The following is a 72,089-nucleotide window of genomic DNA, read 5'->3' on the forward strand; positions in this document are numbered from 1 at the left end:
ACACTTGGGGTTTGCTCATAACAAACCTTGCACTCGTGTTCTAAAAATATCATATGGGTGAGTGATCAGGGCCACAAATAAGGTAGATCTCATGGTTTTCATACTATAAGATAAAAATGATGATGTTCATCTCATTAGACAAGTATGCATTAAACATAGACCATTAATTAATTTCTTACCGTTCGTTTTCTGTGTATAAGTATAGTGCACGTGTTAACTGAACAGGCATGATCTTTTCTACCAAGATATGACAACAATGTATTCTAACTTTTGAACGGACTAGATCTTGTACTCGTATGCCATGGTTAGAAATTAACTGCAATGTTCTAATATCAAACTACATAGTATGCTTTGATTCTCTCTTACAAATAAAAGAGAGGAAGAGAAGGTGTTTGTGGGCAACTTAACTGACTGTCGGCGCAACATTAAAAATGGTCATGGTCAGATACTCATGGTAGTTGAGAGAGACTAAAGGCAACGACTCATGTTGTAACATGTGTGACCAATGTTTGAATTTAGAATGTAAGTGTTGAGACTCAATTTTTGCATATTTATACCCTCAATTGCACTAGTTTCGATTGCATTTACATATTAAATTGATCCACTAGCATATGTTTTCTGCATGCAAGGTAATTATGGAACTAAGGATGAATATATGCTCAAGATAGTAGAATTAAGGATTAAAGGAGTTCAAGTTAAAGGCATAAAAATTTGAAGCTTGAAAATGAAGACCTGACGTGCCAAATATCAAATAAAACTAGGTACCAAAGATGGAGAGAAGTCCAAAAAATTAAACAGTTAAATAACAAAAATAACAGACTATTTGGTCCAACCAAAAGTGCAAAAAATAGTCTACCAACAAATAGTGTATTTTAAAAGTAATTCGGCTCGACCGAAGGGCTATTTAGTCCAACCAATTAGTGTTTGCTGCAACCGAAGGTGGTTTAGCCTAACCGAAAGGAGACATAGAGTTCGTAATTTTTTTAGAGAATTTCGGCTCCAATCAAAGGAACGTTTGGCTGGCATTGGTGCGACTTTTATCCAACTGAATGTGCTCGTTGGTATGACCAAAGTGTAACAAAAGTGGTAATTTTAAAGTTGGTATAGGATTTTCCTATTTAAGGAGGTGTTTTAAGCCATTCTGAGGACGAATTGGGGCTTGGGAGATAGAGTAATGGGTGTTTGAGCTTCCACAGAGTTGTTATTCATCTTCTTCAATCTTTCAGTTCTAAATTATTTTTCATGTTTTTCTTTTGGCATGTTAGTCATGCTAGGCTAATCTCTTCGCTAAGGCCAATTGATGAAGTTTGTAGTTAATTACAATAGTTAATTTATTTGATTTAACAATAATAGTTTGAATGATGATATTAGATTGAATTGGTTTGAATTTACTTTATAAAAGTCTTTGAGTTATTTATTTCTTTGATTCATTGTGAACTCCAGTCATATCGAATATTTTGATTAAGAAATTGCCTAGTTTGATTAGAGAATTAATCAATTTGTATAATTAATTGATCAATTATAAACCTTGGGCACAATAGATGGCTGAATTCCTTGCGATTAAGATCTAAGTACTTTATGAGAGGATCATTTAATTGAATTCATGATTTGTTGGAGTTTATGATTGGAATTAGTTTAATATAATTATATTTTGATTGGGTAAGATATAATTTCAATCGCAGTTGGAAGAAATCGGTCACCTCATATTAGCCTTTGGGGTTTGGTTGCGGTTGAACAAAAGAAGTTTTTTTTTCCCCTAATATTGAGACGAGATTCAATTCTTTCAACGGAAGTTTTGAGCTAATGCAAGGTTTGCATAGTGAACTGATTGATTTTGCATTTGTCAATGCATGAATGCTTATAATATATCTTCTAGGGTTTTCTTCGATGGGGGCATATCATGTGTATTGGTAAAGGGCCCTTAAGGATTATTACCCGCATTTGCATTAGGACCGTTTCTTTAATTAAATTTGGGATGATTCCACCATTCAAGAATGTACGTATTTGAATTTGGGGCACTAAATGGGTGTTGATAAGAATTCATGGCATTATCTTAAACTTGTACCACCACTTAGAATGTAGGGATTGTGGGACAATCTTTGGTTAGATGTGCATTATTACTCTCACATGTTTCACAAGCACTTTTAACAACCTCACTGGGTTTAGTCACGTCTACTTTTCGTAATTCCATGGCCTCAACTTTTCAAGTAAGACCAATTATCTTTGCATTAACATCATCCTTTTAATTTATATATATATATATATATATATATAAATTTTCCATTTCTCCTTAGGCACATGCTTTGTATTACTAGCTTTGTTAGATGTGCCCCATGATTGGATATTCTCAATTATAATATTAAAATAATTATAAGCCTTATTGGGATATTAACTCATAAACTTGTCATTGAACATCATCTCTACAAATTGACGCATATTGAAACTTAGTCCATCGTAGAATAAGCTAATGACTTCTCATGTTTCGTAGCCATGATGTGGGCAAGTAAGAACTTTTTCAATCTTTCTCAACATTGGAAAACGTTTCATATTCATCTTGAGAGAAGTTCATAATGTTACGAATCAGTGTATTGGTTTTATGAATTTAAAAAAAAAAAAAAAAACCTTCTTAAAAAATTCTCGGGTCATCTTAGCCTATGTCCAAATGAATTTCAACCTTAAAGAATGCAATCATGATTTAGTTATCTCATTTAAGGATAAAGGAAATAACTTCAGTCTAATTACATCTTCAAAAATGTTATAATTTAAGATTACGATAATCTTATTGAACTCTTTAAGTTATAGGTATGAACTTTTATAATCAAGTCCATGGAATTTTGTAAGCAATTGGATTACTTGCATTTACATGAAAAACCATAGAAGAGGGTGTGGTTGTTCTTGTGGGTCATAGATAATCACGCAATGTCCTAACCGTCAGCACGTTATGCACTTTATTCTCATCAAAGTCCGATCATTCTTAGCCATGTCTCTAGCTGATCCATAAGTATTCAAATATTTTTTAACTCTATGGTAAATGGGCAGTCCTTCAACTAATCATCCTTCACTTAGAAGACGAAGTGTGTGATCAAGTGTCCACTTGAGCATGAACACACACAAACTCTATAATTAAAAACTTAATATATAAATAGAATTCTACAACAAAAATAATAAATTGAAAAGTAAGATAATAAGGAAAAGATATTACTGGAAGGGAGACACTTGACTCAAACAAAATCCTACAAAATAAACAGAAACATTCATAAATAAAACCTTGACAAAAAATAAACTACTTTAAAAATAAAAATTCTAAAAACAATAACCTATGAATTAAACCAATCCTAAAGTGTTCTTAACCATTATAGTCATCAACAATGCACCAAAAACTTGTTATGACAACCCCGAGTATAGGGTTGCGAAGTAGTATGTACTTAGTAAGACCGAGGTTGATCCACAATGACTGAATTGATTATAAACATCAATTGAACTAAACTAATTTTAAAATTAAGATTTTTAGTGAATTTAAAAAGCGAAAAACAATAATAAATGAATCTTTAATTAATAAATCGTTCATATAAATTCATTAATTCAACTTGATTACTTTATTATAATTGAATAAGGATTTGTTTTAATTGGAATATAGAGCAATTAACACAATTTAAAATATCCAACAAAGATATATGAATCTTAATTGATTGATCTCTCGTAAAGATTTTAAGTAATTGATTGTGGGAAATCTGAAGCACCTATTATACTTGGAGTTAACAATAGACTAAGGGATTTTATAATCGAAACATTTGCCAATAATAAAAAGTTAAATTAAACCAATCTCAATTCAACATTCAAATACATAAGCATTAAATAAAAATGAATTAAAATATTAATAATCTCTTAAAAGGTTTACCCTTAGTATTGGATAGGACATTAACCATTCATAACTAACTAAAAAAAATATATATATATATATAACTAAAAGATTGAAGAAGAATAAAGACGTCAACGAGCTCTACCCTAGCTTTATTTCTCTCCCCAGCCCTAGATTATTGTTTATTTATATCCTAAAGGCATCCTTAAATAGTAAAATTTTCACCGACTTTGTGAAATTTGCAAACTTTTGTACCCACCACCTTTGTTGATATGACTCTTTGATAAAATCAAGTCCTATCAATGGCCGTTAATAGGATCGAAGATTGTTCGATGGAATCGGGGAAGTATAAAACAGTCCAACAAAGAAAACTTGAAAATTTAGAGTTTCTTGATACATCCTTCAATCGCATCGACTCCCATCGATCCCCATCAAAACCCATTGAGGGACTGTAAATGGAATCAAAAATTGTTGTAAATTGCATATTTAATCTTTAGATCTTTCTAGCTTCATAACATGATCAAAGCTCTAAGCGTTGGATCTTATTTTCCACTGCTTCATCGTGCTTGCTTTTAGTCTCATCCGTACTTTAAATCTCCATCCTTAGCTTGAAATTCTCTCAGATTTCCAAATTCCTTTGCACATTGAAAATTTATCTAATTAGGTCATTGTAGCTTTCAAATGTAAGGGAAAAGGATGCAAAGCAGGAGATAAATATGTAATATTTAAAAGAAGGAGAGTAAAATGACCTGGTCTTATTGTCATTATTCAATTGAGATCAAGAGAATGAGAGAATTATATCTGATCTTGTCCGATAACAAATCAGTATTTGATGTCAAATCCCTTCAGCACTCCAAATTATTAAAGATCAAGGTAAAATGAAGGAGGTGGTTTGATCTAGACCGTCTAACACCTTGATTAGAAGCGTAGGAGGTGGGACACCTGATAAGCGGCCGTGATCAAACTGAGGTTCGAGATCAATGATATCTTAATTAGTCCAATTAGTGAGCTATGAACATCTTCAATTAAAGGGATTGACTATGTGAAGAAGATATCTGAAGACAACAATTTCAGATATATCTAGAGACTTTCTTATTCAGGAAGTATTTCGGATAAACGAAAAATTCAGGATCAACAAGGAAATCCAGCGAGAATTTTGCCGTATTTACAAGCTATAAAAGGAGCAATTGAAAAAGAGCTTGATACCCTACATCAAATACATCTTTAAAAAAAAAATAAAAAATTGTATCTTTCATAATCTAGACTCTAGCCTAGTTATAACTTATATTACTAGTGTATCGCAACTTCCGCTATATAATTGTAGGAGTAAATTAAATATTTATAGCCTTAAGTTATTAGATAATGATCAACTGAGTTTCAATTTAATTGATTATACTAATTCAGTCACTTCCTACTAACCAATCACCTAGACGAATATGATGTTTATCTCTTATTTATTTTATTTTATTGATTATTTGTTACCTATTGATTAAAATAAGCTATACATTCAAATATTAATAAAATTAAGATTGTTAGTTTTTTTTCTTTTTTTTAAATATATTTATCTTTGTTCATTTGAGAAATATTAAACTAAAGTGTTCATGAAAAAATAAGTCTTTAAATCCATTAACATAGAGTAAAAAAAATTCATTCAAAAGACTAAGGCCCCGTTTGTTAAATTTGAAGTCTAAAGACCGAATATGAAATCTGAAGCTTGAATCTGAAATCTAAAGCTTGAATCTGAAATTTGAAGTAAAAAAACTTATTTGATAATTATGGTTGAAGTCTAAAAACTAAGTATTGAATCTGAAACAAATTGTTTGTTAACAAACCTGAAATATGTTAATTTGACACATTTACCCCTATCTCTCATTTGGAAATGTTTTATATTATAGAGAAATTATTTTTTATTAAATGAAAATAAAATCATTATATTTAATTCAAATAAACTAAAATACTTGATAAAAAACTAAAATATCATCAGGCCCTCAATTCCTCCTAGCGAGAAGATTGTCACCATGTGTTATATTGGATTGAACACCAGTAGCAACAAAACCTTCAAATAGAGCCCACCTCATATTTATATGTTGTATGTTTACAAGGTCATTCCCAATTGGATGAAGTGAAAACATATTGATACAAAACTTCCATGGCCTATGTAAGTTTATTTTCCATCCAATATGTTCGTTAGGTCACAAAGACCTACACGAAGAGGGAAAAAAAAATCATATTCATTCAAAACTTCTGTGACCCAAAAAGGGTTTCAATGGTAGATGTTCAATCCCCCGCTGCTTTTTGCAGCTTATTTTTCGTCTCAAACTTTAATACGAGCTTGTCAAAATGGATGGATGATTTGCATATAACACATACCTCGTGATGGGACCCACAGAACTTGATGACTTCAATACAGCAGCTATATAGCTTATGAGGTACACCAACCAATCCGCTTCCGACGCCGATTAGCTACTGACAGGTTGAATAGCGAGATTGGCTACTGAAGTGACATCATCAAGTTCCATGGCTCACTATGATGTATGTGCTTTATCTACACCGTCCACCTATTTGGAGATTTAATTTTAGAGCATGAGTTACAGAATGAGGCAGATCAAAATATGTAGTTGACCCCACCACAAAAAACAGTGGCGAGATTGATGCCTACCGTTGAAACCTTCCTAAGGCTCACCGTGATTTTTATTTGAAATCTAACCTGTTCACAAGTTAACACAAACATGAAAGAAGGGAAAAACAAATATCAGCTTGATCAAAAACTTTTGTGTCCTATTTAAGTTTTTAATGGTGGGCATCACTCTCCCCACTGTTTTCTTTGGTGAGGTCCACTGGAGCTTTGGATTTAACTCATTCTTTGAATCTTTATCTAAAATTATATTTTAGAATAGATAAACGGTGGATACAAAATATACATCATGACTCAACCTGTCAGTGTCCAATCCGTGTCCGCAGAAACGAACGTCGATTTCCAACAAAAGCCTTTCGCAAGAAGTTCCTGGGCAGGGAACCTAGGTGGGGCCCACAGTGATGTTTGTGAAAAATCCTCCTCGTCCATCCGTTTTTTGAGTTCATTTTAGGACATGTTGCTAAAAATTAATCATGACAATTAAACGTCCATAGTTGAAATATTCGTGGGGTCACAGAAGTTTTGATTCATGCTAATGTTTTTGTTTTTAGTTAATCCCAATAGAAATGATGTTATTAATGGTATGGATGGCATCTAAACATCATTGTTGAACCCAAAGAAGGTTTTAATGGTAGGAATTTCCCCAACCACATTTTCCTTTAGTACGACTCATTTGAGCTTTGGATATGGTTCTTTTTTCGTAACATGTCTTAAAATGAACTCAAAATATAGATGAACGGGGAGGATTTCTCACAAACATCACAGTGGCACCTAAGTTTCCAGCGTAGGATCTTCCGGAAGCGGATTGGCTGGTGTACCACACACTGACTATATAGCTGCTATAGGTACGTGTCGCTTATAGACGAGCACTGACGCTCCTAGAGCTCCGAGTTATACGAACGGATCACAGGAGGTCAAAGTTATGTGGCCCCATAGTGATGTATTTATTATATCCACATGTTCACATATTTTTATAGATCATTTTAACATTATGCAAAAAATGAATCATATCCAAAAGATCATCTGGACCACACCAAAAATAGCAGTGAGATAATGATTTTCATCGTTAAGCAATTTGTAGGCCCCACCATAACGTTTATTTTCCATCTAATCTGTTCATAAGGTCACGAAGACCTAAATGAAGAGGAAAAATAAATTTCATATTGAACTAAAACTTCTATGACCTCAAAAAGGGTTTCAATGTTAGATGTTCAATCCCCACTACTTTTTTCAGTGTGGTCTACTTTATAGTTACATCTATCTTATTTTTAGTCTAAAGCATTAAGACGAGCTTGTCAAATGTATGAACAGTTTAGATATAACACATACCTCGTGATCACACCCATAGAACTTGCTAACATCAATACAACAGCTTGCGAGGTACACAGGCCAATTCGCTTCCGGAACTTCATGCGGAAGGCTTTCGTAAGATATCCGCGTCTCGCAGAAACAGATTAGCTACTCCCCTGCCACCAGCCGATGGCTGATGGTCGGTGCTATGTGGGCCCCACCATGATGTATGTGTTTCATCCATGCCGTCCATCTATATTTCTAGATCATTTTATGATATGGGACCAAAAATGAGATATATCCCAATCTCAAGTGGACCACATTACAGGAAAACAGTGTTGAATGAACATCGACCATTGAAAACTTTTTGGGGGCCATAGAAGTTTTGGATCAAGCTGATTTTTGTTGTTTCCATTCATCTAGGTTTTTATGACCTAATCAACAGATTGGATGTCAATTAATAAACAGTATAATAGGCCATAGGAGAATTTTAATGATGGATATCCAATCACTATTGTTTTCCTGTGGTATGGTCCCCCTGAGATTTATATTCCTCTCATTTTTTGTATCAAGCCCTAAAATGATCTTTAAAAATAGATGAATGGAATGGATGAAACACATACATCATGGTGGGGCATAAAGAAGTTTCACATGATAAAAGTTGATTTTGTATTGCGCAAACAATTTAAAGTGAATAAATTAGCGTAGTAACTTGAAAAAGGGTAATTTCAGAAACAAAAATTTCTGTTTAATAAAAAATTTACCAAGTATATTCCACATTCACCATTAAGCTAGACTCTTATCACTGAAAGAATTTAGTGAAAAACCACTTAACGCTTTCTTTCTTCCGCGTTAACGACGCATTAACAAACACTACTAAAATGAAACATTTTGGGAAAATTCAATGTTAATAAACAGGCCTAAATCTTACCTTTTCATAAATCACTTAATTGCTAAGCATAAATGGTGGTTGAGACTTGAGAGGATGGCAGGATCACTATCTCCAGACTCATTTAGTAAGACTTAAATGAGAAGACACGGGCAATTTAATCAGACATTGATTCGGTTAGATAATAGTACGCTGGTACATTATCCATCTGTAACCTAAATACAAGCCCTTCACACGTGTAGCCTCAGATTGATTTTACACAACATTTATCATCACATCCTGTGGAGTAAACAGTACATCCATGGCATTTCCCTTGAGATCAAGGGTCTCGATTGCAAAACCATGTATCAGTTCCACCAACCGAAATCTGGAGAACAGGGTGTGGAAACCATCAGATGCGATTGCTCGGTGAACCCAGCACCATATAACTATGTGGTGTGAATACTTTGCGAGGTCCACCGTAATGAATGTGTTTTGTCCGTGTCAAATTCTGATAGGTTGAGTAGCCAGACTTGCCACTGTAGTGACGTTACCAAGTTCTATGGGGCCCACTATGATGTATGTGTTGTATCCACACCATCCATCCATTTGGACATATCATTTTATGGCACAAGACAAAGAATGAGTAAGATCCAAAGCTCGAGTGGACCCCACTAGAGAAAACAATGGAGAGAGTGATGCCCACCATTAAAAATTTCTAAGGGCCACAAAAGTTTGCTACCAAGCTGAAATTTGTTTTTTCCTTTATTAACTTACAAACAGATTGGATTTCAGATAAACATCATAGTGGACCTTAGGAAAGTTTCAATTGTGTGTCTCTTTTTCCACTATTTTCGGTGGTGGGTCTACTCTAGATTTGTATCTGACCCATTCTGTCTCATCCTTTAAAATGATCTCTTCAAATGGATGGACGGTGTAGATACAACACATACATCATGGTGAGCCCCACAATACTTGATGACGGCACTTCATCAGGGAGTCGGGCTACTCAACCTGTCGGTATATAATCCGCGTCCCAAGTGAACAACGCCATTGAAAACAGCGGGGATAATTGTGTCCCCCGTTGCAAACTTTATAGGTCCCACAGGTTTTTGTCTTCAACATCGTGTGGCCTAGCAGTAAGCGTTCAGTCCCCCCCTGCGTGGCTACGGTGGGGATTCGGTGGATTCCTGATTATGGGCCACCTTGATATATGTCCCTTAAATCTATGCCATCCATCTGTCTTGGCAGCTCATTTTAGGACATGACCTAGAAACTAGAATAGACCCAAGTCTCAGGTGGACCACACTACACAAAACAGTTGTGATTGAAACGGTGGTGATTGACTGATAAAAACTTCTTGTGGGCCAAGGAAGTTTTGGATTAAGTTGATAATTATTTATTTCCCAGTTCCATGTATTTGTAATAGATGGAAAATAAACATTCCCGTGGACCTTAGAAGTTTTTAATGGTGGGTATTCAATCACCACTGGTTTAAAGATTTGGATCCGCTTCATTTTCTGGATCATGCCATGAAATTATATGTCAAAACCTATGGAAAGTATGGATGTAAGGTGCATTCATCAAGGTGGGTCCCACAGTTAGGGATCCACTGCGAGGGGAGCAGATTGGACACTGAACGTTTCAATAGCCAAAACGCTACTGATGTGGCGAAACGCTATTGCTGGATGCCAAGTGGCTATTTCCTTTCAATAAATACTCTTCCAATGGAGATCCGTTAGCGGATGTTGCACGAACGTAGATTTCCGGCTAAAAGACATTCCAAGAAGTTCTTGCGCTGGGAACTAGGTGGGGCCCACCATGATGTTTGTGAGAAATCCTACCCGTCCATTTGTCTTTTGAGTTCAAGTTAGACTTGAAGCCAAAAATGAACAGTTTCTAGAGCACAAGTGGGCCAAAAAAGTGATAATTGAACATTCACAGTTGAAATACTCGTGGCCCACAAAAGTTTTGAGTCATGCTAATATTTTTTATTTCAGTTCATCACAGTAGGAATGATGTTATTAACGGTATGGATGGATAGTAAACATCACTATCGAACCAGGTAGATTTTAACAGTAGGAATTTCCCTAACCACATTTTCCTTTAGCACAGCCCACTTGAGCTTCGGATATAGTTTGTTTTTGGCATCACGTCCTTAAATGAACTAAAAACACGGATGGAAGGGGAGAATTTCTCACAAAACATCACAGTGGGCCTGGGTTCCCAGCACAGGAAAAAATTAGCGTCCATAAAAAAATGCAATGGGGAGTTTAACGGTATTTGGCCAAGGGAAGTGGATTGCATTAAGTAAACTCCGTGGGGTTTACCGTGATTTATATATTTTATCCCCATCTATTCATCCATTTTATAATATAATTTTAGGGCCTTAACTCAAAACCTAAGTATATAAAAAGCTAAAATGGTCTACACAAAAGGAAACAGTGTGAATTGAATTTATACTAAATTTATGCCGTTGAAAAATTCTTGGGGGCCATTATATTAGGTTTTTACCTTCATTCATGTTTTTTGATCCTTCAAACCGTTTGGATGAAAAATAAACATCACTGTGGGGCTGGAAAGGTTTCAACGTTATTTTCACTGTTTCTTGTGGTATGGTCCACTTGAGATTTTTACAAGCTTTAATTTTGAGTTCAACGCCTAAAATTAGATGTAAAAACAGATGGAAGGTGTGGATAAATCACATAAATTCATAGTGAGCCCAACTGAAATTTCTCAAAATGACCATCCGATTTCAGGGCCGAGTGGTGCACGGCGGAAAGGGAGAAAGATCCGTTAACGGATCTAACGAAGTAGCATTTATACCAAGGGAACGTGTCTTTGCTATCTAACCAATGGCATTTTGCCACATCACTTCAGTAGCGTTTTGGCCGGACGCGGATTCCCTGCGAATGAAGTTCCTGCGCTGGGAACTCAGATGGAGCCAACCATGATGTTTGTATGCAATCCATCCTGTCCATCCGTTTTTTGAGCTGATTTTAGGCTGTGAGACCAAAATTGAGAAGGATCCACGACTCAAGTGGGCCGTACGAAAGGAAAAGGTGGTTAGGGAAATTCCTACCGTTGAAACCTCCCTGGGTTCTACAGTGATGTCTACAAGCCATCCATACCGTTAATAGCGTCATTCCTACTGGGATGAACTAAAAAAAAACAAATATTAAATGATTTAAAACTTCTATGGCCCACGAATATTTCAACTGTCGAAATTCAATTCTCACATTTTCGGCCCACTTGAGAATTGGGTACGGTTCATTTTTGGCCTCATGTCTTAAAATAAGCTCAGAAAACGGATGGACGGAGAGGATTTCTCAAAATCATCACAATGGGGCCCACCTGTGTTCCCAGCGCAGGAACTTCCTGCGAAAGGCTTTCGCAGGAAATCCGCGTCCGTTTTGGTCAGTATCCAATCCGCTCCCCACTGCGAGTTCAGTATCCAATCCGCTCCCCACTGCGAGGTGGATACCACGGAAGCCACACCCAATTTTCAATGTTTCGTATGGTGTGGTTAACTTGAGATTCGGATATTCTTAAATGATATCATGGCCTAAAATAGGATGGAAAATCGGATGAACGGCTTGGATAAAATACATATATTACGGTGGGCCCCATAGAGTCCTCACACCACGTAGCTCAGTGGTGTTCGGTTTCACTACGCAATCCGCGTCCAAAACCGTGGGAATAATGCGGAGCCACATTTTCATAAGGTCATGCGGGCCACCTGTCACTTCCCATCTTTAAAACGGATTGGAGTCGCTCCCTCCATCGAAACCCTCTCCATCTTCTCCTGAAGAAGAAAAAAATAAAATTCCAAGGGTTTTGCTTTACTCTGTAGCGCTTATCCAATGGCCATCTCTTCGGGCTGCTGTTCCAGCATTTTCCTGAGCTCGCCTCTGTTCAAGGCCAAGCTCTCGATCAACCGTCTGGCCCCTCCTAACCTGCGCACGATGGTGAGCGTCCCCAGCGCCGCGTCGAAGCAGGCAACGACCGGCAACCGACAGCCACGTGGCATAACGAAGCCCAAGCCCATCTCGCCTGCGATGCAGGAACTGCTCGGCGTACCGGAGATTCCTCGAACCCAAGCCCTCAAGCAGATTTGGGCTTATATCAAGCAGCACAATCTCCAGGTCCTCACAATACAATAAAACAAAGACCACAACTGCTTTTCGTAGTAAAAAGTAGAAAAAAGGGGTCTTTGCATAAAAAATCTGGGTTTAAATCTCATTTCCTTAATTTTGTTTTCCTTTGAAAGTGGGTTTTATCCATTGAAGTTTGTGTGTATCTCCCGGCGTTCCATAGGAACAGTGGACGGGAATCCCGACGTGTTTTTTCAAATGGGATTTGGAAAAAAAGCATTTTCCTGAATGGACGGTGGGGATTGTTGTTTGCCGACGAGTACACCGAGACGATTCTTCGTGACCTTTGTCTTCTTTTCTTTATTTTCTTCTTTATTATTATTGTTATTAGTGTTGATATTGTGGGTCCAAAGCTTGCTGAGCCAAAACGCTGGGAGCTGGATGCTGATTCCCTACTGATACTGCTGGACGGTGCTCTGTGGGCCCCACCATGATGTATGTGTTTTATCCATGCTGTTCATTCATTTTGCCAGCTCATTTTAGTGCTTAAGTCCAAAAATGAGGCAGATCAAAATCTCAGGTGGACCACACCATAGGAAACAGTGGTGATTGAATGCCTACCATTAAAAACTTCTTGGGGCCCGCAAGTTTTGGATCAAGCCGATATTTGTGGTTTTCCCTTAATCCAGGTCTTTGTGACCTAATCAACAGGTTGGATGGAAATAAGCGTTGCGGTGGGTCCTGGTAAGTTTTTTAATGTTGGGCGTTCAATTACCACTGTTTTTCTGTGGTGTGGTCCACCTGAGATTTAGATCTGCCTCATTTTTGGGCTCATGTCGTAAAATAATGATCCAAAATGGATGGACAGCATAGATAAAACACACACATCATTTTGGGGCCTGCAGAGCACCATCCAGTAGTTATGTCGTGACCGGTAGCGTCAGTACACAATCCGTGTCTCCGGGTGGAGCTCTGACTGTCCACACACAGGCACAAATGCTTGTGGCATGTGTACGAGCCCACTTCGAAAAGGTGGTCCATTCACTCCGGTGGGACGTGGTGTAGAAAACCCACGGATGGCTTGGAACATATGTTTTAGCTGTTCGTTTTTATCCCAATACACTGCAGCCTGCCTGAGGAGTGAATGGCCTGACTTTTGGGCTAGAAGATCTGAATAGTCTGCCCCTCTAATAGAGGGCTTCGATCTCCCACACGTAATTCCATGTTGGCACATGTTGCATTGTTGTGTGGAACGGCAGGGCTGTACATGCACGTGGGATTAGCAAACCTCTTTTTGTTGTTATTATGATTATTATTATTTTCAATACTCAAATACAAGTTGTGCTTGGATTAGCTACTTATGTGATTATTATTATTACTTTTTCTATATTTTTGTTTCTAGTTTTGTTCTCTGTTTTTTATTGTTTTGGTACATTGAAGTATAGCTCAGCCACGATTCACATCTCCATATGTGACAATGTGGCACATGCACAGGCACGACATCAAAGCTATCGAACATGTGAGACCTATTGTGTCGAATGCTTTGTTCCAAAAATTAGGTTAGTCCACTCACAAGGTGGGCCATAGTTTACAAAACATATAAACATAAAAATTTACCATGAGGTCTGCCTTTTGGGCTGCTTGGATGTTGCAAGCCTGACCAAATAGTACAAGGTCCGAGCTGGAGTCCTGACCCAAGTTTGAAACAGGCCGATTAAAGGTTTTTCAAGACCCTGTTAACTTGTCGATTTTGAGAAAGTTTGTCAAGTGTGCATGCGGCACACTTGTGGCTGGATATATCCAAGCCATGTAATAGGTGGGACCTATTGTTTAGAGGCTTTGGATGAAACCTTAGGTTAGTCCACTGGTGATGTGGGCCATAACATATAAAAATAAAAATTGCCTTGAGGCCTACCTTATGGGTTGCTTGAATGCTCAAGCTTTCAGGTCTGAGCTTGAGTCTCGATCTGAGCTAGAAACATGGCAAAGTTTTAAGGCTCAAGGCCAACATGATTAAGGGGTCATTTGGATACCTGTAAAACCCTTTAGTTGTAAAGGGTTTACTGGTATAAGGTGTTTACAAATAGTGTTTGGATGGAGAAATTTACTTCAGAAGTGTTTACAAGTGCAGGATTTGTTGCTCCAAGCTTTGTGCCTGTGAATGCCCACACTTTCTATATGGTAAATACTGTACATGTTAGCCAAACACAATAAAATGTTTACCTAAAAAAACTTTACTGCTTTAAGCCAAACATGACAAAAACTAAACAACTTGCCCATGAAATTCTTTTCAGGTGCGAAGTGTTTAGTTTTAAATTTTACAGGTATTCGAACAACCCCCAAGGGTTTGTCAAGCTTGAGCTTGCCCTATTAACATGTATATTAATAATACAATGAAAAGGAGACTGAGCGGAAATGCATGAGAGCCAAGGAGTTGGGAGATGCCTGCAAATTATTGTTTATGGGGAAGGGTAGTATTGAGAATGGGGCAGTGATAGTTGCGAATAAAGACTTTTTTTTCTTTTTTTGGGGGGGGGGGGGGGGGGGGTTGGATAAGTTAATGTAAGGATTGCCAGACGAGGAAAGTGTATGTCTAGGTGGAGAGTGGGGACTTGAATGGGCCCTTATTAAAGGATAGTGATAGGTATGACAGGGTACATGGGGGACATCACTAGGGAAAGAAATGAGTTGCGAGAGGCAACCTTGACTCTCCAATAGCATATGACTTGGATTTCGTGAATACTTATTTTGAAAAGAGATATGAGTGATGACTTGTAAGAGTGGACCATACCGTAGTTAGCAAAAATACACATAATTCACATATTATAAGCGTATTCATGGATTTGTTACAAAAATGATCCATATGCTGTATATATATATATATATATATATATATATATATATATATTTCTGAAAAAGGGGAATAATTTACGTATTATGTCTTTGTGGCATATAAAACATTTATAATATGTGATTTATTTGTGACGCAGGACAACCCTAATTATGATGCATGCTCATGGACACAATTAAACAGCGGAAATAAAAGGAATAAATGATCTAAAATTCTAACAGTAATCATCATAACTGAGAAAATCATAAAGGAAACATGCAATGGAGCGGGCCATCACCACAACCATGGATTATGGAATTCAATTACTACTTGGGTTGGATCCGGCGAGGGATGAGACCTCCCGATCTTGCATGGTCACACCCAATCGATCAACGAAGATCACTAGTCCGAAGAACAAAGAAGTTTCTCGGATTAGGGATTTGAGAATTTGGGGGTTTAGGGTTTAGATCGGTTCTCAAGATTTTGATCGAAGAAGGATTAGCCAAAACTGGAAAATAGAAGGAAGAAAATTATTACCTTGAAGAAGTTGGAGGGGCACAAGAAGAAATTAGGAGAAGAAGATCAAGGGAAGAGAAGAAGCACCATTAGAGAGAAGAGAGGAAGGAGGCAACCAAAGGTTTGCTTTTCATTAATCAATAATTAAAATTCGAGTTTAGGGCTTTAGCTCACTTAAATAAGCAAATAAAGACATAAAATTACTAGAATACCTCTAGGATAAGCAAATAAAGACATAAAATTACTAAAAGACCCCTAATTAAGTCAAAAATGCGCAAATAACATAAGTACGGGAAAGTTTGGGCGCTCAGTCTTCTTTCTCCAATCTTCCTTCACATGTGTCTTCCCTGAGTGGGGTCTTCTATATGTCCAATCACATGTGAAAGGTCTTCAGCTCCTCAATAGTCGCCTATCCACAAGGACGGCACTTGTGGTTGGTGCTTTCTTCGTTGGTACACCTTGAATGTGCTTGTGTCCGCATCAATTCCCCTCGGGTGAGAAAAACTCGACTCCGACGAGTTGAAACTTTTGTAGCGCTCGAGTAGATCTGGATCAATATCCTGCAATGCGTCGCCCGACAGCCACGTAGATTCAGACGATGGTTTGTTCTTCCACTTGACAAGATACCTTTGGAAACCCCCATCTCTCGTGGATACTATCTCGTCATCCAAGATTTCCTCAATTGCTTCTTTATGGGTAATGGGTGGAGGAGGGGGTGGAAGGGGTTGGGTAGCAAACTTAGAAAAAGGCCATGAAAGGGACGATGTATCAACAATGGGAGTATGAGCACGGACTAGATCTTCCACATTAAAAGTTGGATTAATGCTCATTTCAGGTGGAAGGTCAACCCGATACGCGTTGGACCCAACCTTTTGTAATATCTTGAATGTTCCAGCACTACGTGCTTGTAATTTCTTTGCAGATCCTTGAGAGAATCGCTCTGGCCTTATTCACACCATTACAGTCTCCTTCTTGAAATTCTTGCACTCTACGATGAGAATCAGCTGAAACTTTATAATCATCATTGCTCTTATTTAACCGCTGTCTTATATATGTATGCAAATTATGAACATGGCGTGCGAATGCATCGGCTGACTCAGAAGACCTTTGGGTAACAGACATAGGTAAGAGATCTATGGGCATTCTAGGTTTATAACTACTTACAATTTCAAAAGGACTCAACCCTGTAGATCTATTAACTGACCCATTATAAGCAAGTTCAGCAGTCGGTAAAATTAGGTCCCAAGTCTTAACATGTTCACCCACTAGACAACGTAGAAGATTTCCGAGGCTACGGTTTACCACTTCAGTTTGACCATCTGTTTGTGGGTGGTAAGCAGTAGAAAATTACAAACGAGTTCCCATAATGTGCCACAGTGTCTTCCAAAAATAGCTAGTAAATTGAACATCACGATCAGACACTATGGTTTTAGGTAACCCATGGAGACGCACCACACCATCAAAAAAAAGACGAGCAACATGAGACGCATTTGACGTCTTCGAACATGGGAGGAAATGCGCCATTTTAGAAAAACGGTCCACAACGACAAAAACGGAATCGTGCTTTTTTATAGTCTTGGGAAGCCTGAGCACGAAGTCCATACTAATGTCCTGCCACGGAGCATGTGGCACTGGCAATGGCGTGTACAGCCCGGTATTTTGCTTTCTTTGCTTTGCCAGCTGACATGTTCGACACTGCCCTAAAACTTTGGCTACGTCTCGCTTGAGGGTTGACCAATAGAAAAGATCTTCCACGAGAGCAATGGTCTTATCACGACCAAAATGGCCAGCTATCCCTCCTGAATGAAGCTCCCAGATGAGGAATTCACGAAGGGACATACGGGGAATACAAAGTCTGTCTCCCTTGAAAAGAAAGCCATCTTTAAGAACATATTCACCCATAATATGCTGGTCACTAGAGAGTGACGCGTAAGTACCCCCAAAATCAGGACATATGGGGTATTCATCTTTCAGTTGCTCAAATCCGACTACCTCTACACTCAATGAGTTGAGCAATGCCACTCTCCTACTAAGGGCATCCGCTGGTTTGTTTTCAACCCCAGCCTTGTGTTTCAAAACAAACGAATATTCCTGAAGAAACGCTACCCACTTGGCATGCCTTGGGTTGAGTTTCTTCTGAGAATGCAAATATCTCAAAGCCTCATGGTCAGAAAACAAAACGAATTCTTGCGGTAGGAGGTAGTGTCGCCAATGTCTCAGGGATTGCACTACCGCATAAAATTCTTTGTCGTAAGTGGAGTATTTTTGTTTTGCCTCATTCAGTTTCTCACTGAAATAGGCCACTGGGTGTCCTTCTTGACTCAACACTCCACCTATACCGACACCAGACGCATCGCACGCTACTACAAAGACTTTAGAAAAGTCAGGTAGACGCATGATAGGAGCTTCCACCATCTTGCCCTTAATTTCTTTAAAAGCCTTGACGGCGGCTTTAGACTACACGAACTCTCCCTTTTTCATGCACTCGGTAATGGGAGCCATGATTGTGCTAAAACCCCTAATGAACCGACGATAAAAAGTTGCTAGGCCGTGAAAACTTCGCACCTCATGAATATTCCTTGGTTCTGGCTACTCAACTGTGGCCCCGACTTTTTCAGGGTCTGCGCGCATCCCTTCAGATGACACTATAAATCCTAAGAACACAACTTGGTTAGACATGAATGCACATTTCTTAAGATTAGCGTACAACTTTTCCTTCTTAAGGACACTACAGACCTTCTTTAAATGTTCAATGTGTGATTCCTTAGCGGTACTATAAATAAGAATATCGTCAAAGCACACTACTAGGAATTTTTCCATGAACGGCCTCAAAGTTTGTGTCATCACCCGCATGAAAGTACTGGGTGCGTTAGTCAAGCCGAAGGGCATGACCAACCACTCATATAGCCCATCTTTCGTCTTAAACGCCGTCTTCCACTCATCTCCTGGGCGTATACGAATTTGGTGATATCCACTCTTGAGGTCTATCTTAGAAAATATAGTGGACCTGGCCATCATGTCAAGCATATCATCAAGTCTAGGTATAGGGAACCTATACTTGACAGTAATTTTGTTTATGGCACGATTGTCCACACACATGCGCCACATGCCGTCTCTCTTTGGCGTCAACAATGCAGGCACGGCACACGGGCTCATACTCTCTTGGATGAAACCCTTTTGCAGAAGCTCATCAACTTGCTTCTTCAACTCTGCATGTGCTGCAGGGTTCATCCTGTAGTGAGGAAGGTTCGGTAGAGTAAACCCTGGGACAAGATCAATGGCATGCTGTATATCCCTCATAGGTGGCAACTCATTCGGTAAGTCTTCAGGAAATACATCACTGTATTCCTTCAGGACCGAGGTCACCTCATGGGGCAACTCTGATGGAACCTTAGGTGTAATTTCTCTAGCCACAAGGGCATACATAGAATCCTCCTTAGCCTCTTTTTCAAAGTCTCTTGCACTGATTATATGTAAAGACTTAGGTTTGGATTTCCCCATTTCTTTAGGCTCACTTGCCTTCTCATCCTTCTTCTTCCCTAGTGTATTCTCAGGTGACATGGGATTAAGTTTGTTCTTTTTACCATTATATATAAAAGTACATGCATTCGAACGGCCAAAGATCGTGACATCATTATCGAATAGCCGCGGTCTACCTAGGATAACATGTCCCACATCTATAGGTAAAACATCACACCACAGAGACTCTTTGTATGACCCAAACTCAATGGGGACTAGACATTGCTAGGTGACAGGTAGGGATGTCTTGTCAACCCAAGAAACTTTATACGGGTCTGGATGAGGTGTGGATTTCAGTTTTAAGCGATCTAAGGTGCTAGTGGAAATCACATTCTGACAACTTCCACTGTCCACTATCACCTTACAATTCTTTTCACCACACTTGGCAATAGTGTACAAGATAGTGCTTCGACGCCAGTCAGTACTATTTCTAGACTGAGCTAACACACGCCTGACTACTGCAAGCGTTGCTTCTCCATCCACTTCTTCTTCATCAGTAAGTCCTCCTTCAAGGTGATACTCTTCAACTTCATAATCACCCTGGTCATCTCCACCCTCGTGGGGCTTGCCTATAACTAAGGCTCTCCCACGGCTCTTCGTAGGACACTGATTAGACATGTGGCCAAGGTTGCCGCACTCATAGCACATCATTTGGCTCATGTTACTAGGACCGGCACCAAGAACCCCTTTGCCCTTGTCCTCCCTAGGCCTAGACGGAATGGTCGCCTGTGCCCTAGGTTGACTACCAATATTAGGTCTAGTTCCTTGGGAACTAGATCTAGCACTGGAGTCTCGGGACTCAAAACGATGAACGACAGGAGCCTTCAGATATTGCTCTAACTCCTGCACGACTTGATATGCTTCATCTAAGTCCGTTAAGGGCCGAGTAATAAGCTCGCGCTGAAGATCCGCACAAAGGCTCGTCTTGAAACGCGAGAGCGTTACTAGAGGGTCTTCTCGGATATCACATCGCATCACATACTCTTCAAATTTAGCGATGTAGTCAGCGGCATGCATTGACCCTTGGCGTAAGGATTGGCATTGGTCAAGGAGCTTCTGATGGTATGAGAGAGGAAGGTACTTCTCCTTCAACTTCTCTTTTATCTCATATCAATTTGTGATAGGGGCTCTACCAATTCTCTCTATTCTACGCTCGGTGTTAGTCCAGAAGAGCTTGGCTTGACCCACAAGCTTCATCTTAGCAAACCGCATTTGACGGTTTTCCGACATGTCATACCACTCAAAGTAGTGGTCCATGTCAGCAACCCAGTCAAGGAACGCCTTGGGATCCAAGCGCCCATCAACACTCGGGGCCTCAACTCTCACACTCTTCATCGCACGCTCATCTGGATCATAGCGGTCTTGATGACCACATGTAGCTCGTGCCTCTCGCACCACACCACGACCGTTACCACGATCTCTATCCTCACTACCGCCACGTGTGGTAGCGCGTTCTTCAATGATTCCTTCCACTTGGGAGTGCACATCTTCCCCTATAGCGGGGTTTTCTTTTTGGGACGCCTCTAGTTGCTCCACCTTAGTCATGGTAGTGGTAATTTGGTTCTCAAGGCGGGCAAACTCACGCCTTTGACCCGCTTCTAGGGCGGTTATCTTTTGTATCGATTGAGCAAGTTGCTTAGATAACTGCTCGTTATTCATGGTAGGTTGAAGTCCGAAACCTCTACCTCTTCTCGTGGGCATACAATGAAGACTTGAACCAAACTCTACCTAACTAGACTACTAGGTGTTATGACTCTCAAGATGAATGCGATGAATGCAAAACTACCATGAACTGACACAATTAAGTTGAAACAGGAAACAACTCAAATCTGGAAATTTTTCTAGATTAGGAACTTTCTAAAATTGGAAAGTTTCTAAAATTGAAAACTTTCTAAACCTAGAACTTTCCTAAGTTAAACCTAAAAATCGAAACCCTAATTTGATAACTCAATCTAGACAAAAACCATGCAAGCCTAGGCTTTGATACCAAATTTGACGCAGGACAACCCTAATTATGATGCATGCTCATGGACACAATTAAACAGCGGAAATAAAAGGAATAAATGATCTAAAATTCTAACAGTAATCATCATAACTGAGAAAATCATAAAGGAAACATGCAATGGAGCGGGCCATCACCACAACCATGGATTATGGAATTCAATTACTACTTGGATTGGATCCGGCGAGGGATGAGACCTCCCGATCTTGTATGGTCACACCCAATCGATCAACGAAGATCACTAGTCCGAAGAACAAAGAAGTTTCTCGGATTAGGGATTTGAGAATTTGGGGGTTTAGGGTTTAGATCGGTTCTCAAGATTTTGATCGAAGAAGGATTAGCCAAAACTGGAAAATAGAAGGAAGAAAATTATTACCTTGAAGAAGTTGGAGGGGCACAAGAAGAAATTAGGAGAAGAAGATCAAGGGAAGAGAAGAAACACCATTAGAGAGAAGAGAGGAAGGAGGCAACCAAAGGTTTGCTTTTCATTAATCAATAGTTAAAATTCGAGTTTAGGGTTTTAGCCCACTTAAATAAGCAAATAAAGACATAAAATTACTAAAATACCCCTAGGATAAGCAAATAAAGACATAAAATTACTAAAAGACCCCTAATTAAGTCAAAAACGCGCAAATAACATAAGTATGGGAAAGTTTGGGCGCTTAGTCTTCTTTCTCCAATCTTCCTTCACATGTGTCTTCCCTGAGTGGGGTCTTCTATATGTCCAATCACATGTGAAAGGTCTTCAGCTCCTCAATAGTCGCCTATCCACAAGGACGGCACTTGTGGTTGGTGCTTTCTTCGTTGGTACACCTTGAATGTGCTTGTGTCCGCATCAATTTGTGTCCATGTATAACTTCTATTAAGAAATTTTGGTACGTATTTCCTATTTCAAGTATACTATGTAGTACCAACTTATGACTTACCCCAAAAATTTGAACCTCCAGTCATTGTTGTCAACATGTATTGCCTCTCTCTCTCTCTCTATGTTCTTCTCCTCCCGTTGTTGTTGGTATCCCACAGGATGAAACGAGAAGCTTAAAAAGCTGTTGAGCTTTGCTAAGCGTACGTGTGTGCAATAAAGCTTGTGAACACGCCACACGTGGCAGCATGCCACATAGGTGCGGGCAGCAAGATCTAATCCATCCTTCAAGTTGGTCTGACATTGCGCATGTTTTCCAAAAAATAAATATGGTCGACTCAGCATGTGGGTCCCAATATTGGAAACAGGTTAAGGAGTTAGAAAACTTCAGTTAAGTGTTTTTTTTTTATATCGCTGTAAATTTGTTTGGAAAGTGTGGACCATCGATATAATGGCACGGTTTTGATGGATGCACATATGTGGTGTCTACATGAGCCTTATTGCACATGCGTTTGGGCTTAGCAAAGCTCAATGCTTTAGTTTACCAGAAAAAAAGGCTCAAAGCTTTATACTCTGGCAGAGTACGACACTTGATCCTCATCTGTCAAAACTTGTAAACATGGCACGTATTAAATTGTATTGAACCGTGTAAGCTGTGAAACCCACTGGTTTCAAGGCACTTTCCAAAATCATATGTCGAAGCAATCTTAATCACTGATTTGTGGACACTTCTTGTTTCAAATAGGACGATTGTTATTTATTTATTTATCTTAACCATTCAATTAATGGCCACCAATCCGATGGTTAGATAAACAAGTGTAATTTTTTGCACATGATAGATCTAAATTGAGACCCATAGTATGGAGAATTTAGTTTTAGTTAATTGATTGTCATTTATTCAGTTCTATGTGCATGTGTATCATTTATCACACTTTGTCAGAGTATCAAATTTTTTCTAAATGAAACAGGCTGCAACACATTTATTTATTTGATACACTGGTATAATATGGGGTCTGATACACAGGCTTTTAAAATCTGTGCATCTAGCATTTATTAACTCTTATTGAGCCGATTAAATTGTAGAACTCATTATTTCTTTGTCACATGACCAAAATAAGAGTTTTTGAAAAAAAATTAACCATTGGTTCATGGACACGTTTGTTTGTTGAAATAGGACATTGGATATTTCAATTTTAACAGTCCAGTAAAATATCCACCATTCTGATATTTGCATTATCAAATCAGCTTTTTTTCGAAAGGTCAAATAAGTCTGATTTTTTGCACATGATAAGTATAAACCAGTGCCCATAATTTGGAAAGTTTAAATTCATTAATTTATTTTTGACATATTCAATTTTTTAAGTGCCTGAGTATCATCCATCACTCTGCAAGAGTATCAGATAATTTCTCAAAGCAAAAGGCAGTAAGGGAGGGGGAGTGATACGATACTCGGGTGTGGATGATGCTTGAAATGTGGACACCTAGAAGCACACATTGAGTCATTCTGCGGATTGATTGTATACTTGTATGGTTTACACTTGATTTTACGTACACACACACTCTAAATTTTTGGTCCTAAACTTTCCAAATAAAACTGTATTATACCTAAATGAATCCGTTTCCGAAGTTTTGGTTTTTCTGTATTGGCCTGAATGTGAATCATATTTTCAGTGTCCGCACCGAACAATACCCCGATGTTTGCTGTGCCGAATTTTTGTCATATGCCAGATTGCTAACTAGGGACCATATGTATCACAAGTAGATTTTTTTCCTCTTGCGAAAGAGGAGAGCTGTCAACATACAATGACTGCTAGTTGAACTCCTAATTATGCAATATAGATTGGTGGTCTTAGATGTGTGTGTTAAGAGTTAGAAAAGAGGAGGCAAAAGTAGGGTCCTTACTCCTGCCTTAGTGGTAGACTCACATGAGTTTCAACATGAGGTCATGGGTTGGAGTACCCATTGTGGTGAAAACCCACCGTGGTGGTGCGAGTGCGTGGGGTGTGAATGCGTGGGTTAAAAAAAGAGGAGGCAAAAGTAAAAATTGCCCAAAAATAATACGGTGGAAGTTAGATGGGGAAATAACGGTGTTTTTTAGTGGTGGAAGAAAAGTTGAATCTTGAACTAGACATTGGGGAGTTGTGGACATTGATGGCTGGCAATGTCAAAAAAGTGTGAAAGAAGTTACTAAAGTCAAGAAAGGCATAAGTGGGGGTACACAAAATAAAATTGCAAAAAGTTATGGTTATCACAGATGGTAGAGATGGAAATATGAAAAACTTTGAAACATATAAACCAAAGAAAATTCATATTTAGTAAGGTGAAGTGTAACGCATAAGGTTAATTGTATGATAAGTTTGGCACTAGAGGGTGTCAAAGATATCTACAAAATAACAGAGGGAGATGAAAGTAGAGACAAACCACATTGGATGCATCAAGGGTGATGGAGGGTGACAAATTAGAGTGACTACTTTTAGATGTTGAATGTTGATGCATTGGGGTGGCCATTAATGCAAGGGCATTTTCACACTGGGCTCGAGCGGGGTGGCCTGTGGAATGCGGGGGCACACTTAGGGTGGGCGGCCCATGTGAGGCGGAACCCATGGATTTGGGGCCCATGAGGGGGCGAAACCCATGCGATTTGGGGCCCTTGAGGAGGGTTCGACTAATGACTTAACCCATGGATGTGGGGTATGGGCTATGAGATAAAAGAGATTAATTCACCATGCTCTATCAGTTCGAGCTTTTAGAGCAAGTGGTTAATTGTTTTGCATGAAATTGGTATCAAAGTCGGAGGTCCTGTGTTTGAGACTTCTCACCGGGGGTGATTAATGCGAGGGCATTTTCACATCGGGATCGAGTGGGGTGGCTTGTGGGATGTAGGGGCACACTCGGGGTGGGCAGCTCGTGTGAGGTGGGTGACTCGTGTGAGACGGAACCCATGAATTTGGGGCTCACGAGGGGGCGGAACCCATCTGATTTGGGGCCCATGAGGAGGGTTCGGCCGATGACCTAACCTATGGATGTGGGGCCTGGGCTATGAGATAAAGGGATTAATTCGCCATGCTATATTAGCATGAGCTTTTAGAGCAAGTGGTTAATTGTCCTACATCAGGTGGCCGTGGTCCGGGTTTGGATCTAGCTTGGCACTAGTCCCCTAAGCAATGAGCATAGCTCCTAAGATTGCACCAAGGTTTAAAAATTGGTTTGGCATGCTGACTTGGTCACCGCTGAAATTGCATATCACCGTTGAAATTGGTACATATAGGTAATATAACCTGTACGGGCCGATACCCCCAATACAGGCATGCTTACTTCAAATCAGATTGTTATGATTTATTAATCACTTTGATCTCATATGAATGTATTAAGTTTCACATATGAGAAAGATGAGTCACCACTCACTATCATGGTTCTATGGTCATGTTTCAACAAACAAGTTTCTGTGGATTAGAGGTTTGGATTGTTTAACCAATTTGGGACTGTGACTAAAAAATAGTGGGTCACACAATGTAGTCGGTTTGATTTATGTATGCCTTGTATGTAATTTCTGAGTGCAAGTGTGCCAAGCACCATACTCGGCTAGAGTATCAAAGAACTCCCTTCAAAATTCAAAATCACAGCTGGCACCAGCTGTGGCAGTGATAGGGCAGCTCCTTTGAAAATGTTGTAATTCTCAAACACAAACACATCTCACAGTTGCAGCCATCACGTCATGTCTTGTGGGCCGTGTTAATGTATGCGTGTCATCCAAACTGTGCTGTGTGCGGTCCACAATGAATATAAATAATACCAAAAATTAAGTTGACCTAAAACTCAAGTGGGCCAAATCAAACGAAACAATGGAAAAATACGCCAAACCTCTAAAATTCAAGTGATGTGTCCCATCTAAGTTTTAGATCAGCCTGATATTTATGGCGGGCAATGATCTTGATATTTATGCACTTTATGAGTGGGTTGGTTGTCTACATAAACATAAAGGTGGGCCCCAAATAGAGCCGGATATTGTTCTATGGTGGGATTCTCTATCATTGTTTCCACTGTTGCGGCCCACCCAAATTCCTTTTTAGCCTACAATTAGGTATTATGACTAACAAGAGATAGGCACACATGATGAACAAAATGGATCTTAGATACAAACTATGGTTTGGCTCCACACAACTCCTCTTAGATTTAAGCTACTTAGTCGGATGCTTGTGTTCCGTCCAACTCAGTTGAGCCATACCAATATGACCGAGTTGGCTTGCTTTAGGCATGTTGAGTTCGATTGTGCGCGCGCGTGGGTTAACACCTTGGATCGGACCGGTTTAAAAATTGGGTTGAGTTCTGGTTCACCATTTTAGAGTTGTTTAAAAATAGAGTCATGTAGGGTACCGTCAGCTACTCAATTATTATCTTAATATTAAAGATATATTAATATAGCTAACATCTATAATATGCTACCGGGGATTTAATTGTATGCTCATTTTGAGATGCTTCATTAATAACATACACTCTTACTCTCACTAAATAATCTCTCTCTAACGCAGGGGTAGGGTATTTTACATCGGGCTCAAGTGGGGTAGCCCGTGGGATGCGGGGACATACTCGGGGTGGGCGGCCCATGTGATTTGGAGCCCATGAGCCTATGAGGGGGGGTTCGGCCGAGGTCCTAACCCATGAGATGTGGGGCCTGGGCTATGAGATAAAGAGATTAATTCGCCATACTCTAACAGTTCGAGCATTTAGAGCAAGTGGTTAATTGTCCCGCATTAAATTGGTATCAGAGCGGGAGGTTTCGTGTTCGAGACTCCTCACCGAGGGTGATTAATGCAGGGGCATTTTCACATTGGGCTTTAGTGGGGTAGCCTGTGGGATGCGGGGACACTTGGGGTGGGTGACCCATGTGATTTGGGGCCCACGGGGGAGGTCTCATGTTCGAGACTTCTCACCGGGGGTGATTAATACAAGGGCATTTCACACTGAGCTTGAGTGGGGTAGCCCGTGGGATGTGGGGACACACTCGGGGTGGGCGGCCCATGCGATTTGGGGCCCATGAGCCCACAAGGGGGGTTTGGCCGAGGTCCTGACCCATTAGATGTGGGACCTGGGCTATGAGATAAAGGGATTAATTCGCCATACTCTAATAGTTCGAGCTTTTAGAGCAAGTGGTTAATTGTCCTTACTCTCTCTCTCTCTCTCATGCACTTTGGGCAACTTCTTTAGTAGCATGTGCACGCATCCCCACACGCACTCTCTCTCTCTCGTGCGCTTTGGGCAACTTCTTTAGTAGCACGCGCGAGCATCCACACATGCTCTCTCTCTCTCTCATCCCTAAGACCCGATGGGCACCCAAACCCATTAGAATCAGGTCTGATACCCTGCATTTGGTACCCAAACTCAAACCAGAATTTGTGAGACATGAACCTGACCCCTTTAAGTGGGTCTGCATATGGATGCACCAATACCCAATTCAAACCTGGCCAGTTAACGGTCATAGTTATGCAGTTGGTCATGAGGAGGAAATGTGTCCCGGGATGATATATCAACATAATTAAAGGTGTGGGGTTGTTGTTACAAATTACAAGAGTGAGAACGGCCTGTGATAAGACTTATGAGCTCCTGATTGTTGTGGCTCTTCATTAAGGTTGGCATAAAGCCCTTGCCTATTCACACTTGTTATAGATTTATTCAACTCTAGTTCTCGAGATGAGGGTCTTACTTTGTATTGTTTGCAAATATGTTGTTAGTTGACGGGGCTAGATAGGAGGCAAATGCTAAATTGGATGTTTGGAAGAAGGATTTAAAATCTAAAAGCTTTAAAATTAGCATAACAAAGATGGAATATTTGTAATGCAACTTTCACAAGAACAGTTATAGAGGTGGGGTTTAGTTAATTGAAAATCAAGGAACTTTTCAAAGCAATGTGTTTCTTTACCTTGGCTTATTATTTAGAAGGATGAGAGATTTATGAGGATGTCTCCAATAGAATTAGAGCTAGGTGGATGAACTGCAAATGTGCCACTATAGGATTATGTCATTGTTGCATCCCTATGAAATTTGAGGGAATAGTTCAGATGCCAACTATTTGACTGGCTATACTATATGGGGTAAGATGTTGGGCAGTTAAAAGGGAATCATGAGGTCAAGTGTTATAAAGATGAGGATGTTGAGCTGATATGTTGGAAGACTAGGGAAGGATAATTAAAGAAACGTGGTCGTCCAAAACAACCTAAGAGATTGATGAGGATGTTTACAATAGAATTAGAGCTAGGAGGATGAAGTGGAAGTGTGCCATCATGTGGTCATTGTGTCCCTATGAAACTTGAGGGAAAAGTTCATAAGATAACTATTTGACTGACACGGGGCTGGATTTTAGGTAGTTAGAGAGAAGCACAAGGTTGAGTGTTGTAAAGATGAGGATGTTGAGATGATGTGTTTGAAGACTAGGAAGGGTTAAGAATAGTTTAGCTTTGGCAAGGAGGGGAATATTTTTTTGGAGTTGAAGGGCTTGAAAATAGGGTTGTCAATGGATCCGGTTCGGGTTGGGTCCTTTAGGGCGTTGTTTGTTTTGGCAAGTTCAAAGTGGTGTAATGTATGATAAATGAGTAATGATTATCATTGCCACAATATTCGGAAGTAAAACAGGTTTCACGGCCTTACACAATACGCCTCTTGCAGCTCCACATCCTGACATGTAAAGTATTAGATATATTTGAATGTAATTTCATCAACACGTGTTATATCTACACCATTCATCCATTTTGTAATATCATTTTAGGCCATGTCCCAAAAAATGAGGAAAATCCGAAGCTCATGTGAACCACAACACAAAAAGCATTGGGGAGTTTAATGTTCACCGTTAAAACCTTCCTAGGGCCCGCCAGGATATTTATGTGCCATCCAACTTGTTCACAAGGTCAAACAAACTTGGATGAAGGGAAAACACGAATATTAGCTTGATCCAACACTTCTGTGGACCCCAAAAAGGTTTCAATGGCTAGTGTTCAATCCCCAGTGCTAGCTGCAGTGTGGTCCATTTCCGCTTTGGATCTATCTCATTTTTTGTCTCATACCATAAAATGATCATGCAAGATGGATGGAGGGTGTGGATATAACACATACATCATGGTAGGGCCCATGAAACTATGCCATGTAAACAACCTTATGCCAATCCATGTCTTGCATGATTTGGAAGGATTATGGTGATTTGACAGATGGAAATATCCAATCACAGGTATGATGTAATGATGTGAGTTTTACACTACATTACTGTAGTAGTCAATGGAACCAAGCATGCCCTTAGTACCCATATGTGGGCTAACTAGGTTCAGGTCTTGCTGGGTTTCTAGTTCTTGTCGGGTACCCATAGGGTCTTGGAATCCAGGTTTCATGTTGTGTTTGGGATAAATTAGAGCATTTACGTGGTTGGACCCACCCGTTGGATGAATTAGATTGCACACACATGTGCATCTTTGACACATGCATGGTGTTTTAATGGGCTCTCTTACATGTGTGTGGCGTAGAAAACCTCGTTTCTTTTGTTAGTATAGTCAATATGTATTATATGTATCAATTATATCTAATTTTACTAGAACTAACCAGACTTGACCTAGGTCCGACTAGACTCGATTTGACCAACTTTTATGGGGTTCCATCATATGGAACTGACCCATACCCGACTAGACCCGAATATTCACCGGGTCCAACAGTGGAGACCTGAACTTGACCCAATTTCGTAATGGGTCCAAAATATGGGACCGAACCTGTAGAAATCTGGCTGAGAGGTCAGGTGCACATGCGTTACATGCTTGTGGGTTTGGGTACCCATTGATAGCCTTACTTGAAGAGAGAGGTGTGAGAAGGCATCAAGGGATGTGAAGCCTTATTAACTTATTGAGGATGGTGCCTTAAATAGGATTGGCTGGAGAAATAAGATTAAAAAACTCAACCCCAAATAATTAGGGCGTAGCTTTAATGATGATGATGGTGTGAAATATGAATTGATAGGCATTAAAGTCATATACATTATTGTTGTTTTTGCTACTACAGCTAATGTTATTATTATTAAGAGCTTGGGTAAAAGAGGATTTTGATATTTGGTGGGTAGCTGATTGTAAAACATCCACAATCTTCTTTTTGAAAGTTGACTTGATTTGCCAGGAGAAGGCTAAGATTATTGTTCTTGTTGTCATTATTGTCAAGTCCCAAGGCCAATTTTGCCTGACAACTTAAGCTTGGGCCAATTGCTATTCAAGATTGAACTTTTAGATGCAACCCTACTATGGGCCTAAGAATTTAGGTTTGAGCCAGACTTGAGATGGGCCATGTTAGAAGACCCGATGGCTTTCCTTGACTTGTTGACACCCTTAGCATCAGGTAAAAGGTGCCTTCCCACTTCTAGGAGAATGAACTAAAGAATGTCCCTATATCATCATTCATCAGGTCATTCGCCATGCTCATTTAGTTTCTTTAAATTTTGTGTGGCGTAGATATTGATTCAATGCATTTAACTACCTCTAGCTCATTTTGATATTGGATTCTTCCAATTCTTAGGTCATTGTCGACATCTTGTCAGGGCTTGCAGCCATAGTAGGTGTTGTTTGTCAACTGAGTTTAAATGGTGCATGGCCCCTTATATAGATATGTCTTACACCTTCTCTTTTTCTAAGTGGGGAAATAGAGTTATGAATGCATTGCTAGTGTGAATATGGTCAACAACATTGCAATGTTTGCTTGTGAATGACGTTCAAAATATATATGTTGGAGCGTGCGTCCATCAGCTCCAATATTGTTATGCTTAGGTGAGAATCTGCTGATGTGCATTCCACACTGATCTTGTTGTTATAGGTTTTTGACCAATTTAGGCCCTTGTCAGGGATATGTATGAAACAATCATCACAACTAGTGTCCAGCAAAGTTTGATACCCATTGGCCGATATTTTGAACCATACTCACAAATATGAGAATAATTGCCTGAGTTCTATATATGTTGGAATGGTTAACCCCTTTCTTTGGGCATTGATGAGAAGCAAAAATTTCATTTGTTGAGATGGGAAGAGGTTTGTAAGCCGTATGGAGAGGGGGCAGGAATTAGGGACTCGTAAAATATGAACCTTTGCTTTGTGAGGCAAATGGTTGTGGAGATTCGGGATGGAAGAAGAGAGCCCATGGAGAGAGGTAATTGCTGGCAAGTATGGGCTTTAGGAAGGGAGATGGTGGGTAAAGGACTCATTCTATAGGGAGTCATGGTTGTTGAAGGCGGTATCCGGCTTGGCAAGTAAGTTTATAGGCTTTTTTTCTTGGGGATGGAAGAGGATTCAAATCTAAGAAGATGTATGGCTTGGTGAAAATTCTCTCCAGACTGAGTTTCCAAGGCTACCTGGCCTATATCTCGATTTTTTTTTCTTCGATTGCTTGTTGCTTCTCTTTGTGTGGAGATGCAATTGTCTGGTCCCTTGCCAAAGGAATTCGTTGGATGAGGAAGTGGATGAGTCGGTAGGCTTCAGAAGCATCTTTAAAGTTGCTCTCCATCCTTGGGTGAGAGGAATACGATGGTGTGGAATAAAGACAATTTGGGTTGCTTCGTTGTCCGTTCATTCTACAAGTTGCTCTCGAGTTCTTTGATGGGAGAGAGAAGAGGCTACACATCCAAGGTTTGGTTCTGTGGCACCCCTCCCAAGGTAGCGGCTTTTGTGTGGTTAGTAGGGAGGAAGAGGGTGCTAACAATTGACAATCTTAAAAAAATGTTTATGGTGTTCCCCGTCATTTGCATGATGTGCATGAAAAATGCAGAATCAATCCATCCTTTTCATTTATTGCCCTTTGCCTCAAAGTGGGAGGGGTTCCTTGTTCTTTCCAAAGTGTCGTGGGTAATGCTGGGGATAATTGAAGATCTTCTCTTGGCCTGGCTTGGAGGAGGGATTGGGAAATAAGGATGGTGTGGTGGTTGGCTTGATGGTAGTCTTATGGGCTATTTATGGGGAAAGGAATAGTAGGTGTTTTCGAAATAAGAATGGATTGGTGTTGGTGTTTAGTAGGGTAAAGCAAGAGGTTGTTGGATGGGCTGTTTTTAAAAGCTTTTGATTGTTGTGACGTCTCTTTTATTTGCCCTGTAGATCTTTCTGTCTCAGATTTGACTCAGGTTCTCTTCTTTTATAAAATTTCATCATCTTAAAAAAAAGAGAGTTCTGATTGCCTATGTCGTTTCGTTCTATTTAAAAACATCATGACGTTCAATTCTATGGATATTAGAAATGCCATTTGGATTGTGCATTTGTCGGAAACGGTCACTTATTTGACGACCTTGGGCAAGCGTGAATTAGATTGTTAAAGCTTCAAAACCATTAGACCTGGAACCAATAAATCAACAATACCTTTTGAGGAAGATGATGGATCATAGAGTTAGAAGCTTCTATAGATTTTCGTATAGGCAGTGAATGCTATCATAATGAGCCTCATTTGCTAAAGCAATAGGATGGTCAAACCAATTACATGGCCTTGGTTCTATGATTTGTTACTACACAATGAAATCATGTAGGCATACTCCTTACCACATCAGCATTGGATCTTTGACATGCCTTTCCCTTGTTGTTAGGCTTGTCTGAACCCTGTTTCTTTTTCTATTGGGCATATGAAAATTAGAATTGTATCTTTAGTAACATGCGATAATCCTCTAGAGACTAGAAGGTACAATGTGTAGCAGTTTAGAGGCTGTTTAGCTCCCTGGAATCTTAAACAGGTCATGAATTTGTTTCCAGGAAACAGGTTCCAATGAAAGAGATTTTGTCTTGGTGTTTGGTACTTGGAAAGCTATTTTCAGGAATGTAGTTTGTGTTTGGGTATCGGGAAAGTGTTGCTGGGAGAGGAGATGCTTTTTTATCCTTTTGAAAAAAATATGGCTGTTGGATGAGAATTCATTTTCCAAAATTTTGCAACCCATCTTAAAGATGGAAATCATGAAATGAGCAAATTTTGGGAATTGGATATCCATGGAAATTCATTTCCCACCCTTTCCGTGGACCCAAACACAAATTCTGCCCCTCAACAATGGAATCCATTTCCTAGGGCTGGATTTCCAAGAGCCAAATGACTCCTTACTCTCTTTAGTAAACAAGTTCTACTGAGGCTTTTTTGTAGGCATCTTTATAGTTTGGATAAGTGCAGGTGGATTCATAAGAAGAGTCCTATTCTCTCATTCATAAGAAGTAACATAGGCTCATGATGCCTAGCACGTGTTGTGTAGAGAGACCAAGGAAATGGGGAGCAGCTCTTTATTCAATGGGTGGTGGTGAGAAGAATTTGGTTTCATTTTTTTTTTTTCCACATTTTTTGAGCCATCCAAGTATAGAATCCTTTGAAGATTCGTTCATTTGTGTTTTTGAGGGCTGTTTGGAAGGAAAGAAATGTGCAAATTTTGATAACTACGGGTCACAATAGAAAGGTTTATCCATAGGTCGTGAAATCTCACTATGGCGTGAATGCGGGGGTGTGCGTCGTGGGTGGGTTTTGGGTGTGGGGGTGTAAAAAAATTATTGTATTAATTGGGCACTTTTTAATTCTTTGGGGCATTTTTTTTTTTCTTTTAAAGGGTAGGCCCATAAGAATGGTGTTGCTATTCGAAGAAAAAAAATAAAAACAAAAACAAAAATAAAGCAGATCCTAGCATTAGTTGTTTCTTCTTCTTCTTCTCTTGGTTCTTCTTTTCTTCTTCTTCTTGAAATCGTGTTTCACTAGAACGATGGTTGTGGGAGGTAAGGATGTTTAAAATCTCTACCCTTTCTCTTTCTCTGGCTCTCTCCCAATCTCTTCTTTCCTTTCCCTCTTTTTCTTTTCTTTCTTTCCCTCATTTTACTTTTCGTTTCCCTCTCTCAGTTTTTTTCTTGGAATCTTAAACAGGTCTGCAATTTCGTTTCACGCAAACACGCAATGAACACTCCTCGAGCTCGAGTTGTACGACGGTTAAAGGAGATCAAAGTTATTTGGTGCTCCATGGTGATGTAATTGTTGCTGAGACCGTTCACCTATTTTCTTGAGAAAATTTTAGAGCTTGGCAGAATTGAATTATATCAATTTGTCACCATCTAACAGAAAATAGGACAGGCAATAATGATTGTACGGTTCAAAATATATGGTGCTCACCCTTTATTTTCCATCCAATCAATACTAGACCCAAGTGGGCCTCACCATAATGTATATATTTTATCGATCTTCCATCCATTTTGCAACGTCATTTTAAGTCGGGAAAAAATTAGTAATCTCCAAATCTTTTTGTGGACTACACCATTGGAAATAGTGGTTATAGAATGCTCACCTTTAAAAATTCTTCTGGTGAACATTGTAATGTTTATTTTCAATCTAACTTAATTGGACCACAGGAAAGGGGATGACTTTAATACCCATGGGGGGGTGATCTAAAACTTTTCTAGCCCTCAATATTTTTTTAATGGTTGAGTTTAATTATTATTATTTCTTACGGTGCAATTCATTGAGTTTTTGATGTGCCTCATTTTTGGGCTCATGCCCTAAAATTATTTGGCAAACGGATGAATGGTGTAGATTTAACACATTCATCACGGTGGGGCAAAAACTGACACGTGTGTTGCACTTTACATCCGAGTCCCTGCTAATTCGACCTTAAAAAATTGTACACTATAGATATTAACTTGAAATTTGACAATTAAATTATGGTCTGCAATTGCTAACTCGATTGCCAAAATCAAATTATTTGAATATTTGTTCATTGAATTTGAAACTTTTATTTTTAAAATAGGGCCTTTTGATTTGATTTTATTTTTTTTAAATAGGGCCTTTTGATTGTTTTTCATGATTCACTATTCAATAAATTAAATGTCCACCAATTTATAAGTGGGATAATGACAATAAATGGCATGAATTTGAGGTTGATTTGGAGAATAAATTGGTCCTCCAAGTCAGCCCCAAATTGGCAACGCCATCTATCTAATTTTATTTTTTAAAGAACTATTGGGAGAAATGATATCAAGATGTTAAGTATATAAATTACATATTTAAAAATTAAATATATGAATTTTGTAGTCAAATTCAAGTTACCTGGTTAAAAATTAATCAGAGATCCGATACAACTTCTCACCAAAGAGTGGACCGTTACACCACCATAAACATGTTCCAATTTATAAATGAATGCATATTTGGAATGCTTAGAATATTCGAGATTTAATCTATATTTTTTATATTTTTTGGGGAAAAAAAAAATTTACACCATTACGGCATATGAAAATTAGAATTGTATCTTTAGTAACATGCGATAATCCTCTAGAGACTAGAAGGTACAATGTGTAGCAGTTTAGAGGCTGTTTAGCTCCCTGGAATCTTAAACAGGTCATGAATTTGTTTCCAGGAAACAGGTTCCAATGAAAGAGATTTTGTCTTGGTGTTTGGTACTTGGAAAACTATTTTCAGGAATGTAGTTTGTGTTTGGGTATCGGGAAAGCGTTGTTGGGAGAGGAGATGCTTTTTTATCCTTTTGAAAAAAATATGGCTGTTGGATGAGAATTCATTTTCCAAAATTTTGCAACCCATCTTAAAGATGGAAATCATGAAATAAGCAAATTTTGGGAATTGGATATCCATGGAAATTCATTTCCCACCCTATCCTGGATCGAAACACAATTCAGCCACTTATGAATGGAATCCATCTCCTAGGGCTGGATTTCCAGGAGCCAAATGTCTCCTTACTCTCTTTAGTAAACAAGTTCTACTGAGGCTTTTTTGTAGGCATCTTTATAGTTTGGATCAGTGCAGGTGGATTCATAAGAAGAGTCCTATTCTCTCATTCATAAGAAGTAACATAGGCTTCTGATGCCTCGCACGTGTTGTGTAGAGAGACCAAGGAAATGGGGAGCATCTCTTTATTCAATGGGTGGTGGTGAGAAGAATTTGGTTTCATTTTTTTTTTTTTTTTTCCACATTTTTTGAGCCATCCAAGGATAGAATCCTTTGAAGATTCGTCCACTTGTGTTTTTGAGGGCTGTTTGGAAGAAAAGAAATGTGCAAATTTTGATAACTACGGGTCACAATGGAAAGGTTTATCCATAGGTGGTGAAATCTGACTATGGCGTGAATGCGGGGGTGTGCGTCGTGGGTGGGTGTGTGGTGTGTGTGGGGCGCGTGTAAAAAAAAAACTTATTGATCATTAATTGGGCACTTTTGGGTAATGTCTTTGGGGCATCTCTGTTTTTGGTTTTCTTTGGGATAAAGGGCTAGTAGGAATAGCAAACACACAAACTAAGAAAAGCACTAACAGGAACTTGCCGCCGATTGGTTGTTAAAAGCTAAATTTTGATGGCTCTCGAGTTGGAAATTTGGAACACACTAGAATTAGGAGCATTTTGCGAAATGAAAATGTTTACTTTACCAATACCAAGTCTCCTTTGGTCTTGATGGTTGGGGGATTCTAATATGGCTGTGAAAGGTCTTTAGGGAGGGACACATGTATTCCTAGTAACTTCAATGTAAGGCTTATAGCTTAGGGGACCGGAGGATGTTATTGGAGGGGCATCCAAAGATCTATTCCCTAGAGGCTTTCTACATCTTTAAGGAAATTAATGTACTCTTTCTTGCTTAAACGTCTGAAACAATCATATATTTAGAGATCTAACGGTGTGGCAGATGGTCCCCTGGAGGAAGGGGTGTCAAGACCTTCCCTTTGTTTTTTAGTGTTTGCAACCGATTTAGTTGTGTTTGTTGTATCGCTTCATATTAAAGAAAGATAGGTTTAAATGAGGTTGTTCAAACATGCCTAGGTCAACTAATTGCCTGTGGTCTTCTATATCTCTTTCTTTTGTTTATAAACATTGTTGTCAATAAGAAAAGAGATTTTTCCCACTGTAAATCTCACATTTCCTCCACCGGCTTTTTTAAGTGCTCCCAAACTTAACTTTCCAAGACTAAACCATTGCCTTTTTCTGGACGAAAATACCCTTGCAATACAAACCCATACAAAATCATTTTTTGTATTTTTTGTAATCTTCTCTCCTCTCCTATTATGAAAAGTCCCATTTTCTGAAAAAATCCATTTTTTGGAATCTTCTCTCCTCTTCATACAACAATATTCCTATACCTAAAATCCATTTTCTAGTATCTTCTTTACTCTTCATACAGCAATACCCATCTCTACTTAAGACCCATTTTCTGAAATCTTCTCTTCTTCATATAAGAAAACCCTTCCATCAAACCATTACTTCTTCGTCTTCGTTTTAGTTTGTCAAGAAAGGACGAAAATGGTGCCTTCATCGAAGAAAGCACGCACTATAGGTATATTTGAACAAATTGCCCTAAACCCTAAATCGGGAATATTTCTTGTGGGCCATAAAAGTTTTGGATCAAGCTTATATTTTTGTTTTCCATTCATCCATGTCTGCATGATCCTATGAACAGGCTGGATGACAAATAAACATCACTGTGGGGCTTAGGTGTCTTGTGAATTATGCAACTCTCCGATATACAGAGGAAATAAAAGAGATGGGGAAGAAACAAACAATTACAACCCATATATCGCTCTCCATCTAAGGAATCTAATGAAGAAGGGATTGGAAAGTGCTCCGCCCCTCATAGCACATGGTCTGCACTCTAGTCTTGCTGTCTGGCCAACCCGGTCGACCCCACCCTGCTATTCGGTCCAACCCGATCAACCCCACCTTGCAATTTCCTTTCACAAACGCATTTATGCTACCCCCTGTTCTTCATTTCTTTCTACACCCAAAACCAAATTCTAATCTCTTTCTTTCTCCCATATTTCTCCCCTTTTCCTCCATCCAAAACCCATCTCAAATATATTATTTCTCTCATATTTCTCTCTTCTTCATCCACAATACCCATCTCCCATTTTCATTTCTTACTCTAATATTTCTATCTTCTTCCACCCAAATCTAAAAAACCCAAACCCATTTCCTTTCAATTGGAGGGATTGATTTGTTTCGGCAAGGGTACAATACTTTCATCCTAATATCACAATCCGGTGTACTCTTAGTAATCCGTTGGTATACTCGTAATAATCCCCACCTAGTAAATACAGAACCTCCAACATATACTATGTCAGTTGTGTATGATTTTCTGTCCTAGAGTACAAATCATATGTGAAGACAAGGTGGAGGAACCTGTACATTGGAAGCATCGCGGTCACCTTCAAACAATTATCGTCCTGTATCCAATTGGTGCGTTCGCCACAAACATCTACAGTCCTCTCGTCCCTGTAACTGAACCTCTTCGCGTCCTTCTCTAGAACAAGCACTGACCTGCATGACACCTCGAAAATCCTGGCAATGGCATCCACGTCAAAATGTCTGAAGGAATTTCCGTTTTTATATCGAAAGTTATCAACTTTTGACATGGATTTCGAATTGCCGCGTAGAAATGTCATACAACTGAGGTGTCGGCATTGTTGTAGGGTGTGAAGATGGGATCCTACCAACTAGTGGCAAGTCACTCAACCTCCTGACTATCGACGAACAAGTCCTTGCTCACGTGACACTCAAAGCATATCTTGTGGTTGACGAATCTTTCCAAAACCACGGCCTGTTGTAGTTGCTAGACTACCGGGCCATGAGTCGTTGACGGTCCTGCCTGAGATGTAGATGGACCCGTGCGAGGTCGGGAGCCCACTCTCTTAACCTGGGTAGTCGCGGTCGTAGAGGTTGACGCATGTTTGTCCTCCCTCCGCTTGGAGTGACGGTCATAGTGTTGTTCCACTTCTTCCTCGGCATCACGCTTCTTGGCCATAAGCACCACCATTAATGGGAGCAGTACCCATGAAGAAACAAGAGTAAGGAAGGCCCCCATATTCTTGATTGCGTAGAGAGTTGGGTTTGGATTTTTTGGTGTTTGGGTGGAAGAAGAGAGAAATATTAGAATATGGAATGAAAATGGGTTTGGTTTTTTTGGATTTAGGTGGAAGAAGAGAGAAATATTAGAGTAAGAAAGGGAGATGGGAGATGGGTTTTGTGTGGATGAAGAAGAGAAATAAAAGTAGATTTGAGATATGTTTGAATGGAGGAAGGAGGGAGAAATATGAGAGAAATATTAGAGTTTGGTTTTGGGTGTAGAAAGAAATGAAGAATAGGGTGTAGCATAAATGGGTTTGCGAAAGGAAATTGCAAGGTAGGGTCAACCGGGTTGGACTGAACAACAGGGTGGGACCTGGTCGACCGGTTTGTCGGACAGCATGGTGTGGTTGACCGGGTTGGCCGGACAACACGGTGGGGTCAACTGGGGTGGGGCCCAGTTGCTCCAAGAAGAGGGAGGACAAACATGCGTCAACCTCAACGACCGCGACTACCCGGGTTAAGAGAGTGGGCACCCGACCTCGCACGGGTCCATCTACATCTCGGGCAGGACCGTCAACGACTCGTGACCCGGTAGTCGAGCAACTATAACACGCCGTGATTTTGAGAAGATTCGCCAACCGTAAGATATGCTTTAAGCGCTACGTGAGCAAAGACTTGTTCGCCGATAGTCAGGAGGTCGAGTGGCTTACCACAATTGGGTGGAATCCCATCTTCACACCCTACAACAATGCCGACACCTCAACTGTACGACATTTTTACGCGACAATTCGAAATCCATGTCAAAAGTTGATAACTTCCGATATAAAAACGGAAATTCTTTCAGACATTTTGACGTGGATGCCATTGCCAGGATTTCCGGGGTGCCACACGGGTCAGTGCTTGTTCAAGAGAAGGACGCGAAGAGGTCCAGGTACAGGGATGAGAGGACTATACATGAAATTGACCGAGCTTCACATGAAATAGGTTGAGCTTCACATGAAAATGACTGTGCCTATCATGAAATTGACTGAGCTTCACATGAAATTGACCGAGCCTCACATCAAATTGACCGAGCTTCAAATGAAATTGACCGAGCATCACATGAAATTGAACGAGTACTTCATGAAATTGATCGAGCATCACATGAAATTGAACGAGTACTTCGTGAAATTAATTGAGCACTTCATGAAATTGATCGAGCTTCACATGAAATTGACCAAGCTTCATGGTCAGTATCCCCATTCAATCTTTCAAAGTCCGTAATTTAAACAAAATATACAGAATTTTCATTAACTATAAAATTTATACAAACAATTTTCATTCAATATAAATTTTATAGAAAATATCAATCACAAAACAAAATAAAACATTACACAAAATTTCCCTCTTCCTCCCATGCCTAAGACAAATATCATTTATCGCTAACACTCAAACAATTATACGCTATTGAATTCCTCCAAATTGGAGTGAATTTTTTGCATATCTGTTCCCGCCAAAATGTGACTGCTGCATAATATGTTGATATATTTCATTACAAATACGTTGCAGTCATAACCATTAGGCCTCACAGTGATGTTTATTTGTCACCCAGCATGTTCATAGGATCATGTAGACATGGATGAACGGAAAACACAAATATAAGCTTGATCCAAAACTTCTATGGCCCACAAGAAATTTTTTCGGTTTAGGGTTTATGACAATTTGTTTAAATATACCTGTGGTGCGTGCTTTCTTCGATGGAGGCATCATTTTCGTCATTTCTTGACAAACTAAAACGAAGGCAAAGAAATAATAGTTTGGTGGAAGAGTATTCTTATATGAAGAAGAGAAAAGATTTCAGAAAATGGGCGTTAGGTAGATGGGTATTGCTGTATGAAGAGGATAGAAGATTCTAGAAAATGGGTTTTAGGTAGAGGGGTATTGTTGTAAGAAGATGAGAGAAGATTCCAAAAAATGGGTTTTTGCAGAATAGGAGAGGAGAGAAGATTACGAAAAATGGGTTTGTATTGCTTGGGTATTTTCGTCCAGAAAAGGCAATGGTTTAGTCTAGGAAAGTAAAGTTTGGGAGCATTCAAAAAAGCCGATGGGTGAAATGTGAGATTTACAGTGGGAAAAATCTCATAAGAAAAAAGGGATATGATGGCGTGTAGAACAAGGTTTGAAATGGGTGTTATGTAACGTATCATTAAACATTGATATCGCTACCTATCGGCTTATATCAAGTTGCTTCGGGTAGATAAGGGGTTGATACACCCATATTGTTCATGGGCTATACCGGTACTTATCCGGCAATATATACCTGTTTCAGATGATACTTTAAACCTTGATGTAGAAACATGTTTTGAGTAATCAATTTATTCCCCTAAAAACCCTTAGTTTCATATATTTCAAAATTTATATGACCATATTGAGGTCGTAGTTACATTTATATACTTATCAAGTGTACATGTGTATGACTGTTCTTTAGTAACAAAATATGGTACAACACATCTTGCGCACATGATAATGATAGTTACATCCTTCAACAATAATTCACCATCTTCTGGGTCATGGGTACAGTAGGTAATGCAAGGGCATTTTCACATTGGGCTCGAGTGGGGTTGCCTGTGAGATGCAAGGGCACACTCGGAGCGGGCTCCACCCGTGTGAGGCAGTACCCATGTGATTTGGGGCCCACGAGGGGGGTTCAGCTAAGGTCCTAATCCCGGCTATGAGATAAAGGGATTGATTCGCCATGCTATAACAGTTCGAGCTTTTAGAGCAAGTGGTTAATTATCTTGCATCAAATTGGTATAAGAGCGGGAGGTCTCGTGTTTGAGACTCCTCACCCGGGGTGATTAATGCATGAGTATTTTGACACCGGGCTCGAGTGGGTTTGCCTGTGGGATGCAGGGGCACACTTGGGGTCGGCGGCTTGTGTGAGGCGGGCCCCACCTGTGCGAGGCGGTACCCATGTGATTTGGGGCCCATGAGGGGGGTTCGGCCGAGGTCCTAACCCATGAGATGCAGGGCCTGGGCTATGAGATAAAGAGATTGATTCGCCATGCTCTAACGGTTTGAGCGTATGGAGCAAGTTGTCAATTGTCCTGCATTAGTAGGGTATTGTCCATTAAAGCTAGTATTGTTCAAATTGGTGGACTCAAGGAGTGAAGACATTTTTTTAAAGGTAACTTTTCATTAAATGGAGTGGACAAAAGGCGATGAATTTTGTCCACACCTTTCGGGGCGAAAGCACAATGAATAAATAGGTGATCCACTGATTCTGCCCACCTCACACACATCAAGCAACATTTAGGTATTGTTACTAATCTCTTTCGAACATTGTCAACAGTAAGGATCTTATTCATCCTCATCAACCATGTGAACGCTGTAACTTTAGGAGGAGCATTGCTGGACCACACGAAAGACAACTTACCACTAACTTCAATTGGCGGTGGCTACCATAGTGCCCTATAAAAGGAACGGATAGAAAAAACAACCAGATTTTTCCAATGACCACACCATATAATACTTTTCTTCCAGATTTGCCTTTAGTCGATGAAGCCATTTCAAGAGAAACAAACTCCATCGTTTCCTCATCCAATAGGTTCCTTCGGGTGGGGGTCCACCACTGAATTCCCTATTTCACGTGAGAAGTACTGATCAATTGTCATATCCAGATCTGTGGCAACTTTGGCTAGAGTGGGGAAGGCCTCTACTAACAACGGGCCCCAATCCAAACATCCCTCCAAAACTGAATTCTTTTTCCATCTCCTAAGGAGATACGAATCCCATCCTTAAAACTTGTTCCTAAGTGATGATATTCCCTTTCACAAGCCTAACGCTGCGATGATTCCTTCACCGAGCATCCTTTTTCATGAAGGCCATGCTTGCTTACAGTACTTCTTTACACAATCTTCCTTCGTCCGACCCAAATCTCTAAGCCATTTGCCTAAGAGAGCTTGATTCATTTGCTCCAACTTCCTTATTCTAGCTCCCCCTCCCTATATGGTTTGCACACCTCCTCCCACTTCACTAGGTGGAATTTGTGCTTTCACCTTAGCTCTTTGCCATGGGCATTTGAACAGTGATAGTGTAGTGGTATATTTAACATTGCGGCTTTTATCAACATTATTATGCCCCTAGTGAGAAGTGTCTGCTTTTCTATTTATCCTTTCGTATGACCTTGTCCCATAGTTGCTTGGCCGCCTTACCAACACACATAGGAAGCCCTAAGTACGTTGGTAGAGTCCTTGCCTTGCTCCCAAACACCTCTGCCAAGGCATTCGCCTTGCACCCAAACACCGCCGCCAAGTCATCCACCTCTTTAGTAGATCACACCCTGAATAGGTCACTCTTGGATATGTTGACTCTTAAGCCCAATACTACCTCAAAACATCTCACCACCTTTCTTAAGTTTCCACCATTTCGGTATCCTCATCGCAGAGCAGCATGGTATCATTGACAAACTGGAGGTGAGAAATTAGAGGCACACCTTCGACCTTGAACCCTTTAATCAAACTTGCTTCCCGACCTTTCTCAAGTATCTTGATTAGTGCTAAAAAATGGAGAGAGTGGGTCTCCATGCCTAAGGCCTCTTAAAGCTCGGAAGAAGCCTTTGGGGGATCCAATATCGAGAACCTTGTAGAAGTGACGTACTCACTTTATCCAGCTTCTCCACTTTTGGCCACATCCCATTCTTCCCAACATGTAGGCCAAGAAGCCCCAATCCACATGGTCGTATGCCTTTCGGTATATGTTGACTCTTTTGCCCAATACTACCTCAAAACATCTCACCACCTTTCTTAAGTTTCCACCATTTTGGTATCCTCATCGCAGAGCAGCATGGTATCATTTTGACAAATTGGAGGTGAGAAATTAGAGGCACACCTTCGACCTTGAACCCTTTAATCAAACTGGCTTCCCGATCTTTCTCAAGTATCTTGCTTAGTGCTAAAAAATGGAGAGAGTGGGTCTCCATGCCTAAGGCCTCTTGAAGCTCGGAAGAAGCCTTTGGGGGATCCATTTACCAGTACCGAGAACCTTGTAGAAGTAACGTACTTGCTTTATCTAGCTTCTCCACTTCTGGCCACATCCCATTCTTCTCAACATGTAGGCCAAGAAGCCCCAATCCACATGGTCGTATGCCTTTTCAATATCCAATTTGCACACAACTTCCTTTTCCCCTTCTCCATGTGTTGCATCCAAGCACTCAAGAGTGATGAGAGCACTAGTGTTTGTCTTCCTGCTATGAATGCTCCTTTGAATTCTGATATTACCTTGTCCAACATGGCTCTAAACCTTGTAGCTAGGATTTTAGCCAACATTTTGTACGCTACATTTATCAAACTAGTGGGCTGGAAGTTGCAAAGACATTTTGCTTCCTCTTTCTTGGTATGGGAGCAATAAAGGAGGCCCCAGAGATGACCCCTCCCCAAAATTCAGTTATAAAGTTGATAAGATCCTCCACTAGCTCCCAAATATTTGGAAGAATGCCAAAGGAAATCCATTCTGTCCTGGATCCTTTATCCCCTCCTAACATAGCCACTGCCACCCTTATCTCCTATACCATTATTAGTTTCTTGAGATCTTTAGCTTCCAATGATGATGAAGGAAGGGTAGTTGTTCCGGCCGAGGCCTCTTCTATCCCTCATTTGTCAACAAGACTTCATAGAATTTCACATTAGTGTTACACACTTGCGTTCTGTCTTCAATCCTTTGTCCTCCACCGTTACACTAGATCTTGTTGTTCCTGGCCTGTGCATTAGTAATTTTATGAAAAAACTTTGTATTTCTGTCCTCTTCTTTTAATCACGTAGCACGTGACTTTTGTCTCCATTTAATCTCCTCCTACATAAGCTGATTCATGTAATAGCTTCACCCTCGTTGCCCTCCTTCTCTTTTGTTGACAAATCACCTTTTTCTTCTTTCATGTCTGAGGCTTGGATCTCTTGCATCATGGATTTAGTTTCTGCTTCCCTTTCCCCCAAAACATCATTTTTCCAATAGAAAATCTCTCTCTCCCCCCCCTCCCCCCCAAATTTTAAAGCAATTTCAGTCTCTTGTCTAACCTAAATCCGCACCATGTGTCCTCCTTCCATACCTTCGAGTCCTACATTACCGCCTAGCCCCCTATGCACCTTTTTTTTTTTGCATCTAACCTCACCCATTTGTTTTCCTTAAGCCCCAAACAAAATCAAGCAGATTCTCATCCATCCCCTGCATTTTAGTCCCCTCACCCATTTTAGCATGCTTGCAAGGGTCTTTAATCTGCATCCTTTTCTCCCTGCAGCCTAGCCTCCTGGCATTCCAATTGAGTATCTTCATTTGAACACTGCACACAACCCCTTCCCTTTCTTCCCTATTCTGGAAGAGTCGTAATTAACTAGTGACTTAAGTCTCGTTAGCTCTCTTCTTCCTCTCGTAGATAGGTAAGTTATCCCTTGATGCTTTGCCATAGCTTTCTGAGCTCCCCATTCCTCTACAAATTGAAATACAACCACATAATCTTCATTACTGTCACCAAATGATACACCTACCTTCTTTCCCACCAATTTAATTGCCTCTTGGATCCACCATAATCTCTATCACATACTATTATGGCTACAAGCTTGACATTTGGCAATTCTTGACTTCTGCTCAAGGGCCCGACCTCTGTCCTCTTGCTTCTTGTATTGGTGGAATATCTAATGCCTCCATGAACGAGTCATCCATGCCTTGGCTAACCCTCCACCCTTTGTTGTTATGATAGATAGCTTCTCTACATGCGCCACCAATGCCATGTCTTGCTCTCCTTGCGCATAGATATTTCGAGGGTCCAAAATCAAAAGCAACTCCATTGATGCTGAATCAAGATTGTTAGATGATCTCGAAATGAAACATTGGGAGATATCACATATATCATGTAGTGTATTGCATCTTGAGGAAACATTGGGGAAATTTTAGGAAAATGGTGAATTTTTCATTGAAGAGATGTTAATATATTGCATCTAAGGAAATATGTATCACACCCTTGGGTCGCGGAATTATGGTGGGGAGCAATGGGAAAAATCACATGTATCATGTAATGTATCACATCTTGAGGAAACATTGGGAAACCTTTAGGAAAATGGTGGATTTTCAATGAAGAGATGTTAAATGATACATGATTACACACTCAAAACTCAAAACATTACAAAGAAACTAAGCATATAGTTTTATATTGTGTAGGAGACAACGCATACACGCTATGTGTTGTCGGCCATAAGTGATGTAATTATATCTAAAATGAGTTCATAACATTTGAACGTCATACAATACAAGCAATAAAACACAAACAATACACCAAGTTAGCACAGAGGAGTGATGTTGTCCCGAGGAAAATCTTCTTATGTGTACACTAGTGTAATAAGGGCAGACTACAAGGTAAGGAGTAGTAGGCATTTATAGAGCAGATGGCCCACAAATGAGGGATAGAATGTGGTATGTGAGATGGTCCATTGGGAGAAACAATAGAAAGCAATTAGGGGGTGTTTGCTTTTCTATTTACCACCGTAAATGATGGTAAATAAGTAATGATGGCCTCTTGTTGCTGTTTGGAAGAGAGGGAATCGTCAAATATTTATGCCTTGATTTTGAGATTGTTGTCTTGAAAATTGGATGAGAATGTGTGAGTGAAATCTGTGGCTCCCATCGTGTTGTGTCTGATCCACGTCGTCCATCTGTTTTACACGCTCATTTTAGGGCATGAGCCTAAAATTGAGGCATATTATAAGCTCGAGTGGACCACACTGCAGGAAACAAGGGAAATAATGATGTCCACTGTTGAAAGGTGAAACCAACTATGGGTCCACACTAATGTGTATCTGTGATCCAACCTGTTCATAGGGTCAAACAGACATGGATGAAGGTAAAACACAAATATCAACTTGATCCAAAACTTTTGTGGCCCACAAGAAGTTTTCAATGGTAGGCATTTAAGTCCCCCGATTCTTGTGGTATAGTCCACTTACGCATTGGATCTCCCCTAATTTCGGGCTCATGCTCTAAAATGAGCTGGTAAAACGGACAGCGTGGATCAAACACATACATCACGGTGGGCCCGATTTTAGTTTTTCCTCTTCGGCATTAGTGTCTAGCCAATTAAACATCAATGTTGTGGAGGTGGCTGGCTGCAATTCAAAATTTAAATAATGATTACTTATTTACCACGATTTATGGTGGTAAATAGAAAAATCAAAGACCCCCTTAATGAAAGACGAAGACTGAATAGAGACTGGATTATTAAGAGATCTATCGAGATAAGTAAAAGAACTGAATCTTCAAAGAAGACATGGCAAGGGAGTTATAGTATAAGAGATTAAAAGTTACTTCCATGATGGATAGATACAAAAAAGATGAGATGTGAAGTAAAGAGGATTAATGAAGAGAAACCAAATTCATAAAGTTCTCTTAGCGGAAGATAAAAGAGGGGGAAATATCAGAGACATTGCGGGACGTATTATCGATATTGCTAAATACTGCAGGAATCCCAGGAAATATCAAACCATCACATATATCATTATAGTATTAGAGAGATTCTTCTTCATATGTTGGAATTTTTGTATTCTAGAATGGTATCATATCGTTGGTAATCAATATTGAAAATATTATATTTTTCTAAAAGATGTTTATTATTATTATTATTATTATTTAAAGAATAAACTTTTATATAAAAAAGGAAATTTTCTAAAGAAGAATAGAAAGTTTTCTAAAAGAAGATTTTTTTTTTTTTGATAAAAGAAAATTTTCTGAAAGTTTTTTTTTTCACAGAAGTTTTTCTAAAAGATGGAATTCTTCTAAAGAAAGTTTTTAAAGAAGAATTATTTCTAAAAGAATTTTTTTTACAGAAGATTTTTTAAAACAATTTCTTCATTAGAAAACTTTCTTTTAGAAAAAAAATCTACTTATAAAAAATTTTTCTTTAGAAAACTCTCTTTTTTTCAGAAAAAAAATTCTACTATCAGAAAAATTTCTTTAAAAAAATTATTCTTTAGAAAAATTCCTACTTTTAGAAAAATTTATTCTTTCTATTCTTCTTTATAAAATTTTCAAAGAGAGTTTTTGAAGAATAATTTTTTATAAAAGAAGAAAGCTTTGTCGAGTTTTTAAAGAAAATTTTTTTATAAAGGAAGAAAGCTTTGTCCTTCTAAGAAGAATAGAAAGAAGAAGGAAGTTTTCTTCTTAAAAAAAAAAAATTCTTCCTTAGAAAACTTTCTTTTAAAAAAAGTTCTTTTTCTAGAAAAATTTCTTCTTTTAGAGAAATTTATCCTTTAGAAAACTTCATTCTTTAGAAAAAAGTTCTTCTTTGGTTTTCCTCAAATTGAAGGCTGAAGCAAAAGATAAAGAAAATGTAATTGTTCGGTTGATTATTGTGGAGAATGTTAGGAGTGGCTTTTGATACTTGGTCACTAGACTCACACTAGAACTCATCATCCTAACATGACTCAAGCACTGTAGGAGGTTGGGTCTTGTCAATTTGTAGTGCTCATCATGGAGCTAATTGGCAGATCGGCCACGCGGGGAGAATGACTTGACATAGAATGAGACGTGGGATTTTGTGTTCCAAGGAAACTCAAAACCTTCTCACTAGACTCACACTAGAACTCATCATCCTAACATGACTCAAGCACTGTAGGAGGTTGGGTCTTGTCAATTTGTAGTGCTCATCATGGAGCTAATTCGCAGATCGGCCACGCGGGGAGAATGACTTGACATAGAATGAGACGTGGGATTTTGTGTTCCAAGGAAACTCAAAACCTCCTCAGCAACGGATGCATATGGATATAAGGGTTAATTGAATTGTGAACAACAATCCTAGCCCTCTACTTGTGGTGATGCTTCTTGGAGTCCAACTTGGAAGTATTGTCATTGTGATTTGTTGCTGCACAGAATGCAAGATGATTTGGAGTTGCCCAAAACAATGACATGAATGCTAAGGAAATTGCAATTAGGTTAGTTCCACTTTATTGAATCAGCATTGGAGTCCAATTCAGTGGTGCATCCAAACACACCTTAAATACAAGGAAAGATGCTTTGATAGATGTATCAGGAAAGAGGCCGAAGGCTTGCTCAGATGTGTGGGGTTCATTATGAATTCATGTCTTGGTCCATGACTAAGTAGATTTCTGCAAAGATGTTGTAGCCTTAGTAGTATGTAGGTGGTTTTGCCTAGTTGCTGTATTGATGTGAAAGTGTTTCCTGATGGCTATTTTGACAAGGAAATTGTTTTTGGTTGGATTACACTATTGGTTTAGGCACCCAACCTGGTTACCCCTTCCGGAGGTGACTGCCCCAACTAACAAGCAGTAAAGCAACAAGGGAATTCTTATTGTTCAACACCTGCAATATATCATCATCTAAAGCCTAATACCAATTAATTGAAGTCAGCTTCATGAATCATGTTCTGCCAGTCCACTCTGCAAGGGCCAGACCTTCAGTTAGACCATAGGTCATCAAGTCTTTTCTTACTATGTCTACCCACATCCTTTTGGGCCTTCTCCTTGCCCTTGTAGAGCCTTCAACTTGTACCAACTCACTCCTAATTGGCGCAGTTTTGTCTCTGTTATGCATGACGAAACCATCTAAGTCTACTTTCCTTCATCTTATTACTTACTGGTACTACCATGTTTCCTCGTATGTATTAATTTCTAATTCTATCCTTGTCTTGCCACTCGTCCATCTCAATATCCTCATTTCAGCTACACATTCTATGAAGATGTTGTTCTTTAACTGCCCAACATTTTGTCCCATAAAACATGGCTGGTCTTATAGCTAATCCTATAAAATACCCCTTTCAGTTTGATTGGTACACGGCTATCACATAAAACTCTATAGGCACATCTCCATTTCTTTCTCCTAGCTTGAATTCTATTGGCAACATCCTTTTCAATCTCTCCACTCATGAATTATTGATCCAAGGTAATGACCAAGGTATCGAAAGTGGTCATTTTGGGAAAACAAAAGGTATTGAAAGTGTTCAACATCTGCAATATGTGCAAGCTGAAAATAAAGGTTGTGTTTTGAATTAGACCCCTAAAATGATGACTGAAAATGATGAGTTTCTTGTATTTTTATTCAGTATGCAATTCAATTGTGTAGAGCATTCTACTGGTGGAAAATTGACACAATTGTGATCGGGTAGTTAAATCGTTGTTCTTGAAAGGATTATTATTTACATCCAGTGTGCAGATCAATAACGAAAAGATCTATATGATCATGTCTGATTCCCGAGTATGAATAATCTATCTATATCACTGTTAAAAAGAAAAAAAGAAAAAGAAAAGAAAAGGAGGAAAATAAAAGTCTATTAACATCCACATTTTGGTGAAATTATTTTCACCGAATTCAATTGTTTCATTCCTTTTTAGGTTCTAGTTTCAGTAACAAGAGTAGGGATGTTTTTAGTATCTTTGGGTTTTTTCTCAAGTATAGAAGGCATGGCTAGGGCCTGCTGCATGCTGTTTTGAGGCACATAATACTTTTTTTTTTGGGGAGAATTGGAGCTCCTTTTTTGCCAGGAGGTAGAGAATCCAAACTGATATTTTGTGTTGTGGGTTTTATCTTCCTCTTCTCGTGGTAACCAAAGATTGATTTGATTTGGTTCCGTGGTACTTTCTGTTGGCTGTGATTGATTTGTTATTAACTGATTTTTATCTAGTTTGTTTGCTGCAATTTCACATTCTTGGCGGCGATCGTGAGATCCACGATGTCCATCATCTGGGTCCTAGTGGAGTCGTTGTTGCCAAAAAATCAGGCCAGTCCATTGGTCACATGGCCAGTTTCTGGTCCAAGCTGGCCAAGTTTTTCTTACCTGTCCATTTGTTGCATAACTATGCCAACCCAGTCAGTCCAATGGCCTGGCTTTTGGCAGGGCCCTCCATATGGATGGACCTATCTGTTGGATGGCTTGGTGGGCTGCCTTCCATGTACGTGTGGATTAAAACCTACCTGATAGTAGGTGGTTGATCTTGTATCCTGGTGTTTGCCTGTATGAGTACTTTTGTTCTGTGATTTTATCTGAATTTTCAATCTTCTTACATCCTTAATTTAGTGGGCTTTCTGACAAGCTTTCAGACATCTTGTAGTCAATGGAAATTTTAACTATATTAGAGGTTTGTTAATTCTACAGGTGTGTGTACCCCATCCCATTCTCTTGTGGCTGCATGTGCCAATGTATTAAATGCCATAATTGAGCTGTCCATCGAGTGGGTCCTACCTTTTGTGCCCAAGAGTGAAAATTAAGACCTGTTTCATCAAGTGGGCTATGGTGTATGAAATGAATAGACTATCCATTTGTTCGGTACGCCCAACTGATGAGTGTGGTAGTCTGATGTTTTTGGCGAGGCATTGAAAAAGGTGGGGTCCCTGCCTGATGGACAGCTTGGAATTTCACAAACATGCCAGCTTGGCACATGCAGCTACATGTGAATGGGTTGGGACAAATGTGTCTGAGAATTAGTGAAACCAGAGTTAGCACTTGGATCATTTGATGCACTTTACATGAAATCGGATGGTGATTCTATTTCTCGTCTGTTCTTTTGGTAGGACCCGGAAAACAAGAAGATCATACTGTGTGATGAGAAATTGAAAAAGATATTCGGAGGGAAAGACCGTGTTGGATTTCTTGAGATTTCAGGGCTGCTTAATCCTCACTTTATGAAATGAAATCCTCTTCTCAAGAACTCAACTGAAAGTCCAACAAAGAAGGAAAAAGAGTAAAATTTCCACGGAGCTGGCTTTTTGTACATGGGTTAGTTTCTAGTTGATCTTGATACTCATTGAAAAGGATGCCAAAATGCTAGTCGGGTAACTGCAATTAGTCGTAGCACTCCTTTCTTGCATTTGCAGGCAAACAACTTCGTATTTTGTCAAGTTTTGTTCTTGTGCCACCTTGGTATATGGTGCAAGATCTTATGCGGCCTCTTTTTAATCTTGTTTTTACCTTAACATCTAAAGCCTTGGGAGGAACGGGTATATTTGCAGTTTTATAAATGTCTTCAGTTTGCACTCAAGTAGAGAACTGCTTTGTCCTGACAAGTTCCTCTTTTTTTTTTTTTTCTTTTTCAGTACTTTGTATGCACGTGCTTTTTTGTGTTTCACCTCCCATATATCATGTTTATATGTCCTGTGATTACTCAGAGCACAATGCCCTCTGATTTCAAGGTTTTCTTGAATACGTCCTGCTGTATTGTACCACGATGCATAGGGACTATTGCCTTTGAATCTGGGTGATTCAAATAATCCAGACTGTTTACATGATAAGTCTTTACCTTGCATGGTGTATAAAAAACAAATAAAATCTTTGCATTGGATAATTTTAGCACATTGAAAATCAGCTTTTTTGTTTTGAAATGGATAGTGACTATCACCTTTGTATAATAGGGTTGAGGTATTCAATCTGAGGGATTTTTCAGGCATCTCCTATACAAGAGAAGCCCTTTCTCATGAACGGTTTGGGGTTATTGAAAAGAACCAAATTATCCGGTTTGGGTTATTGAAAGAACTTAGTAACAAGTTAGGAGGTATCCTGAATTACAATGCATGATGCATTTTTCAGTGTCAGGAATGATTTGTTGTTACCCCTAATGTGATGAATCAATGAATTTTCCTTGTAATTGCTTCCAAGAGAACCTTCCGTAGGCTCTCTACTCACTAAAGAGTCAAGTCCGACCGGATGATTGAATTTCTTAGTTCATGGTTGGGATTAAGATATTCTGTAGACTTTAAAAAAAATAAAAATAAATTATTGTGGATGTGGGCCATTTTTATTTCTCTGGACATCTAAGTTGGTTAGTGTGATTGGGATTAAGATATTCAAGATTTATGGATGGCTAGATTTGAAATGATATATTTCGCCTACATCTAGGGCTGTACATTGAGCCGAGTCGAGTCGAGGTGGGTCAAGCTTGGCTTGGCTCGTTTGTGCTCTCCTCGTTTGATTGCCAAACCTTTTGAGTCGAGCTCGAGGCGAGCTAGTGGATCGAGTCGAGATGAGCTTACCTTGAGTTTGAGTCGAGTGTGCTCCCAACCCGACCCAACCCAACACTCAATCTTCACATGACTCAACCCAGCAGCCCGGCCCAACCCCAAAATCAAATATTCAATTAATAATATATATATAGAGTCATAGAGGGTACCTTTGCAGAGAGAGAGAGAGAGAGAGAGAGAGAGAGAGAGAAGTAGGGAAGGGAAATGGAAAGAAAGGGACGAATGGGTGGGGTATGGTTTAAGTTTTAATTTTTAAATATAATAATATATAATATATTATAATATATAATCGAGTTGAGCCAAGCTCGAGCTTTGAGCCGAGTCGGGTTCGAGTTGAGTCAAGCTCAACTCGGCTTATTTTCAAAATGAGCTGGGTCATGAAGCTTGGCTCGTCTTGAGTTGTCATTCGAATCGGGCGAGCTAGATCGAGCCAAGCCTAGCGAGCTTTTAGAGCTAGCTTGGCTCATTTACATCGCTAAAGCTTGCTAGGCTTGGCTCATTTACATCCCTACCTATATACTTTGTGCATTACGTACATGTACTGATCTGGAGTGTCGAACTTGTGGGCCAACTTATGACTGGAGCACAACCCAAGAGTGATTCTGATCGTACCCTCGTCGCATCTGTATTTTTCATGCTGTGGGTTTTCCATCTTCGTGCCATCCAACATAGGCCTAGTGGGATTTCACCACCAATGGGTACTCCAATCCCCGACCTTGTGTTGAAACTCGAGGGAGTCTATCACCGAGGCAAGGACAAGGACCCAAAATCATTTGGATTGGTTTTTGGCAAGGGCTATTTAGCGCCTATTTGGAGGTGTAGGGGATTAGATGAGGGTTTGTGAGCAGGAGATTAAGGGAGAATTTGTAAAACTGCATCCAAACGAACAACATGTAGTTTGAATTAAAACAGTGTTGAGGCATCAAACTACACTTTTTAGGGTGTCCAAATGTGCCCTTAATTTGTACAAGGGCCTCGTTCGTGGGATCGAGATTATTGATATATGGGCCCCATAATCTGTAGATTGGTTAACTATATCTAAATCTGGACCATTTGATGAAATTTGGTCCAAAGTGAGCTAGAATGATTTTCTAGTGTCAACTAAACTACTTTGAATATTTATGGTCTTCCAAATTGATGTCCAATAGATGCCCTTTTGATGAGATTTCACGGAGAAATTTAATTTTCTTGGAATAGTAAGATATCCCAATAATATATGCATCAGAATTCTAAATACAAAAAAATTTAAAATATATTTATGAGGTGATTTGCTGGTGCAGAATGATCCGATGCGGATGATGACCTTCTAACTTAAAAGGTCTCTCCCCAATTTATCCCAATACAGACAAAATCAAGCAACCCAAAGTAACTCGTTTGGCAAGTGTCAAGGAGAGCTCCAACAGTCCACAGAGGTGGACCACAAAGGTGAAAAAGGTGGAATAAAGGAAATGAAGATGGAGGTGTTCTTTCCCTGCCCTTTCTCTATACTTTGTCTCATATGCCCAATGGAGGGTCACTTTAATGCTCTCCTCCAAGGTAAGATTTATATATAAAGGAGGAGGTTAGGATTTCAAGGGGGTCCTAGTATGGTATTAAACCACCCTATGAACAACTTTGTATCTTATTGGGAAGGGAGTGCATTGATCTGTCTTATCCAACTCATGATCTAATTCTCTAATTGTCATGGCTATCTACTGGGGATCTGTATCCCATGCTAGTAAAATAGTGGACCATCCAGTTCGGACCATTAGGCCATTATTAAGTGCTATCAAAAAAATTTTAATGGTATAAATAAAACTTTGATGATAAAAAATATTTAAAAAGCTAATTAAAACATTTTAAGTTCCGGGCTCAATAGAAAAATCACTTGATGAGTTCTCGATTTCATAGATGTAGTTATTAGAAAGTCTTTTGGTAAAACATAGTGAGTTACTTGTTGGCCCGTGCAAGAATCAACAGTTCTAGGTAGAAATACCCAAGTATGTATATTTTTAATGGCTTTAGGTAGTCTCATAGGAAGAGTCAAAGCCTACCAGTTAGGCCCGTGACCTATATATGTTATCTGGGCAAAGAATTATTCATTTCTATGCAACATCAAGTTGAGATCATCATGATAATCTCATCTAGGCCAATGAATGTTAGATCAGTAACTTCAACACGATCCAACTAGTGTAAGTGTACCAAAGGTCTGACTGTGGATCTTATATCCATGGTACACTTACACTCCTATGTGAGTCAAGGAAGAAGGCATACCAATATGAAGTCGGATCCATGGAGGAGATTGTTCATCTTCTCTCAAGTTAGTTCCGTCACATAGGATAACTGTACATCTCACCATAGAATGTCTATAGGTGTGTCATATATATCTGTGATAGTTATGGCGTATACATGGTATTTAGATCCATGGGCCACGACTCTCCTTGATTAATAAGCATAGTGTTCAATCTTTAGCTCCCAAGGATTATAGAGGATGCACTCCTCAACTGACCCTTATTCATGAAAGTTTAAAGTTACACTATGCACCAAGACACATCAAGGTATTCACAAGGGACTCCTGGTCATTATGCTCTATAATTGAGATTAGCCTTATGCCAGTGGATTAGAGCTCATATTGGTTTTGTAGGGCATATCATCCAACACCTTTTTCACCATATGCTTCGTGCATCCAAAAGACCCTTAGTTACTCTTTTAGGGTGCACTTGGGAAAGCATTGGGAACAAATCGACATCCTATGTGATAAAAATTAGTATGATAAAATGGCAGATAAAATGGCATTTAAAAGTTGCTGAATACCTTAAAATAACTTTTAAAAAAAAATATCATTTTTTTACTTGAGAGAGAGAGAGAGAGAGAGAGAGAGAGAGAGAGAGAGAGAGAAGGCTCCGCATGATGGGCAACCAACATTAAGGTGGGGCCCAGGCGATGGATGGTGCATGATGGACAACCAACATTAAGGTGGGGCCCAGGCGATGGATGGTCCATATCAAAGATGGCCCCACATGATGGATGACCCACTTCGAAGGTAGAGCCCACCTGATGGATGGTCCATATTGAAGGTGGACTCCACATGATGGCTAGCGACATTGAAGGTGGGTCCCACATGATGGGTGACCCACATTAAGGTAGGTCCTACATAATGAACAATCAACATCAAAGGTTGGCTCCTAATAATAATTGGCCTACATCCAAGGTAGGCCCCATATGATGGACGGCCCACTTCAAAGTTGGGCTCCATATGATGGTTAATCCACATTCAACGTGTGCCCTGCATAATGGACAATCCACAACCAATGTTTGACATGATGGATGACCTGCATCCAAGGTGGGCCATGCATGATGGATAGCTCACATTGAAGGTGGTCCTCACAAGTTTGATGGTCCACATTGAAGGCATGCCTCGTACATTGAACAATTCACATTGAAGATAGGTCCAGGTCATTCCACATAACGAATAGTCAACATCAAAGGTTGACCTCACATAATGGATGGTGGATACTAAAGGTGGATCCCACATGATGGCTGACTCAACATCAAAGGTGGTTCTAAATGATGCATGATCCACATCAAGGTAATGCTGAAAAAAGAATTTATGAATATTGTAATTTATGAATTCTTTTTAGGATTAAATGTATTATTTACTTGGCATATTTGTGCGTTGAACAAGTAGAGCCCAAGACTAACTACTCAAGGCATAAGTAGCTAAAGCAAAATGACTAACGATCCAAATGGACCCTTGGAATCTGTTTGACATGCAAAACTTTCCTAATTAATTTTAGCTCTCAAGCCCAATTAGTCAGACTATAAGTTATGGTGCACTCAGTGCACATGGCTGTGCGGCATCCAATCCATGAAATAGATTGTCCCCATCATGAGGATTACCTCGTGCAAATGCCATATCCACTCAAGCGGGCTACTTGTATTTTTTCTATTTGTCAATGACTGCGAATTATTTAATAGTGTGGTCCACTGGAAGGGTAGATAGGGCCGATTTTGCAAGAGGTGATTGTGGTGGTGCCAACCTATTGAAAGGGTTGGATTTTGTGTGAACTTTAACTGGTTGGAAGTTATCCACTGGGTGGACCTTACTTTGTGGTTCAACTAGTTGAACTTGAGACCCTCTCTTGAAAAATAACATGTTCTTGATTCAACAGATTAAAAATAACATGTTCTTAAATCAACAGAAATTTGTGTATTTTTTTCATTGTTATTTCTTTTATGTTTCATTAATGTTTCTCAAACCTACCCAATCACTATTTACTAAAAGTTTTAATATTGCGGATGTTTTGGTCTCTCTCTTGGCACGAGCATATATATATATATATATATATATATATATGATCTTCTATGAACCAGACCAGAGGAGAACATACTGTGGGCCACACCAAGTGAAATAGATTGGATGGTGGGCATTCCCTTACATATTGTTTCCACTCATGCGGCCTGCCTGAATCATGGATGGTGGGCGTTCCCTTGCATACATTAGATGTGTTGGCTATATTAGGCCTGGGTCACAAAAAAATCAGCCATATCCGTCATTTAGGTGAGTCATACGAGTGAAATAGTGTGAAGGGGGACGCTCACGGTCCAAACTGTTTCCATTTGTGTGGCCCACTTGAATCAAGAATAGGTCTGATTTTTAGGCCCGAACCTAAATTTTATTTTGGTATGTAACCGTTGGAGTTGATTTCATTTAATCATTATAATTATTACAGTAGGCCCTAAAAAAAATCAAGGGTGGGTGTCTCTTCTAAAACCGTTTTCTTTGGTATGACCCACATGAATCACATTTTGGCTTGATTTTTTTGGCCCAGTATCTAATTTGGGATGAAACATCTAATGGTTGGAGTGAATTTCTCCCAAACATGGGCAATGTAAAAAATCAAGGATGGGCACTCTCCCCTAATATGGTCCACTTGAATTATATGGATGAGCCTGATTTGTGGACCCATGCCTAAAATTGAGCACTAGAAGTGGATTTTAAAAATAAATAATAAGTAATGGTGGAGCCCACCGAGCATGAATTTTCTGTTTCCACGTGTCAACCAATGTAAATAAGTAATCATTATTAACAAGCGTAATTGATGACGGGGCCTCTCGTAATGTTGATAGGTTCACGTGTTTGGAATGCTATGACGCTAGAGTCGAGGAAAGAAAACTCCGTGGCTGAAAAAATCTATGGGGCCCTCCATTATTTATGTGTTTGATCGATGCCATCCATCCATTTTATCGACTCATTTTATGATATGAACACAAAAATGAGACAGATCCAGAGTGCCAGTGGAGCACACCACATGAAATAAGAGGAATCGTGGGTGTATCATTGAAAAGGTTTTGAGGGACATTTTTTTTTTGATGAAGCTGACCTTATGAATATGAGTAGGTTGGATGACAGGTACACATATTTATGGCCATGAGCCGCATTTCAACTTTCAACGGTGGACGTCATTCTTCCCCTTGTTTCCCATGGTGTGGTTCACTTGGGAAGTTAATTTGCCTCACTTTTGAGTTCATGCCTTAAAATGAGCTGGTAAAACAAATGTTTGGCATAGATCAAAGACATCGCGGTAGGGCTTGTAGATTTAAAAAGGATGCAATCCTTGTTGATTACATACAATTAGGGGTGCACGTTAGTCGGTTCGGTCCGGTTCCGGAGTGAAATTAGAATCCAATTATTCCTAAGGAAAATGGAAACCAAAATTGGACTGTTATCACCCTGGGAATCGAACCGGAACTGGACGGTAAAAACCAGTTCGGTCCTATGATTCTGGGCTTTTTATAATCTGGCTCAATTGGGAAGTGGAGAGAGAGAGAGAGAGAGAGAGAGAGAGAGAGAGTGGAATGGAATAGGGACAGCAGGGCAGTGTGAAGAGAATCAAAATATTATGATTTAGTTACTTATTTTAAATATTTATTGCTTAGGATGGTCCGATTCCACGGTTCGTTTTTATGGTTCGGTTCAGTTCTACATAACCCCAAACTGAACTTATCAGTTCTTTGATTTTCGGAACTAGAATTGAAACCAGTGCACTTCAGAACTGGACTAAACTGTGCGGTTTGGTCTGTTCTAGTCCAGTTTACTGGTTCTACCAGTTCCATATGCACCCCTACATACAATGTATTATGTTTTTAATATGAATTGGAAAAGATTATTTCCCATTTTCAAACATTGATGAGAAGTTATCATTTTATTTATATGAAAATGGAAAATTAAATGGGTGAGAAGTTATGATTACTAATTTGCACAAGGGACATTGGGTCCACTTGGGATTTGGATTCGGTAGTGACCCCACCTGTACCAGCTTGGTACTAGTTGGTTACGGAAAAAGACCCGTGGGCTTACCATGATATATGTATTTTATCATTGCCATCCATCTACTTCCCGAGATCATTTTACGCCATGAGAAAAAAAGTGAGATTGATCCAAATCTCTAGTGGATCACACCACACGAAGCAATGGTGAATGAACACCCACAATTAAAAACTTCTTGAGAGCCACAGAAGTTGCCGATCAAGCTGATATTTGTGTTTTCCCTCTGTGTGTGGGTGGATGGCAAATAAGCATTCCAGTGTGGATGAAGGGAACAGACTGATGGTGTGACTTTAATGTTTTCCCTTCATTCATGTCTGTGTGACTGTAATGTTTACTTGCCATCCCGTTAAATATACCTGGATGAAGAGAAAATACAAATATCGGCTTGGTCCAAAACTTTTGTGGGCCCGAGAAGTTTTTAATGATGAGCATTCAATCACAATTGTTTCCTGTGGTGTGGTCAACCTGAGGTTTGGATTTACCTAATTTTTGAGATGATGCCCTAAAATGAGTAAGAAAAAATGAATGGACAACGTGGATAAGACACATACATCATGGTGTGGTCCAGAGAGCTTTTCAAGCACCAACAGTACGGAGAGCTCCATACGACAGGGGTCCTATGGGAGCTGAGTTCTCCCTCTTACCATGCTTCACCTAATTTAGTCTTAGAATTAAAAAACAAGCTTTATCTGTGACTCAGGTGGACAATATGATTGAAAATCGTGTACAGGTTTACGCCTACCCTTTAACTTGTTTCCATTGGTGTGGTCGACTTGAATCATGGATGGAACTATTTATAGCCTGAGGCCTAAATTTATATGTGCCATCTAATGCGCTCCATGTGGATTTCACATTATGCACATCTTTCTCAACTTTTTTCCTTTTTCTTTTGGTGTGGACCACTTGAATCACAAGTCATGGTGATTTTAGGGCTTAGACCAAATGTGGGCTACCATATTGATGTACTGAGTGGAATTTATATACATATCAAAATGAGGCCTAATTAAACCGGTATGTTGGGTATCATGGCTCTCCATTTTTTTCTTTTTCTTTTTTGTAAAAAATAAAATCGCTACTTTTTAACTAGCCTTATATACGTGATGGCCTATATTGCAATGCATGAACCGGAATTGATAGAGCCTCTCTCTCTCTCTCTCTCTCCTCTCTCTCTATATCTATCTGGGGAACCACCTTAATGTGTACCAAACATGTGAACCGTGCGTCAGATGTGGCAATAAAAAATTAATCAAGTTCGAAACTCAAGTAGGCTACCCCGCAGGGAAAGCATAAAATCATGCATAAGACCTCTAAATCATGTGGTGTGGTGAGGATGAACTTTGGAATGGGGCGAATTTTGGTTTCTCCATTCATTAAGGTAGGATGCATGTGATGAATGGGTTGGATGACGTATGCACAGCATGGTGGGCCACACGCAAACCTACGGTGGGCATCTCCACTCCGCTGTTTTCTTTTTAATGTAGTCCACCTGAGTAATAAATTGGGCCAATTTTTCGGCTTGGTGCTAATACTGGGGGACACAGCTGATGAATGGGTTGGATGTCTAATACACATCATGTTAGGCTCTATACAACATGACTCTACCATCTACGTGTGATTAAATTTAGAGATCCCCTGCAGGGGTCATTTGGATTTGGGGCATTCAGTTTTTCTGGGAATCCTAATCTTCATTGACAGTGGACCGATATAGAATGGGTCGTGAACACTTTCACGGCAAAGATGGACCAGAGAAGGCCTGATCGGAGGCGGAAGTGATCATACTGTCAAAACCCTAAAATAGGCATATCTCGCAAACCAGAATGAATTATTTGCGTATAATATATGATTTTGTGTAGGAGAAGCTACTTTAGCCAACTAACCCTGGTGTGTAGGGCTTCCCATGCTGGATTTGTGAGATTCCATCAGATCGACGGTCGAAAGTCCATTTTAATTTCATTTTTACTATTTATAATAAGTTTTAGTTCAGTCATTACTCTTAATGCTTTAAGTTTTAGGAGTCGTGCCCAATATGAAAAAGGTTTAGAAAAATTAAGAGAATAACGTGGTTAGGCTAAATTGAGCACTTACTATTTTTGACTGAAAACCAGGAAGTCTAGTAGAAATCATGACCGTCTATAAATAATAAGTCGACTATTTATAGTAAGTCATGTTTTTAGGGAGTGTGATTATGAAACTTCTTCATAAGTTTGATATCACTATTTAAAGGATTGTAAATTCATTTTTATCATCAATCAATTTATTTTCTATTTTATTAGAATTTATTTCTTTTTATTCCCTTGTGGTTTTGAGGAATCTCTATGAGGAGTCTAAGGGCGTGTTTGGCCGGACGCATTAGAGTGGAGTAGATGGGATGAGATACAATTTAAGGTAACTGATGGATTATCAATAGTTGTCCATTGACATTGCAATAGTCCAGGATGGAGAAGGAAGTGTGTTTGGATGGGTTGTGAGATTGGGTAATGCTCCAGTTATAAACAGTGGTAGTGTTTGGAAATGCCAAGTTTATTGGTACTCCCATGTGGTCATGCGTGTTTGGTGCAATAGCCGTCCGGCTATGGTAATGGATGCCCTCCTACAGTGTGGTCTGGGGCAGCCTTGTATCTAACGATCCTAGCATGTGGATCCAACGGCTGTTGGTCATAGTGGGTTAAGTGTGAGGTGGGGTTAGTTAGTGACCCGCTCATCCAGGTCAAGAATACCAACTGACCATTTTAGATGGTGACTTCAGTTGGGAGGTGACGCATTGATGTTGATACATGGCTTTTATTTGGTGCCGGTCTGGACCTCTTATCAACGTCAATTTGTGTCCACAAATATAGAATTTCATGGCTCACTTTTATCATCAATATCTCATAAACAAGAAAGATTAAATGCTAAGGAACATCATGCATCAAGTTTGCAGACCATAACGAAGTTTCAGTGGAGTTCATTAAAACAGTCGAATATCCAACGGCTGTAACTAGAATTTAATAATGACATACAAAATGAAAAACATAACCATGATCCCCGTTACACTCTCTTCCCAATGGACGTGGCGGCATCATCAGTCAACGTAGCTCAAAAAATCACGGCTCGAGTCGTCTGTTGGGTCGACGAAAAGGAAGTCCTTTTGTCAAGTACATCACAACATGCAGATACATATCCCTCATATTTGGCTCGTCCTATAGCTGGTTGAGCAGTTGTATTACTGTAGTGATTGTCTCAAAAAAAGACGCTTCTTTTCAGTTTTTGAAGGCTCGATGTCTAATGCTGCTATAGCCTTCAACTTCCAATCTGGCCTCATCCCAAGAAATATATATGTCTGATCGGCGACCAACGAGTACAATGTAATATTTCTCTTTGCCCATCAGTATTGACATGTCTATCAAAGAAGTAAAATGAGAGCATACAAATCATAAAAGAAGAATCATTTTAGTAATTCATTAAAAATACAAATGACTAGCATATCCAAATGTATAGATACGTAAATAAATATACTTATAAGGAATCGTATCGAAATGTATAGAAATGTAATTGAATAGAAATGCATATAAATTAAATAAATTGATACCTAATCAAGATGGAAGATTAGTGTGTCTATCCAAATGTATAGAAATAGTTATGAATACGTACCCTTGTAGTGGTGGACTGTAGTAGAGCATAAATATTTACATTTATGGATATTTTCCATCGACAATATCATAATAAGCTATCTGATCTGATTATATCCAATCAGCATATGAATCTATAAATAAGGAGATTACATGTCCAAAATATTCTTCAAATTATCCTAAGTTTAGTACATACTATATACTAAATTTAAACAATTTAAAAACCACACAAAATAAGGAAAGTTATTACATGTCCATCAACACCAAATTGTATCAAACAAGGCATAGTTCCCATCAACCAAAACCACTACTTGCATCACCAAACTTATCGCAGAGTATTTTCTTTAAACAATTGACACGGCGCTCAGATCGAAGACTGACAAAGAATGATACGAGCTCTCGTCCCTACTTAAGAGCTGACAAACTTCGATGAAATCAGAGTTGGTCAACCCTTGCACCTCTTCGAGGACATCAAATACTTTACTAGTTCGGTTGACCTCTTTTCCAAGGCCAAAATCACACCTTGCCTCCGCAACATTTTTAAGAGATATGCTGAGTACATCACAAGGATGAGGAGGCCGCATTCGTTTCTTCAAACTACTCCCACTATGATTATTATCAGAATCCAATATGCGATTGGGAGTATCGTGGAACAATCGATTTTTCATGAACAGTGTCTCTGATGAAAATTGATTATTCCCTATTAACTCCCTTAATTATCCTCTGAAAGGTCAACAATATTGTTAACATCACATCGAAGTCCGTCCAAGCCTTATTAAGATCTCGTTAAATCTGAGTGGAGGATGTAGCTATACTAGTACTTCCTTCCACGTAACGTCCTGTGGCCTGATTGGATTCGACGATAACCGCTAAGTCATTCATTATCTTGATTCTTTTGCCTCAGAGTCTTTTAATGCGTGAGGGAGACTACAACAAATGACCACTTATAAGTAATTGCAAAGAGTATTATTTATATAAGTGTTATTAACACATGAAAGTTTACTAGATTGTAATATACGCGCAAGTTTTGAAAATCTTACCCTAAGATACTCTTCCCACACCTCGTCAAGTGCCGTGACCACCATTCGCTCATTATGCCATCCAAATCCACTGGTGGCGAGCATGTCCCTCATGTCATGATACTCTTTCTTATGATACTGCAACAGGTTTTGCACGTTCTGCTAATTGATAACAACCTGTATATGTTTCATCACCTCTTCAGCAGCTGCTTGGTATGCTTCTCTCTTGAAACCATTGTCGGCTTTACATCACAATACAATCTGTTCTAGCAACATGTTGAATAGTACTTGATCCATTGGTCTACTCCATTTGATCTTTGCGGCCGGGACGGTAGCTCAGTAAGGGGTCAAATATTGCATATCAGACCCATTTATTGCATGGATTTACAAGCATGACACCGTTTAATAGCCTAATTTAATTGAATTTGTGATGCAGGGCGTCTTCATGAGCTTGGACTGGGAAAGGACACTAAAAAGCATGGATTTACCGATCTGATGACACTAAAGCAGGGAACGGACTCTAGAAGACTAAGAGCGACGAAATTATACACCAGGAGTCCGCGAAAATCGAGAAACTGAAGCTCAAATGGCCTGAAAGTTAAGCAGAATGCAAGATCACAGCGCTCCCACCATCCGATTGGCTCGAAACTTCATACATGGGATTGGGACCATAAATTAACCGTACACGTCAAATTTCAGCCATTGGATCCTCGTGAAAGTGGCAGAACTAATAGATCAGTCCATAAAACCCTGATTTGGGGCCCACCCGCTGTCCAGATACGCTTTAACTTCGGGCCCCACGGCTCAAATGAAATGGGGAACAAGATGGATGGTGTGGATTTCTCATAATCATCATACAGTGTACGTACTACACTTTTTGCACTAAACTTGCATGGCAAGACTCTCCCTGACGTCTCATCTTCAAAAACATAAGTTCTGTTTCTATTACGAAACAGAGCCTGCGGTTTTCCTTTGTGGGCCACCACCGTACACCAACGGTAGAATCCGGACCGGCCATCAGGAGTGGGCCTAGAAATCGACCAAAGCCTGATCAATTCCTTGCAACTGTGTAAACGATTAAGAATGCAAAGACTGGATGCTTCTGCTACGTTGATTAGTGGTGTGGTCTACCTAAAGCTCGGATCCACTTCGAATTTGAAAGATTGGCCTAAGTAGACCTTATGAATCTAATTATCGACGCTGATTCACTGGAAGATCACCGAGAGTGGCTCCCTCAAGGTCCAGCACAGCGCAAAGCCAGCGTCCGCAAGTTCCGGACGCTGCCCCGGCTTTTACGGCCCATTGAATGATCTTGGAGGTGATTGGTTGAAAGATCGACACCGTCCAAACTGTTGGGAGGGAAATTTAGACCCTTCCCAAGTTGACGGAATGCCCGGACGTGATCGCATGCTGGTCCACATCTCATCCAAACACAAACCGGTCTCGCGGTTTTGCTGCGACAGAAAACGCTGCTGTGCGTAAGAAATTCCGATTTTTCTCAGCGTAAGCAAGGTCGGTTCCCTGCAACCGACCTCCCCACCATCTTCTCTGCTTATAAAAGAAAGAGAAGAGAGAGAACCAAGGGAGTTTTTGGGAGAGTTCGTCTTTGGTTGGAAAGAAACGGGAAGAAAGGAAGGACGGTCTGCGGTAGGGGCTGCTGAATGTGCTGCTGAGGAGTTTTCGTTTGGGAGAAGAAAACGGGGCTGCTGCTGCTGCTGTGCATGGGAGGAGTTCTTTGATGAGATACGGGAAGACAAGGAGAAGAGAGAAGTTTTTTTTCTTTTACTTTATTTCCTTGCTTTGTTTTTTGTTCCTTCTTCTTTTTCTTCTTCTTTTTCTTTTAATTAGAATTTAGCCCGCATCATGACGGGCTAAACCTCTTAGCTAGGGCTAAGAGGTGAAGCTTGTAGTGAGATGGGAGACTCTGATTGCTGGGTTAACTATTTAATCGTGAATTGAACTTGATTATGGTTTAATTGTTAAGGGAATGTTTGTAGTTTTTAATGGTCTATTGTGACTGCAATTACAATGGGTCTGTGATAGCTTTGAGCATGTTCCTTTTCTCCTTTTCATGTCTATGAAGTCAGGAAGCCCTATTGTTCACCATCGTCTCATGGGCATGGTCGGATGACGGTACTCTGCCTAACTTTCATGGCATGTTGATTGATTGGTAATTAGATTAATTCTGTTGTGAGCTTTGTCTCCTGGGCAAGGTTTGGTGATGGAATCCATTCTAATTCATACACCTTTCATCTCTTGAAAACCAGATCAAGTAAGTTCAGTTTGATTTCCATGATTCCTGATGCAGGAAAAAGATCTCCCTGATCTCTACGAGTGGATCCTCTGAATCCCTAGTTTTCCTTCCTTTGAATTACTTAAAGTCTTAGATAATTCTTCCACAATTATTCCTTAATTTCTATTTGGTTTAGATCACATCTTAGTCTAGTTCTAGTTCTACTTGGTTTCAGATAACGTACAGGTATCAGTCCCTGTGGATTCGACCTCGGTCTTACCGAGTTATTACTACATCACAACCCTATACTTGGGGAGTGAACAAGTTTTTGGCGCCGTTGCCGGGGACTGATAGTTACAATTTTCTGAAATTAATTAGTTTTAGAATTAGGATAAGATTAGGATTTTATTAACTTTAGTTTTAGATTTTTATTTCTATTTGATTTTTAGAACTAACTTGTTTCCTGTTTTGTAGGATATAGTTTATTTTTAGAATTTAGGTTATTTAGAAATTGACTTTCTATTTTGGTTCTATTAACTTTCTAATTCTAACACTTTTTGAATCTAACTCTGTTTTTTAATTTATTTTTAGGATTTTTGTCTAGAAACTAACCTTCCTATTTTGTAGGCCTTTAAGATAGAAATCTCTATTTTGGTACACTCCTTCCATACTCTCTATTTTTCAATTTTCTTGTAGTAATTTACTTTTTAGTTTAGGCTTTCTTAGTTTACTTTAGAAATTTCCGTTTTTCTTTAAAGAATAATTTCTTTTAGAAATTAATTTACTGTTATTTTTCTTTTAAAGTATCGTTTCTCTCCTTTATAGAATCTAACTTATTTTTGTTTTATTTTGCAGGTCCTTAACTTAGGAGCTTCAATTTGGTAATTCCTTTCCAATTTTCCCTCTCTTCCGTTTTAGATTTTCTTTTATCCATCTTTAGGATTAGGCTTTGAATTGAGGGCTGCGAGTGTTTCATGCCCAAGTGGGCCCGTGACAACACTCGACGTCTCTTGACTGAAGGAGGAGTGGTTGAGGGGTTGACTATCCATCGCAGGATTAGACACCGCTCGAAATCCCCTGAGTTAACTGAGGTTATGGCTGAAGACCAACCTCCTCTACTTCCACCCAGGGTGGAGGATAACCATGATGAGAATGAGGTGCAACAGGCACCCCCGCCTCGTACTCTACGAGATTTTCTACAACCGGCGGGAGTGAGTACGCCCTCATGCATGCTTTTTCCTGAAAACACAGGACAAATGGACATCAAGCCAGGAGTTATCCAACTCCTTCCCAAATTCCATGGACTTGAATCTGAAAGTCCATATTTACATTTGAAAGAGTTCGATGAAATAATAGCTACATTATGTTTTCCTAATGTATCCTTAAATATCGAGGTGAATCTTAATGTTGACAAGTCGAGATTAGACTCTACATTTATAGATCTCAATAGTTAGAATTTTTCTAATTAATGGAATAATACTTTGAACTTGATTATGATTCAGAAAAGCGATCATGAACTTTGCCCAAAGGAAGATGAAACATTCTTTCAATGTTGGGAAAGGTTAAAGGATTTGGTCAGTTCATGCCCACAACACGGATTTGAAACGTGGCGCATTACAAATTTTTTCTATGATGGACTGACATCTTCCATGCGCCAAATGGTCGAGACAATGTGTAATGGAGAGTTCATTAATAAAGACATCGACGAGGTATGGGACTACCTCGATAGTTTGGCTGAAAAAACACAATCGGGACTATTACCCGAAGTCGAACACCACGTCTAGGCCAACTCAATCAAAGGAGAAAGGTGGATTATATCTCTTGAAAGAAGAGGATGATCTCAAGTGTAAAGTGACTACGCTCATAAGGAAAGTTGAGGCCATGGAAGGAAAGAAGGATAAGGCCAATGAAATTGTTTGCGGCATCTGTGATTGCAACATTCACACAACTGAAAACTGTCCTACAATACCTGCCTTTTGAGGAGTGTTGAATGAACAAGCCAATGCCGTAAATAACTATCAAAGACCTTTTACTGGACCTAACTCCAACACATACAATCCTGGCTGGAAAAATCATCCAAACTTTAGTTGGAGGAATGGACAAACGGCAACTCCTCCAGGTTTCTTCAATCAAAATCCAAATCAAGTGAAACCTCAAGAAGAACCGGTTCAAAATCCCATACAAGAGCTGCGGGGAATCACAGATTTTATGCAAAAGATAGATTCTCGTATGACGGTTATAGAAAAGGGGATGCTTCCTGCACAACCTCTCCCCAATCCTAAACCGCAATACGAGAATAATGATCCCAACTCTTCAAATCAGATGGGACATGCTAAATCCATCACCACTCTTAGGAGTGGGAAGATCATCGATAAAACTCTTCCGGTTAGGCCCGAAAAGCCTCAAGAACCAAAAGAGGACAACAAGGATGGATCCAGTGATGTCCCACAAAAAGTGGAACCGGAACTTCTAGAGAAGCCAGTTGCTCCATTCCCCCAACGGTTGGTTTCACCAAAACCTCTCTCTAACTCTCAGGATATCTTAGAGGTGTTGAAACAGGTGAAAGTTAACATTCCTCTACTTGATGTCGTTAAACAGATACCTTCATATGCCAAATTCCTAAAAGACTTATGCACGACCAAGCGACGGAAAATTATTCAAAAGAAAATCTTCTTGACCGAGAAAGTGAGTGCCATCCTAAAGCAAGACGTGCCACAGAAATTCAAAGATCCTGGTAGCCCAACCATATCATGTGTAATCAGGGACCACCGAATTGATCATGCACTTCTTGACTTAGGAGTGAGCGTCAATCTGATTCCCTACTCGGTATACAGATAGTTAGGTTTGGGGGAATTAAAACCCACCCTAACCACACTACAACTTGTCGATCGCTCTGTTCGTGTACCAAGAGGGATAATTGAGGATGTGTTGGTCCAAGTTGATAGAATTTACTAGCCTGTAGATTTTATCATCCTGGACACCGAACTCATCAATAACATGAGCACTTAGATTCTCATCATTCTTGGTCGCCCATTCCTTGCCACTTCAAACGCAATTATCAATTGCAGGAATGGTGTCATGACTATGTCTTTTGGGAATATGACATTGGAATCAAATATCTTTTTCAATAATGGCAGAAACTTAGAGGATGATGACGATTTCCACGATATTAACATGATTGACTCTTTCGTGGAAGATTGAACACTTTTGACCTTATCCACCATCTAGAGACGTGCCCGGCCCACTCCCATGATTTTGATGATGACATGATTAGGGACGCGGGTGCCACTGCACCGGTACTTAAAGTTAACCGGTGGAGGCCACAATTTGAAGAATTACCACAAGCTGATGTAGTGCCTCTACCGTCTAACCTCAAGCCGCCGAAGCTTGACCTAAAACCTTTGCCCTCTGATTTGAAATATGCCTCTTTAGGTCAAGACGAGACATACCTGGTGGTGATCTCTGCCCACCTGGAGAAAGAACAGGAGAGTATGCTCATTTCTACTCTCATTGAGTATAAAGGAGTCCTAGGATGGACAATAGCGGACCTCAAGGGAATCAATCCCTCGATTTGTACTCACTGCATATATCTTGAGGATAATGCAAAAACCGCTCGGCAACCACAACGTAGACTAAATCCAAACATGAAGAAAGTGGTTAAGGCCGAGGTTCTTAAACTATTGGACATGGGTATCATATACCCTATATCTGATAGTCAATGGGTGAGTCCAACTCAAGTGGTCCCTAAGAAGTCCGGAATCACCATCGTAGCCAATGCCAATAATGAACTCGTGCCAACTAGAGTCACTACTGGTTGGAGAATGTGCATTGACTACAGGAAGTTGAATACCATCACGAGGAAAGACCACTTTCCCTTACCATTCATTGATCAGATCCTGGAAAGGTTAGCTGGTCATTCCCATTACAGTTTCCTTGATGGGTATTCGGGCTACAACCAGATAGAGATAGCCCCTGAAGACCAGGAAAAGACCACATTTACATGTCCCTACGGCACCTTTGCCTATCGAAGGATGCCATTCGGACTATGTAATGCCCCTGCCACCTTTCAGCGATGTATGCTTAGTATTTTTCGACATGGTGGGGCAATATCTAGAGGTCTTCATGGATGATTTCTCTTTTTTTGGTCTCTTTCAGAAGTGCTTGGAAAGTCTTAAATGTGTGTTTGAAAAGATGTGAAGAAAAGAACCGTACTTAATTGGGAGAAGTGCCATTTCATGGTTCGAAGGGAATTGTCCTTGGACATATCATCTCGTCAAAGGAATCGAGGTAGATAAGGCAAAAATCGATCTTATCTCTAACCTACCTCCACCCAAGAACATCGAGACGTGCGATCCTTCTTAGGACACGCGGGGTTTTCGGCGATTCATAAAGGACTTTAGTCTCCTCTCTGTCCATTATGTAATCTTCTTAAAAAGGATGTTCCACGAGTGGACTGAGCAATGCCGGGAAGCTTTCACCAAGCTTAAAGGCACGTTAACCCCTGCACCTATCATAGCCACCCGACTGGAATCTTCCTTTTGAGCTTATGTGCGGCGCGATTATGCTCTTGGGGCGGTCTAGGCCGGAGAAAAGACAAGAAGCCCTACGTCATTCACTACGCAAGTAGACTCTAAATCTGCCCAAGTGAACTCTCGACTACGGAAAAGGAACTCTTAGCCGTAGTGTTCGCCTTGGACAAATTTAGGTCCTATGATCGGATCCAAGATCATTATCTATCCAGATCTGCCAAAGTATCTTCTTTCTAAGAATGATTTAAAGCCTCGCTTGATGGATCCTTTCACTCCAAGAATTTGATTTGGAAATTAAAGATAAAAGGGAGTAGAGAACGTAGTGGTGATCACCTTTCTCGCCTTAATACCTCGAGTCCCTTGAGGCGACTCATATCAATGACATGTTCCCGATGAACAATTTTGAGTCTCCCATTCACCTTGGTTTTCGATATTGCTAATTATCTTGCTACGGGTGCCATACCGACACTGCGCGAGATAAGAAGAAATTTTCACCGAGGTGCGCATTCTTTTAGGATGATCCTTATTTATTTAAATATTGCCCGACCAAATTCTAAGGAGATGTGTCAGACAATGAACATCAGAGTATATCTCCTTCTGTCATTCTCAGGCTGTGGTGGTCACTTTTCTGCAAAAACAGCCAGGATTTTACAGTGTGGCTTTTCTTGGCCCACTATGTTTAGGGATACTCATGAGTTTTGCAAAGCTTGTGAGCGTTGTCGAAATTGGGAGCATTGTCCGTCGAAATATGATGCCTTTGAATCCCATTCTTATCATTGAAGCATTTGATTCTGGGGCATCGATTTCATGGGACCATTCCCCCAATCGTTTGGGAATCGTATATTTTGCTCGCCGTGGATTATGTCACTAAATGGGTCGAAGCGATTCCGTGTCGAAAGAATGACCATCGCACGGTCATTAAATTCCTAAAAGAGAACATCCTTTCTCGATTCGGACGCCTCGAGCCATCATTAGTGATGGGGGCTCACACTTTTGTAATAGACCATTCGAGAGCTTAATGAAGAAATACGGTATCTCTCATAAGGTGAGCACCCCATACCATCCAAGACAAGTGGGCAAGTGAGATTTCCAATAGGGAGATCAAACACATTTTGGAGAAAAGCGGTTAACCCGGATCGTAAGGATTG

General features: G+C 39.7%; 1 protein-coding gene across 1 annotated transcript; it reads left to right on the forward strand.

The window, feature by feature from the left end:
* Positions 1–12,430: 12,430 nt before the first annotated feature.
* Positions 12,431–52,266, forward strand: LOC131229840 (protein TRI1). Its single transcript, XM_058225878.1, has 2 exons — positions 12,431–12,797; positions 51,800–52,266. Exons 1-2 carry the CDS (start codon positions 12,516–12,518, stop codon positions 51,917–51,919), a joined length of 402 nt encoding a protein of 133 aa, XP_058081861.1. The 5' UTR covers positions 12,431–12,515; the 3' UTR covers positions 51,920–52,266.
* Positions 52,267–72,089: the final 19,823 nt, after the last annotated feature.

The sequence above is a fragment of the Magnolia sinica genome, chromosome 16 (assembly GCF_029962835.1).
Source record: "Magnolia sinica isolate HGM2019 chromosome 16, MsV1, whole genome shotgun sequence".
Classification (NCBI taxonomy): Eukaryota; Viridiplantae; Streptophyta; class Magnoliopsida; order Magnoliales; family Magnoliaceae; genus Magnolia; species Magnolia sinica.

What these genes read in the sequence shown, in the direction of transcription:
- LOC131229840 (XM_058225878.1), top strand. Translation starts at nt 12,516, where the DNA reads ATGGCCATCTCTTCGGGCTGCTGTTCCAGCATTTTCCTGAGCTCGCCT. An exon ending in TCAAGCAGCACAATCTCCAG is followed by an intron (nt 12,798 to 51,799) that starts GTCCTCACAATA and finishes TTCTTTTGGTAG; the next exon opens with GACCCGGAAAACAAGAAGAT.